This window comes from Miscanthus floridulus, chromosome 1 (genome assembly GCF_019320115.1).
Source record: "Miscanthus floridulus cultivar M001 chromosome 1, ASM1932011v1, whole genome shotgun sequence".
NCBI lineage: Eukaryota > Viridiplantae > Streptophyta > Magnoliopsida > Poales > Poaceae > Miscanthus > Miscanthus floridulus.
Genome location: NC_089580.1, coordinates 190,796,739 through 190,866,857, shown reverse-complemented (window position 1 = coordinate 190,866,857; position 70,119 = coordinate 190,796,739). Strand labels below are relative to the sequence as shown.

General features: G+C 47.8%; 4 protein-coding genes and 2 pseudogenes across 13 annotated transcripts; 3 read left to right on the top strand and 3 right to left on the bottom strand.

The window, feature by feature from the left end:
- Positions 1–11,559: 11,559 nt before the first annotated feature.
- LOC136552073 (pentatricopeptide repeat-containing protein At5g01110-like) lies at positions 11,560–16,156 on the bottom strand. Of its 8 annotated transcripts, none has more exons than XM_066543644.1 (4): positions 13,936–16,156; positions 13,451–13,618; positions 13,116–13,179; positions 11,560–12,069 (listed from the first exon to the last, which is right to left on the bottom strand). In XM_066543644.1, exon 1 carries the CDS (start codon positions 15,979–15,981, stop codon positions 14,032–14,034), a length of 1,950 nt encoding a protein of 649 aa, XP_066399741.1. In that variant the 5' UTR covers positions 15,982–16,156; the 3' UTR covers positions 11,560–12,069; positions 13,116–13,179; positions 13,451–13,618; positions 13,936–14,031. The 8 variants fall into 8 exon arrangements, with proteins under 8 accessions (XP_066399741.1, XP_066399747.1, XP_066399717.1 ...); XM_066543650.1 differs by having other exon boundaries at positions 13,121–13,179; XM_066543620.1 differs by having other exon boundaries at positions 13,116–13,618.
- A 1,381-nt stretch (positions 16,157–17,537) lies between these two features.
- LOC136468795 (uncharacterized) lies at positions 17,538–18,242 on the top strand (annotated as a pseudogene).
- Positions 18,243–19,244: 1,002 nt separating this feature from the next.
- On the top strand, positions 19,245–34,946 carry LOC136468784 (probable mixed-linked glucan synthase 9; annotated as a pseudogene).
- Positions 34,947–38,602: 3,656 nt separating this feature from the next.
- LOC136468774 (uncharacterized) lies at positions 38,603–39,302 on the bottom strand. The gene is made up of 2 exons (XM_066467224.1): positions 38,937–39,302; positions 38,603–38,842 (listed from the first exon to the last, which is right to left on the bottom strand). The coding sequence occupies exons 1-2, from the start codon at positions 39,300–39,302 to the stop codon at positions 38,603–38,605; spliced, it is 606 nt and encodes a 201-aa protein (XP_066323321.1).
- Positions 39,303–39,953: 651 nt separating this feature from the next.
- Positions 39,954–46,371, top strand: LOC136506758 (protein CHROMATIN REMODELING 35-like). Of its 3 annotated transcripts, none has more exons than XM_066501661.1 (7): positions 39,954–40,023; positions 41,148–41,760; positions 41,955–42,047; positions 42,549–42,737; positions 43,145–43,315; positions 44,050–45,806; positions 45,910–46,371. In XM_066501661.1, the coding sequence occupies exons 2-7, from the start codon at positions 41,149–41,151 to the stop codon at positions 45,911–45,913; spliced, it is 2,826 nt and encodes a 941-aa protein (XP_066357758.1). In that variant the 5' UTR covers positions 39,954–40,023; position 41,148; the 3' UTR covers positions 45,914–46,371. The 3 variants fall into 3 exon arrangements, with proteins under 3 accessions (XP_066357758.1, XP_066357745.1, XP_066357752.1); XM_066501648.1 differs by lacking the exon at positions 39,954–40,023 and adding an exon at positions 40,238–40,591 and having other exon boundaries at positions 45,910–46,370; XM_066501655.1 differs by lacking the exon at positions 39,954–40,023 and adding an exon at positions 40,238–40,591 and having other exon boundaries at positions 43,148–43,315; positions 45,910–46,369.
- An 874-nt stretch (positions 46,372–47,245) lies between these two features.
- On the bottom strand, positions 47,246–51,061 carry LOC136552064 (BEL1-like homeodomain protein 7). The gene is made up of 6 exons (XM_066543613.1): positions 50,794–51,061; positions 50,344–50,409; positions 49,178–50,012; positions 48,655–49,034; positions 48,485–48,545; positions 47,246–48,375 (listed from the first exon to the last, which is right to left on the bottom strand). The coding sequence occupies exons 3-6, from the start codon at positions 49,868–49,870 to the stop codon at positions 47,752–47,754; spliced, it is 1,758 nt and encodes a 585-aa protein (XP_066399710.1). The 5' UTR covers positions 49,871–50,012; positions 50,344–50,409; positions 50,794–51,061; the 3' UTR covers positions 47,246–47,751.
- Between the last annotated feature and the right edge of the window lie 19,058 nt (positions 51,062–70,119).

Genomic DNA, 70,119 nt, shown 5'->3' with positions numbered 1-70,119 from the left:
CGTGCCCCATAAGGCTTCATCCTATGGGCTGGGCTGCCCCTAAGGGCGCAACCCATGTGGTCTAACATGGGTATCCAAGGTCGTACCCCCCACAGCTAGAACCCAAGCGCCTTGTATCCATTGTGCAACGCCATCTTGAGCTTGTTCAAGTAGGTGCGAACACAATCAAGCAGTCAAACTCATGGTCTGACCACCGTGATGAGTTGCCGAGCAGTTGCGAGCAGTTGTCGAGCAGCGTGAACTATCATCGAGCAGTGTGAACCAAACATGGCTTGCCATAAGGGTGTAAGGAGCTCAAGTTTAGAATCAAAAATTTCTTCACAGTGGACCAAGTGTGCCCACTTAGAGTCTGACCACGAGAAAAGGAGATAACCTTCTTCAGCTTCAAGCGGCGTGGAGTCTTCTAGAATAAAACAAGCACATTCACTGCTAGGTGAAGTGTGCCCACTTAGTCCCTAAGCCTGACAGTAGATGACATAGTCATGTGGTGCTAGGGTCCAAAGCAGAAGAAAAATAAAAGACCAACCGAGTAGGTAGCCAGTCCCCAGGCGTAGCCCCAAAAAGCACATTCATCGTAAGGTGAAGTATGCCCACTTAGTCCCCAAGCCTGACAATAGGTGACATGGTCACATGGTGCTAGGGTTAGAAACGGTAGTCAACTTGGAGAAAAAAGAATCGTGGAGAAAACACCGGAGTACCGGCTGTACAGTAATAATTACTGAGCCGTAACGATTGGCGGAGATGTTGGCGAGCATTCGGCAAGCCGCAACAAATTGCGAAGATAAATCAGCAATACGGGCTAGGGCTGTGCGAAGGCCCAGGTAATGGCCCACCTTGCTGTTACAGAGAATTCAGGATAGCGTAAATCACGGGAACGGCTCCCCAAAAACCCTTGAATGCGAAAGGGTGGGGAAAGTGCTTTATAACAGCACCGCCGCATCCCGCGTTCCCACCTTTGCCACTTTGCCATTTCTTCTTCCTCCTCAGCCCTCACACTTCCAGATTCGCATCCACACTTGCTTCTACCACCAAACCCTAATCAGATCTAAGAGATGGCGCCAAAGAAAAGAGCTGCCAAATCGAAGAAGACGAGTCCCAAGAAGGCAAGCGCTGAAACCCGGCGTGATGAAGAATGGGTGCCGTCGCGAATGAGAGAAGCAGAACTCAACAGATTGGTGGAAGCTGGCATTCTTCCTGACCGTGCTACCGCTGGATGGCGGCCGGCCCTCGGTGAGCCCTTCCCAACACCTCACACCGATGAAGTTGTGGTATTCGAGGATTACTTCTAGCGTGGGTTAGGATTTTCTATTCATCCATTCCTGAGGGATATGTTGGAACTTTGGGTGGTTAGTCTATGCAATCTTCACCCAAATACCATTTTACATATCTCTATCTTCATCCATTTCTATGAGGCATATCTCGGAATCCTCCCCCACTTCAACCTCTTCCATCACCTGTTCTGGCTGAAGAAGAGAGGCGGCGGTGGTTCCAAGGTGGTCGGCGGAGTATACCTTCAGCTGCACGATGGAATGGTGGGGGAGTACCTTACTATGCCGTTGAACACGTCATTGAAGAACTAGAACGCCAGGTGGTTCTACATGAGACAGAGCCAACCGGCCGTCCGCTGCGACACCGACCACATCCTAGAGAGCCAGAGGAGCTGGTTGGAGATGCCAAACAGCGCTAATATGGAGCAAGTGAGGGAGCTCCTTAGCTTAATACAGGGTGTGAAGACCAACGGTGGATTAGTGGCGGCGAGCTTTATAGTGCGTCACGTTCAACCCTGCAAGGAGAGAGCCCACCCCACCTTTGAATTCAAGGGGGAAACCGACGGTACCCGGGAGAGGCCAGAGATGCTATCGAGAGACGTTGTGGAAGAGCGGGTTGCAGAGCTATTCATGACATTTGCCTCATTCAGCATGTTAGGGTATATGAAGCCCTTTAACTACAAGAATCTGCCTCCTTAGGTAAATATCTCAGTTGTATACTCTTGATGCTTTGTACCTTTTATCATTTCCAAGCATTGGACGGATTCACTTATGCGAAGATCCACTCGCAGGATAGGACGGTGTACTTCTTGAGCATGGTGAGGCGTGAATGGCCGAAAGGAGTAGATTCTCGGCCATCGCCACTTCCAGAGGAGGACACTGTTAGCATCTCGTCGGAGAGTTCATCCCCGGTGTTTGAGAAAATCTAGGGGAAAAGGACAGCGACAGACGAGCCAGCCTAGAAGAAGAGAAAGATGGCGGCTACCGCTCCCCTCAAACCGGGCAACATCTCGCTTGGCGGCGATCATACCACTTAAACGCGAAGGACCGCGGTGTTCGAGTGGTCGGATGACGATGAAAATCCAGTGGCTGCTCCACCAAGCTCTGAAGCCCCTCCACGCAATAGGCGCATAGAAGAACAATCGAAGGGAGGTGAAGAAGTCCCCAAGCAATGGGCGAGGAGAGTCCCTACGCAGCAGGCGACGGAGGCCTCCATAGAGCAGGTGATGGGAGTCCACGAGCAGCATGCGGAGGAAGTCCCAGAGCATTGGGCAGAACAAAGGTCGATGGTGGAGGAGACGACACCTCCACCCCAAAGCACGGGAGTCGACCCCACGGCCACACCTAGGGGCTCAAGTGGCCAGCGCCGGTTCAAGAAATTGTACCAGCAGACCAAACCGTAAGTTTATTTGCCTTGGAGTTTCTTTGCTGTCATTTCTTAGCTTTTTTGGTGACTGGCAAGATTATCTGATGCAGTGCAAAGCATGCGGAGGATCTGGCCCAGCCCATCCAGACTGCCGAGCAATCAAAGGCTAGTCCCAGAGCAGAAAAGGTGCTGGTAGACCCCATGCCGGAGTCCCTAGTTGCTCGGCAGCCTGCGGAGGAATCAACCGCAGCTACTAGTGAACTTGGCGGCGGCGAGAAGTTGGCTGACGGATCGGCGACAGTGCCCGGGGCAACGGTAGAAACCACCGGATCTTCGGGAATAGATGCTGGAGCTACCGATGCCACGCCGGTGTTCAGAAAGGAGGGGCTTGCGGTGCCAGAGGAGCAGGCGGCCCTACCTGAGGTGTCGGGGGGCATGGTCAGACATGCTATCCGACGATCGAGCCCCAAGGTGGTGCATCCAGCTGCGGTGGAGGAGGGTGAGGTGGAAGAGATTGAGCATGCTGAACCTTGACCCCAATCTATTCGAATCCTCCGCAAGTGCAGCGATGAGGTAGTGGTTGTCGAGGAGGAGGACATCACTAGGGAGATGAGGAGACTAAATTCCACCATTGCCAACGTGATGAAACAAATCGAGGTCAGTACTGCATCTAGAGAGCTTGTCTTCGACGTTGGAGATCGTAGTTTGTCATTATCATTGTGCATTTGCAGGGGATAACCCAAACTGCCGAGCAGCGGCACCAGCTGATAAAGAGGATGGAGCCCCTTGCCGAGGAGAACGAAAAACTTAAAGCAGCGATGAACCTCACCGAGATAAACATCCAGAGGGCCCAGCGTGAGCGAGACCTTGTAGAGTCCAACGCGTGGGACCTAGAATACCAAAAGGGGGTCCTATCTAAGCAGCTGGCAGCTACGACCGAGCAAGTGCAGTGTAAGTCTGAGCAGCTAGCCACTATCTCCAAGCAACTGATGGGTGCTTCCGAGCAGTTGGAGCAGCTGCGGAAAGTCTCCAAGCAGAAGAAGGGTATGTCATATCGGCGAATGTGCTTTGGATTGTTGAATAGCTATATTGTTGGTGATGAATGTTGTCCTTGTAGAGCAAGACACGGAGCTCAGCCACCTGCATCAAGCCCTCGAACAACTCCAAAAGGAGAAGGTGAAGGAATTGGAGCGAGCAGACAAATTGGCCGAGGAGCTAAAAGGTGAACACCTCCTGGTCAGAGTTACTGTCGAAGTAGTTTCCTTGTATGATGGAACATTGTAATGCTTGCAGGCTACCATCATAAAGCCAAGGCACAGTTTGATGTGTTGGTGTAGGAGGCCAGGAACCAAAAGGATAACTTCAACGCTGTAGTCGCTGCAGTTAAACCGGTGCTCGACTGCATCGACCTAGAACCAGCTCCTCGGCCCGACGGTAGGCGACAACGTTCGGACACCATCATCCAGAGGTGCAAGGCAGCATGGGAGAACTTCAAGAGCTTCAACCGTGATGCTATTGTGACCGCCACTACTCACGGCCTTGTGGTGGTTTGGTCCCACTACCTAGCCATCGACCTTAAGGCGATAGGGGGCAGGTTCGCCGAAGGGCTGAGTGAGGCGAAGACTCAGCAGCTAGAGGATGAGGTGGAGGACATAGCGAAGAAGCTGGTCAGTGACATCGACCTGTTTGGTGAGAAGGACGGTGATGGCAAAGCTCGTTGACCTACTTAGAAATTATTATCTTTGACATCTAGACAGTGTAGTTAGAACGCGCAAAAGCGCCAAAAACATTTATGTATGTGTATAAATGTTATGAAGTACATGTTTAACAACCCAATGCAATTATACGCAGTATAAGTAGTAGCCGAGCAGTTAGTTCGTTACTGCACTCCTTGGCCTCAGCTAGCCCATAGTCCATAACGTCGAGCGTGGAGCCCGTGGACGTGTAGGAGGAATAGGCATCACCAAGGAACCGCAGCCGACCACCCATAACGCAGAGCGCGGAGCCCATAGCGCGTGTAGGGAGAGATCAGAAACTGGGCCTTCTCCATAGAGCACAGAGCGAAACGTGTGCTGCTCGGCAATTGCCGAAACGACTTGGAGACAAATGTAGTGTAAGTGGCGTTCGAGCAGTTAGTTCTTTACTAAACTTTTGGCCTTGGCTAGCCCATAGTCCATAACATCGGGCGCGGAGCCCATGCACGTGTAGGAGGAACGAGTGTGACCAAGGAACCGCAACCGACCACCCATAACGTAGAGCACAGAGCCCGTAGCACGTGTAGGGAGAGATCGGAGACTAGGTCTTCTCTAAAGAGAACAGAACAGAACGTATGATGTTCGCTGATCGGCGAAATACCTTGGAGATTCAGAGAAAAATCTTTGATGATTTGGAGAAACGTGTGGCAAAATACGTTGGCGATTTGGAGAAAAGCGTGTTCGGTGATTTAAAGAAACTCATTCAGCGAAAACGTGATCAGCGCAGTTATGGCGATTTCGTATTGGAGTTCATTATGGAGTAGCTAAAAGCTCGACGACCATAAGTGGAGATTAAACCATAATGGAGAAATAATGGAGACAAATTGTGGAGACCAAAACTTTATTCATCATGAAGTGGAGAGTATATATCTGGAGCGTTTCAAGGATAGAAACGTATAAGGTGCTTGATGTGCCATGAATTGGGGACATCGATTCCGTCTAAGTCACATAGGCGATAAGATCCTAGTCGCATAACCTCTTTAACGACGTAAGGTCCTTCCCATGGGGAGGAGAGCTTGTGCATCCCTTTGGTTTTTGGTTTTCTATAGAGAACGAGGTCGCCGACAGCAAATGAAGTGGTTGTAATACCTCCACAGGCCTTCTAGATATGTGGTTGTGCGGACACAAGTGATTAGGCATTCTTCCTCGGCCCTATCAACATCCTCTGTTCAAATAGTTATGGCTTGCTCTTCATCATAATTTCCACCCTAGGTGCTCGGAAGGCAATATCCGCTGGTAGTATGGCTTCTGAACCGTAGACCAAGAAATATGGAGACACACCGGTGCTACGACTAGCTTGAGTGCATAGTCCCTAGACCACAGCTGGTAGCTCCTTGAGCTATCTGCCCAGATGCTTTTCTTCTTTTTGATATAACCTCTTCTTGAGGGCATCAAGGATCATGCCATTCGCCCGTTCGACCTGGTCGTTGGCTCTAGGATGGGCAATGGAGACATATTTGATGGAGATGCACTGGTCTTCGCAGAAGTCCCAAAAGTGATGGCCAGTAAACGTAGTTCTGAGGTTGGTGATAATGCTATTTGGGAGACCGAATCTGTGGATGATATCTTCGAAGAGCTCGACTACTTTCTTCACAGTTGCCAAGATGAGCGGTTTATACTCGATCCACTTGGAGAACTTGTCAATGGCGATGTATACATACCAGAAACCACCTAGTGCTGGCTTGAAAGGCCCAATCATATCCAGTCCCCAGCATGCGAAGGGCCAGGAAGCTAGGATGGTCTGCAACTCTTGTGTCGGCACGTGCATCTGCTTGGTGAAAAATTGGCATCCTTCACAACGTCGGACGAGGTCCTTTGCATCGGAGATGGCCATGGAAACCAGATGGGATCTCAAGACTTACGTCCTGTGGTGGTATGGCCCCCGGTATCCATAAGACAAGACATGGGCCACACCATCAGAGGTGGCCCAGCCCATAAGATCAAGGCATGCATGGCGCTGCTCGGCGTGCACTGCAAGATATTGTATAATACCAAATATGATACTTTCCTTGTAACTCTACCCCTCCAGACTATATAAGGAGAGGTAGGGGTCCCCTAGCGGACAAGATACATCAAGATACATACATCTGTAGTCACACAATATCATATGATAGCAAATACAACACCAATAGACCACAGGAGTAGGGTATATGATAGCTAAACCTGTCTAACTCGTGTGTCTCTGTTGCCTTCTTTTCTTGATCTCATGCTTCTCTACCAATCAATCTACCTTCATGGGATACCCCTCGGAGGACTGTCGATGATACTCTATCGACAGTTGGCGCGCCAGGTAGGGGATTGCGTGTTGTTTCCTTGTCGAATAAGATGGTTTTTTCCGCAGGCTCTTCGTCCCTCCCGTAGCCTAGCCAAATCTTCACGGTCGGATCGATCTCGTGGATTCGGAGAGCTCCTCGAGCCGGTGTAGATCGATTCTGCGCCGATCACCCCCGCACCTACAACTACAGATCTGATCTCGGAACCACCTCTGAGGTCACCTTCATCAATAACTCACCGCCCGCTTCCTCGCTACCAGACGAGGCAGATTAATGATGATAATCTGATCACATCCATCGATCAGGTTGGTTTGAAGCTCGCCAATTGCCTCTCCATCGTTGAATCGACTCTAGACACTCTGGTTCAGCGTCGACCACCCTCCGATCTAGATCTATCGGAGGCTGCTCGGGAAACCCCAAGGGTTACGGCCCTACCCTTCGGTGCTTGGACATCGCCGCCTACGCCGAGGACTCCTCGGTGCTCGGACATCGCCGCTATGCCGTGACTCCTCGGTGCTCGGACATCGCCAGCTACGTCGGGTACTCCTTGGTGCTCAGACATCGCCAACTACGCTAGGGACTCCTCGGCGCTCGAACATCGCCTTTGGTGGTTGGATCTTGCTACATCTTATTAGTGTGCTATCAAGTTGCTCCATGCTGTTCGGATCAGGGCGCTGATCTTGGGCAGCACGTTTGGGGTCTTGATACTCGCATGTCAGACGACGTCGGCAAGCTTTCAGACTTTTTTTTCTTTGACCCTGCTACAAGATTCATTCTTCATCTTCCAGCAGGCTCAGGGACTAAGTAGGCACACTTCACCTTATGGTGAATGTGCGCTTTTCTCATCTCAAGGCTACGCCCGAGGACTGGCTACCTGCTCGGCTGGTCTTCTACTTTCTGACCCTGGCACCACGTGACTACGTCACCTACTGTTAGGCTCAGGGACTAGCTATGGGGGTATGGCCCCTGATATCCACAAGACAAGACATGGGACGCACCATCAGAGGTGGCCCAGCCCACAAGATCAAGACATGCACGGCGCTGCTCGGGGTGCACCGCAAGATATTGTATAGTACCAAATAGGATGCTTTTCTTATAACCCTACCCCTCCAGACTATATAAGGAGAGGTAGGGGTCCCCTAGCAGATAAGATACATACATCTACAGTCACGCAATATCATACGATAGCTAATACAAACCAACAAACCATAGGAGTAGGGTATTACGTCATACCGATGGCCTGAACCTGTCTAACTCATGTGTCTCTATTACCTTCTTGTTCTTGATCTCACGCTCCTCTTCTGATCAATCTACCTTCGTGGGATACCCCTCGGAGGACTGTTGATGATATTCTATCGATAATTATATTAAAAAGAAGAAAGCCCAAAGTGGGCACAATGATACAACAGCGACCAACAATCATGCTGGAAAACAAACTAACAAAAAGAAAAAAACTCTGGTCAGTCAGATTGGGACATCGACATAAACCGCACAAAAGCCAAAGCACAACTCAAAGAAAAGAATCACCAGCAGCTCCAGCCCACCAGCCGGTCACCACATTGCACTGCCAAAACCCTGGACGACAAGGACGTCAAGACAAAAATACGTCATCACCGCTTGCACTATCATCACCGATGATGACCCACACCGAGCTCGCCTATTGCCAAGCAGGGCTAGCCACCGTAGATCGCTGCAAGCCATGTAGCCCTCCCGCAATCGGATCCACTTATGCCGCTTGTCAAGTCGATGAGCACATCGGACTAGCCACCGCCAAGCAGGGCTAGCAGCCATAGTCCGCTGCAAGCTACCAAACCAATGCATGAGCAGCTGCCTCTGGCGCTCACCAAGTCGATCCCATCCATCACGATCTAGGTGTGTACACTACAGTTTGTAGCAACCTAGCTGCCTCATCAAAGATAGAAGTGCCACAAGGGTCCTCCAGCAGCTAGTCAGAGAACCTCTTTATGCTGAAATGGCTGCTGCTGAGAGGGACCACCCACCGTCAAACCACGTAGGTCACCTTCGTAACACACTGTTGGCCACCACCTCCCACGCCGGCCTTCTCGCCAACTTCGTGGGTGCCACCCACGTCGGCCTCCTCACCATCTTCGTGGATGCAACTAGCACACTATCTCTCCAAGACTGTCACCCTCCACCAAGCAGATGTCAAGCCCTCCAATCACTATGTGAACACCCTCTTTTTGGCTACCTTCCAATGCCATTGACACTAGATCCTGAATCCTCAACTAGGTCTCCACCTTGTCGACAACCGCCACGGCTTGCATAGCATGAGCTTCCTAGCAACACCTCCAACGAGGGGAACGATGCCATAGGCGCTGCCGTCGCCTAACCAGAAGGCCAAGGTTTTACACCTAGAAAGAAAGTGCCACGCAAGGGGAGAGAGCAGATCGATGGATGCTTCCAAGGAAGTAAATGGCGCCTGGAGGCGTCGCCATTATCAGCCAAAAGAAGGGCAAGGCTTTCGCCAAAGCCCCCACCCCCTGCATGGACCTCCTTGCTGCCATTGCCAAGCATGACTTTCCGCCTGACCTTGCCAACAGAGCGTTGCACAAGGCCAAAGCCGTGAGTCAGGCCCTAGGTCACCGAAGTCCAGGGTAGCAAGGCAGCGTCGCTGCTGCCCAACTCCGCTGGCGGACACCAACACCACCAGTCGTCGTGCCCCACTGCCGCCAAGCTGCACAACGCGGCCTCAATGCGCCACCGCTAGTCTATACCTCTGATGTCCGTCGTCTCTAGATTCGGAACATGTGGCACCTAGAAAATGTAGGACAAACTCATCCCTCTCTCACGTCATTTCTCTTAGTTTCTTATGTGTCCTCTTGGTTCTCCATCACGGAGGATAGACCATGTGGCGGTGCGTGCTCCATTCCTCCCCATCCCCGGTTCAACTCCTTGCACGAGCAGGGTAAGCAGGCATTGGTAGTGCGATGTGGGTGGAGGAGGGTGGCACGATGAAGCAAACAAGTGAGTCACGATGGACTAGGTAGGAACTATCTTATTCACCACAATCTCTTTAACCACACACACACCAGATGAAACCATCTCAATTCAAGAAAAACTAGAATGGAACTATCCTAATATATTTTACCCTCAAATCTAATACATTCTAAGATGTCTTATTTTGGAGTTTTGAGGAGAAAAATCAGGTCACGAAGGAATGTAAAGGGGAGCTTTTACTCTTTGATTTTTCACGCCAAAGGTGCAAGTGCAACTGAAGCAACGATGCTACCGACACCACCAGTCGCCCTGCCCACACTGCTTCGACGATCCAGCGGCCCCTGACCGCTATCCGACGGACCTACTCGAAAAGTGTTTCAACTGTCTCTCCACCGCGCACAGGGTGGCAACCTGCAAGCTGCCTTTGCGCTGCCTCCACGCTGCCTCCGATGCAAGGGGTTCCGACACCTCATGTGGGACTATAAGAGGAGGCGGCGAATGGTGCCTCCTTCCAGCTCTGGTACATTTGGTGCCACAGAAGGCTAGCCATGATGACCTGACCGGGAGCGTGCCTCGGGCACCCAGCCACGTACTCAGGGCGACACGTCGAGCTTGGCTGGAGCTGTGTTGGGTGCGGTTGTAGCCATGCCAAGTGTGGCTACGCGCAGCGGCAGTGGCTACCGACGCCGGAGACGTTGGAGACATCGGCGATGGCTGAAGGGGGATGCCACCGCTGCGGCAACGAGTGTTGCCACCGATAGTCAGGGCGGTCGGCAGGGGCCACCCAGACAGCACTAGCCTTCACCTCGGTCGCTGCTGGAGCTCAAGCAGGGCATGGTGAGCTGACCAACAAGACAAGCATCGTTGAGCCCGACCCGTTGACGCTGACGTTGTACCCGGACGCCACACATGATCGTGACATCACGAAGGACCCGATGTTAGAGGAGTTCGCAGCCTCGCTCATCGACAGTCGGATCGTCTCGTGGCCTTCCCTTGAGTGCCTGTTGTCACCTTCGGCGCCCCCCGAACTACAGGATGAGGCCTCGATGGTGGCGGCCCCCAGCTGGAGGATGACCCTGCGGTTGTCTCCTGTGAGCTGCGGACACCAGCCCCGCGCCCCATTCATTGGGCAAGGGACTCGCCGAAGACACTCACGGAGCACAGCTACCCGCCAGGCTTCAGACCAGTCTCGACCCCACGGTGGATGCTGGCCCTCCCAATTCATCGCCGGTGGATACCCATCAGGCTGTGGACAACGACGACTCCACCAAACATCGCCTCGTCGGCATCATCAACAAAGTGACGCGTAAGAGGGACTCTCCGCTGATTCGTGAGCCTCCCAAGCAACCGCCTGCTAAGTCGGTGCTGCCGTGGCGGAGCAGGCGGTTGGTGGCTCAGGGTCTCTCCCGAGTACCTGCTTTCAAGCGAGGCGAGGTGCTGATCATGCAACGTATGGGTTACACTAAGGGTCCATCAGTGTCATCCGTGTCAGAGCTGGAGACCTTTGACAAGCTCTTCGACGTCCAACGCCGAAACATTGGACGCGCTCTTCCCGGCCGTTGAAAAGGGCTCATCCAGGTAGCCACGAAGACGCAAGGTCACCTCCCCTTTTACGTAATATCGAACCAAGAGGTATGTTGCTAGGATGATCCAGCTATGGTTATGTAAGATCGATCTCCTTCCGCGCTCGATAGAAGCGTGTTATATGTTTATTTAAACTTTTCTATTTAATACGTAAATCTTTTACATATTCTAGGAAAAAAATCACAAACGTAGTCCACGTCAAAAAAAAAAAAGGCAGCCCCGTAACCGCGGATACACGGTGTGCCGGTGTCAGTCGATCGAATTTGGCAGGCCTCACACGGAATCTGCGACGAAATAGGGAGGTTGACATTTATAGAACCTTGCGAGGCACGCATCAGGGATGCTCGAGTGAAAGACGATAGAACTGATGCAGAAGCTTGGTGGTATTGCTGTGGATTTTTTTCAAAGGAAAAAAATTGCGACACAGTAATCAATGATCTTATTTCTACTTCTAAAATACATTGTGCTTGTGCAACAGAGATCCTTCTGTGAACGTTCACAACGAGTTGAACGACTCTGTATACAGCGGTCAACCTTGCGAATACTCCACATGGCAGAACTGTTAGAACGCGTCAAAACCGTGATCGCCATGGAAACCAACACGGAAACCATAAACTCAATATATAGCCTCGAGTCCTAGCTTCGCACCTCATTTGATACTGAAGTTCACAAAGATACCACGATGTTCCAAAGAAAACAAGTTCTGCCTCTGGTTCTCATTTTCATCCTGGCCCTGGCAGCTCAAGCCACCACCATCGCTGCATACCGTGTCCTGAGAGAGAAATCACAGCCACAAAGAGGAAGCTCGGTGCCCTTGACATCCTCGATGCCTGGAGCGTCTGGCTGCACATTTGATCCCAACAATCCTGGAGGAAGATGCCCACACCCATGAGAATCTTCAAACATGTACAATAGTTATTAATTTTTCTTTTATTCATTTTTCCATTCATTCAATGTTTCTTTTTGCACTCCTCTGGAGCTCAGACTGAAGGGAACAAATTTAGACCTCCAGTCAAATTTTCGTTCCTTTTTGTGCAGCAGTTTTTCTTAGTCTACATGTAAGACAGTGTAAGTTTGTAAATATGATATCCTGAATATCTTCCATAGAGGGCTGTTGTTAATATGAAAGATGCAATATAATGCTTTTTTTTTTTTTGCCAATTACACTTTTACCATATCTGCTATCTCAAGCCTTTTACTCACAAGTAAGTTAGGATCCGCTCACTGCTCACATGATATCCTCCAGGCTTTAAATTTTAAGAGCAATTTGATTTCCTTAATTCAATTTCAGCAGTACCCGATAAAAAAGGCACAGTTTCAACTCAGGATTTTTAGGATCATCAAAGTAGTGGAAATTATCACAGAATAAATTTAGTGATGCAGTGCTGTGTAACATTTCCTGATCAGGTAGGAAGCACTAAGTTGCAGTTTGTACTAAAATAAACTCTCTAGATAGGGCTTATCAAGCAGATCAATATCTGAAGTTGTGGTCAGTATGTAACTGTCTAAAGGTCTGTGTGTAACATTTCCTGATCAGGTAGGAGGCACTATGTTGCTTTTTGCACTAAAATAAACTCTCTAGATGAAACTCATCAAACAGAGCAATATCTGAAGGTGTGATCAGTGTGTAACTTTTTATATAGATAACAAAGAAGTGTACCAGTAGATTTTTGTTCAAAAAAAAAAGAAAGAAGTGTAGCAGTAGATTTGGGGAAAAAAGAACTAAAGGACAATTGTATCATAAACTTTTCGTTTACTTGACCCCTATAGATCCTGTAGTTTCCTCATAAAGGGTTCAAGTGAAAGATGAGATTCAGTGTGAACAATAACTATATAGTCAATTAGCATGTTCTTATTCCTTAAAATCTTATCGCGTCATGGAATCTTTAGAACATAGTTGGAGCGACATTACCATACTTTGTGCAGTCTCCCAAGTAATGGAGTTTCCACAATCTCCCATTTTTCTGGACCTGTTCCTGAACAGGAACCAACTAATCAGGTGTAGATATAAATAGGACCAGCAACTGTAACAACAGGTGCATAAATGCAATTAACTGATACACAGTACCGTTCAACATACATACAAAGGCTTTGTCAAATAGACTCCCTGTAAGATTACCTTTTATAAAAAAAATTCTAAGAACCAAATTGAAGCACTAGGACCTAGCAGAAAGTCAAATTAGTTTGTAAAAGGTAGAATATATGTGGACCGAACACATATCTGCTGGTGCTGGTTGAGAATAGCACCTGAGAGGTTAAGGTTTTCTAGACTTCTTTGTGCCCAGAAAACAAAAGCATTAATCATGGATCTTAGTGAAGAAAGCACTTCCACAACATAGAGTTCATTTGCATAGGATATTTTGTTTCCCTTGGGTCTCCCATGGGAGAGAATTCCCTCATAATTTAACCACATCCCTAAGAAAATCATGAGCGTCAGTATGTGGTACCAAATCACAAAACCATGTAGAAGGGTAAAGCACCAAAACAGCCCAAAGAAAAGAAAAGAAAGAATATCAACTAAGCAACAATAATTACCACTTTATCAGAACACATACTTGTGCAGAGAATAGCTTTTTTGCTTGGTTTGAGAAAGGACACATTTGTTGAATCATACTCAAATATTTAAACCAGATATCAATTCTAATGGCTGATCTTACTATGACAATGAGTAGAAAGATTTAAATGCAAAACTTGATGTTTCAATGCATTATGCTAAAATTTCTTGGGCTCACCTTCACGCTTCGAATTCACAATCCATGGAAGTGTGATTTTCAAAGACATTGGTAAACGCACTTCTCTTGCTTCCAATAGGGCAGAACTGACAAGCCTCAGAATTTGTCATCAGGAGCAAACCCTTTATGCATCATCTCATCATGAAGCTGGAATGCCTCCTTCGAGTTGCCAGCTGTAACATGACCATTTATCAAAGACATGTATGTATATCTATCCGGTTCAATTCCACTGGCACCCATTTTCTTGAAAACACGACCAGCTTCTTGCATATTGCCTTGTTCAGAAAACCCATTTATGATCATATTATATGTGACAGCATCTGGTCGTACCATTTCCTTCTCCATTATATTAAACACATTTAAAGCTCCATGCATGTTTTCTTCTTTTATATAACCATGGATCAGGGTGTTGAAAGTAATCAGATCTGGCAATAAGTTATCTTGCCTCATCTTTTGCAAAAACTGCTGCCCCTTTTTTACATTACCTGATCGGCAATAACCCTTGATGATGGAATTATAGGTCATGATGTTTGGTAAATTGCCCTTATTGACCATTTCATCCAGAAAACCGAATGCTTCTTCAACTTGTCCCTTCTCACAGTGCCTGTCTATTAGGATGCTGTAGGTAACATGATTGGGAAAGATTTCTCGAGCATGCATATCATCCCATAGCTCATTAGCTTTGGCCAGATCACCTTTTCTGCACATTCCATCAATCAAGCTATTGTATGTCACAACATCTGGCCTCAAACGCTGGTGCAACAGTGTTTCAAACAATTGCAATGCTTTCTCAAAGTTACCTTCCCTACAGTACCCATGAATCAAAGTTGTGAAAGTGCATAAATCTGGTGTAACCCCTCTCTCCTTCATCTCATTCAAAAGCTCCTCTGCGTCAAGCAACCTGTGCTGCTTACAGAGCCCGTTCAACAGGGTATTGTATGTTACCACATCTGGCAGACATCCAAAGCCAACCATCTCATCCCTAACTCTTAGAGCCTCTGACATTGATCCAGCCCTACAAAACCCACCTATGACCATTGTGTAAATCACACCATCAGGCACCAACCCAAAACCCTTCATTTCCCTCAAGTATGTCGCCGCATGATCCATGTGCCCCCTCCTTGAGAATAATCCAATCAGACAGCTAAAGCTGAGCACATCTGGTGTAACACCACACTGTCGCATCTCCTTGTAAAACTTCACGGCCTCCTCAACCTCCCCAACCCTACAAAATCCTCCGATCAAAACATTGAAACTCCGAACATCTGGCGCAACGCTGCACTGGTCCATTGCCCTGAACACCTCCTTCGCCTTATCGAATCTCCTGTGCTTACAGAACCCCTTCAAAACCGAATTGTATGTCACAATCCCAGGCTTCAACCCCTTATTGGCCATCGAATCAACCAATGCTATTGCTGCATCCACATCTCCAGCACGGAATCTGGCATCAATCAACACATTATGTGTAACCACATCCGGAAAAACGCATCTCTTCTCCATCTCGGAGATGACAGTGTCAGCCTTATCGAACTCTAGGGCTTTACAGTAGCTGTGGACCATGATGTTAAGCGTGTAGGCGTTTACCTCTGAGTCGGACAAGAGGACGAGGCGGTAGGCCTCCTCGGCGAGGTGAGGCCATCCGGCCCGGGAGAGCGCGGCAAGGAGGGCAGTGGACGCGGAGGCCGGGATGGGGACGCGGTGGTCGAGGAGGAGGCGGAAGGCCTCGAAGGCCTCCCGGGGCTTGCGGGACTGGGTGTAGGTGCGGATGAGGAGGTCGAACACTTGCGGCTGCGGGGTGGGGGACGAGGCGAGTAGGTTGGAGACGATCTCGCGTCGGGAGGCGCCGCGGCGGCGCGACATGCGGAGGAGGAGCGACTGGCACTCGGAGGCGCGGCCGGCGCCGGCGGCCGCCGTCGCTGCGGCAGCCAGGGCGGACGTTGAGGGTCTCGCTCCGGTTCCGCCGAGGTCTGAGGCGAGAGTTCCGGCCGACCAGTTAGTGGCTGCGGCAGCCCTGGGAAGGCGCGAGAGGCGATGGGGAATCGCCATTAGCGACGGCGACCGACAGTGGACTCTCTCCTCTGCTTGAGTTTTGGAAGTGGCTAAAAGTGTCGTAAACCGTTTTCAGTTCAGGCTTACTTAATCACTGAGCCAAGAGGAATACTTCCCGATTCCCGTCTCGTGCTCCCCGAACAAACTCCCTGCGGCCGCTCGGAGTGCTCCTCGGACGAGCTCCCCGCTCCCGCCGAGATTCCAGATTCTAGAGGCAGTCGTGGGTAGGGCCTCGATATTCGGCTCGGTCCAACTGGAGCCGGCTTGTTAGGCTAACAAGCGGCTTGTTAATATTACGAGTTAGAGGGGCAGCTCAGCTCGATTCGTGAGCAAGCTTGAGTTGATTTATTTAACTCGTGAGCTACTAAAAATAGGATATATATATTTATAATGTTCATGCCATAATAATTTCAGAAGGTGACGTCTACTATTATGCAACCATACATGATTAATACATATTAGGTTCATCAAAAGTATCAACCATGTAACATAGCTGGTTCATCCATAATTCATGCAGTTCCAGCATACTTACTCGTTGTTTGCCACCGTAGACTTAGGAAAGTTCACAAATTCAATGTCAGCATCATCATCTTCTCCCTGAAAAACAATCAATAAATCAACATTTAAGTAACACAACAATAATAAAATCAAAATTTATATGAAACAGCTGAAAATAAGGATTACATATCAATGAAATAGGTGTACACTTCTAGGTCAGCATCATCATCTTCTGGATTCATGGTCGTGGACTGATAGGCCTCAGCTTGTTTGAGCTCGTGAGCAGCTCGCGAGCTGGCTCGTTAAAACAGCGAGCTAGACTTCCAGCTCAACTCGTAAAAAGGTAAAAACGAACCGAGCCGAGCCGAACACGAATCGAGCGAGTTGACGAACCACGAGTATTTTATCTTGCCCTAGGCGTGGGGTCGTGAGGCCTCTGCCATCGGAACCCGCGCTGAGGCACGCAAGGACGGAGAGGATGGATGGAGGAGGTTGGAGGATGGAGGCAGGCCGGCGAGGGGTCCAGTGAGGAGGGGGGCGAGACGGCGAGGACGGGTGGGCGGTAGCGGGCCGGCATGGACGATAGAAAGGGCGGCGGTGGGCCGGTGACAACAGAGAGGAGGTTCGCGGGCTTGTAACGATGGAAGAAGCGACGCCAGACGGAAGGAGGAAGGAGGAGATCTACGCTAGAGGAAGGAGGAGGGCGGCGCGAGCGGATGCAGGCATGCAGCCGAGATGCCCGAGAAGCCGGAGGGATTTCCCCATAGGCCGCCGGATGCCGATTCCGATTTCAGGTGTAAAGAACGCGGAGAGAAGTCGGAGTCGGAAGCGCGTCGTTTGGGCCGGTTCCTCGCTGTTTTCACTAGAAGTCGGGGTTGTCGATTCGATTCCTAGTCGGTGTGCAGTTAACCAGCGACGTTAGCCCTTCAAATACCCAGGCCTGATTCCTATGGCAAGCTCGTACGCCGCCTCCGCCTCGCATTGCCACCACCAAACCATACTTGCCAACGCGAATCCCTGGTGTGCCTGCGTCCTTGTCGAGTCGAAGCCGCCGCATGACGACGCCGGCGACGATGAGCTTTGGTGCTCCTAGTCCTCGTCCGGGCGCTGCTGCAGCCCAGGGCCAGGCACGGGAGACCACCTGCCGCGCCTCAACTACTAGGCGGCGGCGTGCCGTGGCCGCGGCGTCTCCAGTACACCGGGGTGACATGAGGCCCGAGCAGCGGCGGTTGGATGGCGCGCGTGCTAGTGGACCCGGAGTAGGGCACGTGCCGCACCATCACGTACTTGGGCGATAGGGCGTGACCCAACTTCCCGTCGGCGTTCCACCCGATCGAGCAGCGGTTCCTACGGCTATGCCGTGAGTGGGAGGGCCAGATCGACGTGTGCGCGCTGGTGGCGGACCTCGACACATACGAGACCCGGTACGCGACGTTCCTGAGGTCAGTGTTGCGGCCGAAGCAATGGGGAGAGTTCAAGGGCCTCATCGTCGAGTTCTTCATTAGCCGCCCCTCCGACATCGGGGACAATATCCTCAAGGAGGGCGGGGAAAAGCTGGAGGCCAGGTTCGTGGAGATGCACCGGAACAAAGGCCGTGGACCTGCAGTGGCGCGCCTCGTACATCCGCAGTCTTGTAGGAGCAGGAGAGCCAGCGGCAGCAACAGCAACTGTAGTTGCAGCTACAGCAGCAGGTCACCGCCGTGCAACCCCAGCAGTAGCGCTGGGGCGACAGTGCCACCGCTGTGTCCATGCAACCCTAGCAGGATCGGAGTTGTTCGTGTCATGAACAGAGAAAATAGAGCGTTTGAGGCCTTGTTTAGTTCCAGAGTGTAAAGTTTTGATGTGTCACATCGGGTGTCACATGGGGTGTCGCATGAGGTGTTCGGATACTAATAAAAAACAAATTACAGAATCCATCAGTAAACCGCAAGACGGATTTGCTAAGGCTAATTAATCAGTTATTAGCACATGTATTACTGTAGCACCACATTGTCAAATCTTGGCCTAATTAGTTTTAAAAGATTCGTCTCGCAAATTAGTCGTAATCTGTGTAATTAGTTATTTTTAGTCTATATTTAATACTCCATGCATGTGTCTAAATATTCGATAGGATAGGGTGTAAACTTTTGGGAGAGAAACTAAACAAGGCCTGAGTATCTTTCCAGTTTAGTGTCGTCCTTGTGTAAGGTGCATCATCAAATTACTTGAATCGCGTGTTTGTACAGTACTCCGTAGTAAGCTATGATTGTACTCTCCCATATTGTTATATGAGCTAAATGCACCAGAGGTCCATTAACTTGTGAGAAAGTTTTGGTTAGGTCCATCAACTTCTAAAGTGGCTTTTTAGGTCCATAAACTTTGTACGCCGTATCACCTAGGTCCATACCTCTCCACGTTGGCTTCTCGTGCTGATGTGGCATGATGCCGTGGCCATGTAGGCCAGCCGCAGCCCCGCGGCCGCACGAGCAGAAGCCGGTGGACGGCGCCGCGCCACCCCACTTTGGAAGCTTGTATCTCTCCAACCAGGCCGAATTAAACTTTGACACTTTAAGCAAAGTTGGAGATCTCGCATAGCTCTACAACATTTGTTACTACCTCTTGTGCCAAAACTAAACAGATTCGGAGTTAAGAGGGGACAAAGATTGATGTTTTCGTGTATTTTTGCGGTAGTATTGGTTACTTCCTTTAGGATTGAGAAACGAATGGCGCTGTTGTGTTCCCGGAGAGGTCGAGCGCCGGACAGAGTGGCGAGCTGCGCCGGGATGGTTTCCGTTGAGGCTGTTGCCGGTGAGGTCGAGCTGCTGCAGCTTGGTGAGCATGGTGAGGGACTCCGGGATGGGCCCGTTAAGGGCGTTGTGCGCCAGGCTGAGGAACACGAGCTGGTAGCTCCCGATGATGGCCTCCTTGCTGTCACTGCTACTGTCGTCGTCGTCGTCGAGGGTGAGCTGGCACAAGTTATTTTGAACCATCCCGACAACGAGCCTCAGCTTGGCACGCCGGCGAGCTCCTCTAGCCCCCTCGACTTTAGCGCCGTCGACGTGCACCTCCCGACGCTGGTGTACATCGCGTGGGAAAAAGCGCCCGAGGTACGACCACCAGAAGAAGGCGGGCGCCATGAACGTGCAGCTGCGCGTCTCGGTGCTGCTCTCCAACGTGCCCTTCATCATCAACTTCGACTGCGACCACTACATCAATAACTCGGGTGTGTTCTGCGCCGCCTCGTGCTTCATGGTCGACCGCCGCCACGGCGATGATACCGCCTTCGTCTAGTTCCCGCAGCGCTTCGACGGCGTCGACCCCACGGATCGGTACTAAAACCACAACCGTGTCTTCTTCGACGCCACCTCCCTCGGCCTCAATGTTATCCAGGGGCCATCCTACGTCGGCACCAGCTGCATGTTCTGGCACGTTGCGCTCTATGGCGTCGACCCGCCCCGGTGGCTGCCCAACGGCGCCTCTAAGCTCCTGGACAACCCCCACAGACAGTTTAGCAACTCCATGCCGTTCATCAACTCTGTGACACTGGCCGCGCACCAGGAACGCCCCCTCACACTGCCAGCGTCGCTCGACGATGAGCCACTCATGGCGGAGTTGGCCGACATCGCGACCTGCGTGTATGAGGACGAGACGGAGTGGGGCAATGGCATCGGGTGGGTGTACAACATCGCGACAGAGGATGTGGTGACCGTCTTCTGGGTGCACCGCAAGGGGTGGCGGTCCATGTACTGCGCCATAGAGACTGAAGCGTTCCGTGGCACGGCGCCGATCAACCTCATGGAGCACCTGTAAAACCCCAGGTGTTTGCCACCAGTTAAGCAATGGGTTTGAGCTCAAACATGGCATATTAAGTGATGATGAAGATGTCAAGGTCAACCTATGGAATTGAGCCCCAACCTAAACTTGGATATTACACCTTTGCTTGTATATTGGCCCTTTTCATATATATATACCTAAGTAATGTTGAAGGTGCTTCTTTCATGTGTCTCACATCAATATCCATCTATATTGATCACTGGAAAAGTTTAAGAAAGTTTGGAATCAAAAAGTCACATAAAATGATAAGTTATATCCTTATTGGAATGACTTTGCTAAGTGCTTAAATTGCACTATTAAGTGAATGAGAACATGAGATGTCAACCAAATCTTGCAACCATGCCCAAATGACTCTAGATGAACTCTACAACAAAAGTCATGAAAGGTTCATGTTGGGCAAATGCCAAGAAAATGCTCCAATGGATCAAAAAGGATAATTTAAGCTTCATCGTGATCCTACTTTGGTCAAAGTAGAACAGCAGGATCTATACCAGTTTTGAGGTTGGACATTAAATGAAAGTTGTAGTCCATATCATGTAGAACAAACTTTGTTTTTGGACTAAGAGCTAGATCAGCTTGAAAGTAAGTCAAATCGAGGTCACAAGATCGAATTTGCTGTTGTTTTCAGCACTTAGAAATATTCTAAGTCTGGAGTTTCGCTAAGCAACGACGTTGGCATTCCGCGTTCTCCGAAATTCGTTAAGCAACTTGAGTTGGTCCAAAAATAAAAGTTGAAGGTTATATTATGGAGAAGAGCATGCAAAAAGTTGCACTGAGTTTGACCGAGTTTTGACCTCCGAAAGTAAATTTCCGTGACCGTTATCAAGGCGCTAACACTGACAGTTTGTGGCCTAATTACCCACTGTTGAAGAGCTCTAATGACCTTGGTCTCTAAATGAAAAATGAAGAGCAGTTCGCGGGCTTCAAACTTCATTTTAGGCCCAATGTCCAATTCGCACCCGAGATGGCCGAAGTCGGCTCCCCACGCCGCCCTCACCGTCGCCCGCCACCTGTTCGGAGTTTTGTCTCAGTGAGCGACGCGTGTTGTGGACGTGGACGCCATGCGCCTTTGCTCTCTGCCGCATGCCCCGTGCTTCACTCGATGTAATGGAGCACCAGAGCAACTCACCCTCACTCCCTCGGCCCTTCCTCTGCGCTCTCGCTCGCTCTCGGTGCCGTGCGTTCGCGCCAGAGCTCGCCCCACCATGGCCGCCGCCGCCGAGCTCCCGTGCCACCACTGCTCCCTCGCCTACAGCCCTCCTGCGCCTGCACCGAGCATCGCTACGCATCCGTCGCATCACGACGCCCCTCCTACGCCCCTTTTTCGGTCACCGCGGCCGCCGGAGCGCCGTCGCCGCCAGTTCCGGCGGGCTCGAGCCACTGGCTTCTGTGGCCGGCCGTCTATGGGCCCTCTCCATCGGTGTTGTGCCCCTCTGTGGGTTAGCGTAGGCCCCCTTTGGCCGTGGCACCGCCGCTCACCGCCGGGGAGGAGCCCCACCGGCTAGAGTCACCGTTCCCGGCCATCCTCTGCTCTGCTTTTCGACCAGGGACGTCGCGCAAGAATTCGAGTAAAGGGGAGGGCCTAAGTGCATAACCTGTGACTCATGTGAATAGTGCCGTAAGGACTCGTTTGTAATTATTTTGCAGGAACTTTGGAAATTCATAGTAAATCGTAGAAAATTCGTAAAATAGTAAATGAGGACTTTTTGGAATCCTTGTGAAATTGTCTATGCAGTGGATCTATAATATGGCATGTTTTAGTTTAAATATTGTGCGGTAAAAATAGATTTGTGCAGTAAGGTTGTAATGCTAGTTGAATTTGTTATTTTTCATAACTGTAGATCTAGGGCTCCAAATGAAGTGAAATTTTTGTGGCATGCTACTCATGTGATAGTTGATGTGTGGTAAAAATTTCATGAGTATTGGGTGAAGTATGAGTGAGTTATTGGTTTATCTCGCTCTCACATGATTTCTTGCTTTAGCAACTTGTCTTTTTCATAGAGGTTGCTATACATATTCAAATGGAGTAAAATTTGTACATTAGACTATTGAGAGTATATGTGAGCCACTGTAATTTTTGTAGAAGTTATTGTGCACTTTTGGTATATGTTCATTAAGTCACCTTGTTATCTAAAATAAATTAAGAAATGCAGTAAAAGAATTTATTTGGTCATGGAAACTAGGTTTTCTGGTGTTCTTTAGTCATGTGTGAAATGTTAGTAAAGTTGGTTTTGCCCAATTATGTATTTGCAACATAAGTTAATAATTATTTTCTTGCCGATGTGGTTTATGGACAGATCTGGGAACTTAGCAAAGTTCTTCATGATAATGTGCTTTGTTGTGAAACTTGTTTATACAAAAGTTGTAGATAATTCATGTATCTAGCTTCTATTAAAATTTGGTGTTATTTGGCCAAGTAGTTTAAGAGTTACAGCTGTTTAAAGTTGGGTTTCAGAAATGGCTGCTTTTTGTCAATTGTGGACCAGTTTCTGTAAATGGATATATTTGACTTAGTTAACTTGAGAATCATGCTAAGATGATTAAAGATGAATTGTAGAAAATTTCATAAGCTTTCCATAATGTCTTCTTGCAAGTCATTTGGATTTGTGTAACTCCAGTTATAGCTAAATCTTGTAGTTGCTGTTTGCATGTCCAGAAATTGGCAGATTCCAATTATAGTGCTTGCTTGTATATTGTTAAGTGTGACGTATGCCTTGAATGATGACTGAGTTAGAGCACTTGAGATCTTGGGAAACTTGTGTCATGCTTGATGTTGTCGTCTTCTTTGCCATCTTAGCATGATAGATTGTGTGATGTTTAAGTTAAGCATCGCAAAGTACTTAAGTGTGTTAGTGTAAACTATGCTTGTCTTGCTTGCTAATTTGTGATGTGTCTCATGGTACTATTCTTCATATTTATGCACTTGCATATTGCATCTCATCTAGGTACGCTAGATGAACCACATGAATGACGTGATGTTGGAGCCAAACCCGAAGACAGTGTTTGATGGATCTATCCCGAAGGTGGAAGGGCTAAGCAAGTGTTAGGACCTGTGATATCACCAGGATGGTGCAAGCTAACTGAACTGACTTGTGTCGGATCCCAGGCAAGCCCCGGAGCATTCTAAGTCTCCTACTTTATAAAAGCAATTCTTTCTATATATGAGTTATATATTGTTGCATTAAGTTGTAGGAGTTGATTGAAACCGTTGATGCATTTAGTATTATCCTTGCTTACCTTATTACCTTATTACCCTATTAGGTCGGGATCGAATAACTGCTTAGCCTTGCTTAGACCGGTAGCGATCGGTGATATCCGGTCACCTACATTTATAGGTGGTTACTGGAAGAATTTAGCTATGAAAAGAATGATATCCTGGAATTAACCATGTGTGATGGATAATTGGAGACCGGACGGAAAAGTTGGAGGCAACCAGACAGGGTTCTGGGGTGCTGTTAGTTTCCATCTGTGTCGATTAAGGACCGACCGTTGTTGGCCCTCGAGTCATTTTGAACGCATGCCTTACATTTAGCTGGCCGGATAAAGTACCTTCCGACCGCGAAGCTGGGAGATTATTCGGGCCGAGTAGATTGCCCGCAGCGCACTGTGCCGGAGCAGGTGTGGTAGGACACGGGGGCGAGATGATAAGACCAAAGTGCAGTCGGTCGGCCCCCGGGTACATGTGGTTCCTGGCAAACTCGAGATTCCTGGATAGTTGACTCGGTGATCAATATCTCACTTTAGCGGGTGAGTGAGGTTTGTGTAAGGAATAAATCACCAGCTAGTTAGGAATCGATTCGAATCGCCATCGCTCCTGGATAGTGAGCACTTGACTCGAGTTACGGCATCGTAGTAATTATTATGGAACAATGATGGTTATCTGGATGGTATGGGATATGCTAAATCTAAATTGGTAACTGGATGTTATTGGTTAATCAAGTGATTGCTATAGTACAGGTGCTTACCTAGATGGATAGGTCATAATAAAGATGATGCAAAGTACTTAAAATGGTTTCTTCATGATAGCTTATGCTTTTCGCAAACAAGTCAGCTAGCCCACTAAAGAAAGCCTTGCATGATCCTTGGTGTCATTTGTTTTGGTTTCCGACGGGTAAGTCTGGCTGAGTATATTCGAGTACTCAGGGTTTATCCCACCTTGTTGCAGGTGATGTTCTCGACCTGTTGATGATGGTGGCTAACCGCCGGTGGGCTCGGTGATTCTATACTTACTTCTCATCTATATGCTTTTGTCGGATGATGTCACTATGCTAGCAATATATTTGGAACTTATATTAATGTAATCATTTGAAAGCTATGTTGTTTTCACTAAGCGGTTTTGAAACCCAAACTTGTACTATTATTTGTTAACCCCTTTGTAATATTATTTCCGCTGCAACCCGATGTATGTGATGTGTATTTGCTTAATCACGCGATCTTGGTTGTGATGTTGATTTACCGAGGTCTTTCGGGACACTCGGCGGACTACCGGGTTTATATTAGTGAAAGTATGGGTGTGTCAACGTGTTAGCGGGGACAACTGTACTTGATCTTATATAAATTGGGCGGTTCTGTCATAGCTGGTATCAGAGCAAGATTAAGCATAATACTGTCAGGTACATAGTTTTAAAAGCCAAGTTTTGGTTTTAAAAAGTCTATTTTAACTAAAACTTTAGCTACAGGCAAATTTGTCAAAACTTATTTGTAAAACTATGCTAGCGACATCTTCCTTTATGCCCAGTTAAGGACTATTAGGTGGCTATCTAAGTACTAACTTTAAGGGATGTACTTTATTGCAATTTTTCTTTCGTCGTCCATACGGCGTGCTATTGTATGGATGCCATTCGCTTGAATGGTAATGTATGGATCAATTGCCTCTACGTCCAGGTAAGTGTGAGTTGTGAGAGCCTGACCGTCCAACTATCGGTCTAGGGGAGAGTTAGCTGTGGCTACTAGAATATTTATATGTTACACACATGTATATATGAAGGTACTTAATTGCGGGTATATGTATCGGGTAGCTATGGATATCGAAGTATATACATCTGGGGATGTATATATGGAGAGTATCTTAGTTTACTGCTTTCATTGTGTGCTTATTTATCTCTTTGTGGGGATGGGCTGCAATGAATTTGCCTGCAGGTACGCTAACCATGAATGCATAGATTGAATGTAGCTGACAACTAGCTATATATCGAGAGAGTACGTGTTATGCCACCGACATAGAACGTGATTGCCACCTTAGGCTGGCAATTTTGTGAGGACAAATAGGACGAGCATGCATCATGATTGTGCTTGTGCATAAATATGCTTCCCTTCCTTTGTTCTAAGTACTAAGTAACTTGTGATCGATGTATTACACTATCTTCCTTGTGTGGAGTTAAACAAGAATGCCTTGTTCCATGTTTCTTGAATAGGAAGTGCTTGAGAAAAGTGTGTGCTTAGCCTTGCTAGAAATAATTGTGGTTACATGCTTAACCTATATTGTCCTCTAGTTTAGCCAAGTGGTGGGTATGTATGCTTGTTATCTAATTAGTGCCATAGTTATCACCCCTTTTGTCCTCGGTAAGCATACGAGTGTTGAAGAGCGCTATCCTAGAACCGCGTCCAAGTTTTGGTAATCTCATGGTTGTCGTCTCCAATTAAGTTCTCTCTTAGGAGCCTAAGCCTGTACATGTGGTTGCTAGCCTTGAACATTGCGCTACGAAGACCTTTATCCATGCCTTTGCTTGACCTTAGGCCCAAGCTTGATTCCCTTGAATGCTTGCATGTATCGTGGTTGTCCCGCTCCTATGTGGGAGGACCTTGCTCAAAAATCCTTGTTAGATCTCATTGCTCCTTCTTCTACTGATGATCTGGTACAACGCTAATCGCTATCTACTCTGCTTTGGAACCTTTTCCTCGCAGATCATGTCATTGCCTTATCAACTGAATCCTTAGTCAGTGCCTTGGCTCTGTCCCTTGAATCTTGTTTATTTTGTCTCCAACCTTCCCACGTCTCGGGATGTCTATCAGTCTTGGTCTCATGTTGTTGCTCAACATGACCAGATCTTATGATAATCTTTCATCTGGTAATCACCTTGGTAGACACGAGGCGTGCGTGGAATTTAATCAAGAATCTCATACTTAGTTGTCTTTGGCAATTAAGCTATGTTCTCTTGCGCTGTGTTTTGATCTTCAGATCGCCTCCTTGTTGATTCCTAACCTTGTGACTATCCTTGTTTGCTATCCCTCTTTTGCACAATGCTTGTTCTTACAATCTAATTGGTGCCACTGGAAATTTCACTTTGGTTGTTAGTTCAGTAATGGTGCCACAATTAGCGATCTACGGGCCGTGACGAAACCGAGAGCCTCCTGTGGGTGCACACACAAGGCTGTGCTGCTCGGCACGCGCTGGTATCGAGGTTTCTAGTCATGATCCATTATAGAACTACACCGATATGTTATTCTCACTTGAGCTCTTCCTTGGTTATCTCTCATTATCATGTCAAGAGATCTATATGTCGAACTAGATGCAATAGGACTTCCTTCTGGAGTAGTCCAATGGTTAACCTTTGAAGAACAGGTCACTAACAGGAACATAAACAGACTGCAAGAGGGTAGACAAGTGACTCTACTCGACGTGACTGTCCCTGTAATGACGTCGATCATCTAGTGAGCAACTTATGTCATTTTCATTGGATCAGAAAGGTGCACCACACTTAAGGTTGAACAAGTTATCAGTCGGATGATAAATGGACCAGGAGATTATGTGCTATAATAGGTCACCTGGTATATATGAGATTCCTGTCCAAGTTCTCAATCTTTAGGTGCATAAGGATGACATAGACGAACCGACCTTCTTTGGTGTGACCCCTTTCTGCTGACTTCAATGGCAACCATCTGTAGGCTTCAACCAAAATTTTTATTATCAAGAGTGAAGATTTGGAACCTTTTTAAGTGTTGAGGGACAACTGATTTGTTACCAGTAGGAAAGTTAGTCTTTAGTTAGGTAACGACTATTTGGTAACTATGAAGGCCAGATCTCATAGAACAATGTTGATCAAGGAAACAGCAAACCTGGCCCCGCAATGCAAGTGCTACTTCTCCAAATGTGCTATCAAGTCAATTCCATCTTTGACAATCACGTATATAGTACAAGACGTTGTATCGGCTAGGTAGGAGCTAGTGAAAGCACGTCCCTTATTTTAGTCAGCATCTTTATGCCCCAAGGTGCCAATTACACATATGCCCGGACTCTATTGGATGAAGTGCCGAAGGATATATAGGAATGGTTCCTTGTCAATGTAGAAATGCCCTACATGTGGAATAATGTTTTGTGCCCTGTGAAAACAGCCACAAGTCCAATGCTTGTGCATCGTCAAGTTGGTATCTAGATCAACGGCGGAAATTGTTACCTAAGAAGCATGGCAGGAAGACTATAGCCTCCATCCTTGGCTAGAGAAAAGCTGCTGCTACTATGAGAAAGATTAGAGAGTGCCAAACACACACCTCAACGTGTGGAGCGAAGAAAAGGGAGGACACGAAATCTGTCCATATTTTGTGGCACTAAACCGGTTATCTTCAAGCCGGCGATTAGTGACTCAAACGAAGTTGAATTGACCCCAAACTTGATGATCTCATTCTTTGCTTAGGACCCTTCAATGTCCTAAGTTGGTTTGAGTATTGGCTGAGTAAAACATCGGATTTGAGAGATACCTTGTCGGCTCGGTTGCTGCCATTTCAGAACACAACAGTTTTGGTAGAGGAATTATTTGGATGGTCAAACGGTGTCCGATTGAGTTGATTTTTGGTGAGTAGTTAGAAGACCCATGGATCTACAAGCCCACCAAATTTTGTGCATATTGGAGCAGTAGTTTGTGAGATATGAATAGAAAACAAAAGGGTATATAATCTGCAATTTCGCTGTGACTGCGATCATCATTTGTATTAAACGGTTGTGTTTGTAATTCATGCCAAGAAATTACAACTTGTAGGTGTATCGCTATTAGACAACCCTCCATGCCCTAGAGAAGACTCCTTGCACCCATGTTTGTGCCATACCTTTGTCCTCTCGTATCGATAATAGTTGAGCAGTCAAGATGTTCTACAAGTCAACTTGTGCCGTTGCAAGTCAAAAATAGATTGGAAGGGTGTCAAAACGCAGATTTTTGGATTATGGGTTTTGAGATATTGATTGGCCTTAGAATGGAAGCCTCGACGACAAATGTAGTAAGAAAGCTGGTTTTGCTACGATGCAAGTCAACCCAACTTGCTGTGCAACTGCACCACGAAGGCAAATTGTACTTAACCTGCTTGGTAGTGAACTAGTCCCTAGTTTTGTGATTACTTGCAACTTGTGTTGTCCTCCAAGCCTCGCTAACATCCTTCTACATCAATGGTTCTCCATTGCTGAGATGCCTTTGGTACCTTATATGTGTTTTTACCCAAGAGGTTGCATCAGATTCCACCCAGATCCCTGTTGCAACCTGGATCCAAAGGCTCCCTAAGGAATGATCATCGAGAATGTTGAGCCGACAGAGTCAGCTACTATGTTTACCACTCACTCAGCAGACTCAGACCATACAATATTGTTATCAAAGAAAGAGCACTGCGCACATGGAACATTATGTAGCTTTCCATCAGTTGACATTTGAGTGATTGCACCGCTACAACCAGTTTGGATATTGGTTAACTAGCTTCTCATACCCTCAAAGGATGTTTACCCATTTATGATCACATCCTTTACGAGAAGTTGTGCTCAAGCCACTTTAATAGAGAACTGCTTTTCAAACCTTGGGAGCAAATATAGCACCGTTGCAAGGAATATTCGTCAACCGACTGCGGTCTAGTGCAAAGTCCATAAGGTCTGTGCTATATCCACTTGGGAAGTAGATGCTACAAGTATTTAGTCTACGTTTGTATCGCTCTTCGTACATCGAGGACGAAGTACGTAGGACATTGCTATCTTGGATTCCTCCCAAAGTAACAATACTTCATGAAGGCCAACGAAGGAAATTCTTCAGACAAAACTTACTACAAAGGACAAGTATCAGAAAGTGTCTTGACCAAATTAGCCTCTCTTATGCTTGAAGCTAGGTAGCCTAAAGCTATGGCTGATATTGGAAACTGGTAGCATGTCTCTCTTCCATAAAAGTCTTTCGTCCTGAATCTCGGGACGCGATTCTTTTAAGGGGGGAGGGCTGTAACACCCCAGGTGTTTGCCACCAGTTAAGCAATGGGTTTGAGCTCAAACATGGCATATTAAGTGATGATGAAGATGTCAAGGTCAACCTATGGAATTGAGCCCCAACCTAAACTTGGATATTACACCTTTGCTTGTATATTGGCCCTTTTCATATATATATATACCTAAGTAATGTTGAAGGTGCTTCTTTCATGTGTCTCACATCAATATCCATCTATATTGATCACTGGAAAAGTTTCAGAAAGTTTGGAATCAAAAAGTCACATGAAATGATAAGTTATATCCTTATTGGAATGACTTTGCTAAGTGCTTAAATTGCACTATTAAGTGAATGAGAACATGAGATGTCAACCAAATCTTGTAACCATGCCCAAATGACTCTAGATGAACTCTACAACAAAAGTCATGAAAGGTTCATGTTGGGCAAATGCCAAGAAAATGCTCCAATGGATCAAAAAGGATAATTTAAGCTTCATCGTGATCCTACTTTGGTCAAAGTAGAACAGCAGGATCTATACCAGTTTTGAGGTTGGACATTAAATGAAAGTTGTAGTCCATATCATGTAGAACAAACTTTGTTTTTGGACTAAGAGCTAGATCAGCTTGAAAGTAAGTCAAATCGAGGTCACAAGATCGAATTTGCTGTTGTTTTCAGCACTTAGAAATATTCTAAGTCTGGAGTTTCGCTAAGCAATGACGTTGGCATTCTGCGTTCTCTGAAATTCGTTAAGCAACTTGAGTTGGTCCAAAAATAAAAGTTGAAGGTTATATTATGGAGAAGAGCATGCAAAAAGTTGCACTGAGTTTGACCGAGTTTTGACCTCCGAAAGTGAATTTCCGTGACCGTTATCAAGGCGCTAACACTGACAGTTTGTGGCCTAATTACCCACTGTTGAAGAGCTCTAATGACCTTGGTCTCTAAATGAAAAATGAAGAGCAGTTCGCGGGCTTCAAACTTCGTTTTAGGCCCAATGTCCAATTCACACCCGAGATGGCCGAAGTCGGCTCCCCACGCCGCCCTCACCGTCGCCCGCCACCTGTTCGGAGTTTTGTCTCAGTGAGCGACGCGTGTTGTGGACGTGGACGCCATGCGCCTTTGCTCTCTGCCGCGTGCCCCGCGCTTCACTCGATGTAATGGAGCACCAGAGCGACTCGCCCTCACTCCCTCGGCCCTTCCTCTGCGCTCTCGCTCGCTCTCGGTGCCGTGCGTTCGCGCCAGAGCTCGCCCCACCATGGCCGCCGCCGCCGAGCTCCCGTGCCACCGCTGCTCCCTCGCCTACAGCCCTCCTGCGCCTACACCGAGCATCGCTACGCATCCGTCGCATCACGACGCCCCTCCTGCGCCCCTTTTTCGGTCACCGCGGCCGCCGGAGCGCCGTCGCCGCCAGTTCCGGCGGGCTCGAGCCACTGGCTTCTGTGGGCGGCCGTCTATGGGCCCTCTCCATCGGTGCTGTGCCCCTCTGTGGGTTAGCACAGGCCCCCTTTGGCCGTGGCACCACCGCTCGCCGCCGGGGAGGAGCCCCACCGGCTAGAGTCGCCGTTCCCGGCCATCCTCTGCTCTGGTTTTCGACCAGGGACGTTGCGCAAGAATTCGAGTAAAGGGGAGGGCCTAAGTGCATAACCTGTGACTCATGTGAATAGTGCCGTAAGGACTGGTTTGTAATTATTTTGCAGGAACTTTGGAAATTCATAGTAAATCGTAGAAAATTTGTAAAATAGTAAATGAGGACTTTTTGGAATCCTTGTGAAATTGTCTATGCAGTGGATATATAATATAGCATGTTTTAGTTTAAATATTTTGCGGTAAAAATAGATTTGTGCAGTAAGGTTGTAATGCTAGTTGAATTTGTTATTTTTCATAACTGTAGATCTAGGGCTCCAAATGAAGTGAAATTTTTGTGGCATGCTACTCATGTGATAGTTGATGTGTGGTAAAAATTTCATGAGTATTGGGTGAAGTATGAGTGAGTTATTGGTTTATCTCGCTCTCACATGATTTCTTGCTTTAGCAACTTGTCTTTTTCATAGAGGTTGCTATACATATTCAAATGGAGTAAAATTTGTACATTAGACTATTGAGAGTATATGTGAGCCACTGTAATTTTTGTAGAAGTTATTGTGCACTTTTGGTATATGTTCATTAAGTCACCTTGTTATCTAAAATAAATTAAGAAATGCAGTAAAAGAATTTATTTGGTCATGGAAATTAGGTTTTCTGGTGTTCTTTAGTCATGTGTGAAATGTTAGTAAAGTTGGTTTTGCCCAATTATGTATTTGCAACATAAGTTAATAATTATTTTCTTGCCGATGTGGTTTATGGACAGATCTGGGAACTTAGCAAAGTTCTTCATGATAATGTGCTTTGTTGTGAAACTTGTTTATACAAAAGTTGTAGATAATTCATGTATCTAGCTTATATTAAAATTTGGTGTTATTTGGCCAAGTAGTTTAAGAGTTACAGCTGTTTAAAGTTGGGTTTCAGAAATGGCTGTTTTCTGTCAATTGTGGACCAGTTTCTGTAAATGGATATATTTGACTTAGTTAACTTGAGAATCATGCTAAGATGATTAAAGATGAATTGTAGAAAATTTCATAAGCTTTCCATAATGTCTTCTTGCAAGTCATTTGGATTTGTGTAACTCCAGTTATAGCTAAATCTTGTAGTTGCTGTTTGCATGTCCAGAAATTGGCAGATTCCAATTATAGTGCTTGCTTGTATATTGTTAAGTGTGACGTATGCCTTGAATGATGACTGAGTTAGAGCACTTGAGATCTTGGGAAACTTGTGTCATGCTTGATGTTGTCGTCTTCTTTGCCATCTTAGCATGATAGATTGTGTGATGTTTAAGTTAAGCATCGCAAAGTACTTAAGTGTGTTAGTGTAAACTATGCTTGTCTTGCTTGCTAATTTGTGATGTGTCTCATGGTACTATTCTTCATATTTATGCACTTGCATATTGCATCTCATCTAGGTACGCTAGATGAACCACATGAATGACGTGATGTTGGAGCCAAACCCGAAGACAGTGTTTGATGGATCTATCCCGAAGGTGGAAGGGCTAAGCAAGTGTTAGGACCTGTGATATCACCAGGATGGTGCAAGCTAACTGAACTGACTTGTGTCGGATCCCAGGCAAGCCCCGGAGTATTCTAAGTCTCCTACTTTATAAAAGCAATTCTTTCTATATATGAGTTATATATTGTTGCATTAAGTTGTAGGAGTTGATTGAAACCGTTGATGCATTTAGTATTATCTTTGCTTACCTTATTACCTTATTACCTTATTACCCTATTAGGTCGGGATCGAATAACTGCTTAGCCTTGCTTAGACCGGTAGCGATCGGTGATATCCGGTCACCTACATTTATAGGTGGTTACTAGAAGAATTTAGCTATGAAAAGAATGATATCCTGGAATTAACCATGTGTGATGGATAATTGGAGACCGGACGGAAAAGTTGGAGGCAACCAGACAGGGTTCTGGGGTGCTGTTAGTTTCCGTCTGTGTCGATTAAGGACCGACCGTTGTTGGCCCTCGAGTCATTTTGAACGCATGCCTTACATTTAGCTGGCCGGATAAAGTACCTTCCGACCGCGAAGCTGGGAGATTATTCGGGCCGAGTAGATTGCCCGCAGCGCACTGTGCCGGAGCAGGTGTGGTAGGACACGGGGGCGAGATGATAAGACCAAAGTGCAGTCGGTCGGCCCCCGGGTACATGTGGTTCCTGGTAAACTCGAGATTCCTGGATAGTTGACTCGGTGATCAATATCTCACTTTAGCGGGTGAGTGAGGTTTGTGTAAGGAATAAATCACCAGCTAGTTAGGAATCGATTCAAATCGCCATCGCTCCTGGATAGTGAGCACTTGACTCGAGTTACGGCATCGTAGTAATTATTATGGAACAATGATGGTTATCTGGATGGTATGGGATATGCTAAATCTAAATTGGTAACTGGATGTTATTGGTTAATCAAGTGATTGCTATAGTACAGGTGCTTACCTAGATGGATAGGTCATAATAAAGATGATGCAAAGTACTTAAAATGGTTTCTTCATGATAGCTTATGCTTTTCGCAAACAAGTCAGCTAGCCCACTAAAGAAAGCCTTGCATGATCCTTGGTGTCATTTGTTTTGGTTTCCGACGGGTAAGTCTGGCTGAGTACATTCGAGTACTCAGGGTTTATCCCACCTTGTTGCAGGTGATGTTCTCGACCTGTTGATGATGGTGGCTAACCGCCGGTGGGCTCGGTGATTCTATACTTACTTCTCATCTATATGCTTTTGTCGGGTGATGTCACTATGCTAGCAATATGTTTGGAACTTATATTAATGTAATCATTTGAAAGCTATGTTGTTTTCACTAAGCGGTTTTGAAACCCAAACTTGTACTATTATTTGTTAACCCCTTTATAATATTATTTCCGCTGCAACCCGATGTATGTGATGTGTATTTGCTTAATCATGTGATCTTGGTTGTGATGTTGATTTACCGAGGTCTTTTGGGACACTCGGTGGACTACCGGGTTTATATTAGTGAAAGTATGGGTGTGTCAACGTGTTAGCGGGGACAACTGTACTTGATCTTGTATAAATTGGGCGGTTCTGTCATAGCACCTCCACTAGATCCTGCGCTGGTCGGGGGGCTCCCTAGACATGTTCTTCTCCCGCAACTCCCCGCTCCTAGCCGGCCGGCGGCTCCACCCGATGCAGCGCGCCACCTACACCAACATGACAACCTACCCAATCTCGGCGGCTTTCATCTTCATCTATGACCTTCTCCCGCTGATGTGGCTCTTCGACGATGGCGAGTTCTACATACAGAAGTCGTTCTAGACCTACGTGTTGTACCTGTTCGTCGGCATCGCCATGATGGAGGTGTGCGGCATGGTGGAGATCAAGTGGGCGGGGCTCACGCTGCTGGACTGGTGCCACAATGAGCAGTTCTACATGATCGGCATGACGGGCATGTACCCGGTGGTGGTGCTGCACAACCTGCTTAGGCTCGTCGGCCTCAAGGGCCTATCGTTCAAGCTGACATCAAAGCTGATGTCTGCGAGCGGCAGTGCCGCCACAAGGGAGAGGTTTGCAGAGCTGTACCAAGTGCAGTGGGCGCCGCTGTTGATGCTGACCATGCTGGTGATTGCCGTGAACGTCGTCGCCATCGACGTGGCGGTTGGGAGGGAGGCCGCCTTTGGGTGGTCATTCGCGTAGGTCGCCGGCGCGGTGAGCGGGCTGCTGTTCGACATGTGGGTCCTACTGCTGCTGTACCTATTCATGCTTGGGATCATGGGGCGTTGGAGCAAGAGACCCTACCCACTCTTTGTCCTGCTCGTAGCCGTGCTCATTATCATCGTGTTCGCGTATGTCGCGGTCCTGGCGGTAGTTGCTCCAGATTCCGTGGCGGGGAGGATGGCCAGGCATAGGCGCCATATCTCCGATGAGTTGGTCGGTTTAGCTCAATCCTGAAGGAAGTAACCAATACTACCGCAAAAATACACAGAAACATTAATCTTTGTCCCCTCTTAACTCCGAATCCGTTTAGTTTTGGCACAAGAGGTAGTAACAAATGTTGTAGAGCTATGCGAGATCTCTAACTTTGCTTAAAGTGCCTAAGTCTAATTCGGCCTGGTGAAAGCTCTAGTTTGGTTTTGGTGAATTGATGAAACCCTAAGTGCTAACCTAGTTTATCAAGTGATCATGAGATAGGTAGCACACTCCAAGTTGTGAAGCAAACAAAGATCATAGCATGATGAAGATGATGCCATGGTGATGATCAAGTGCTTGGACTTGGAAAGAAGAAAGAGAAAAACAAAAAGCTCAAGGCAAAGGTATAAACCATAGGAGCTATTTTGTTTTAGTGACCAAGACACTTAGAGAGTGTGATCACATTTAGGTTTGATAGCCGTACTATTAAGAGGGGTGAAACTCGTATCGAAATACAGTTATCAAAGTGCCACTAGATGCTCTAACTCATTGCATATGCATTTAGGATCTAGTGGAGAACTAACACCCTTGAAAATGTTTGTGAAAATATGCTAACACATGTGCACAAGGTGATACACTTAGTGGTTGGCATATTTCAGCAAGGGTGAAGAAGTTAGAGGTGAAATAGAGTTGGTTGCAAAGATGCTGGCGTCGGTCAACTGACCGGACGCTGGGTCACTCAGCGACCGGACGCTGAAGGGCTGCGTCTAGTCGTGTTATCGATCAGCACAGTAAGAAGTCACAGTGTGACCGGACGCTTGCAGGGTCCGGTCGAGCATGACCGGACACGTCCTGTCGGCAAAAATCGGTTTTGGAACCTTAGTGTAAACGACCAGACACTAGGTGTTCAGTGTCCGGTCAACTTAGGCGCAGTGTCCGGTCAAGATTGATGACCGTTGAAGTCAGGACACATGGCTGACTACGAGCGACCGGACGCTGAGGTCCAGTGTCCGGTCAACTTGACCGGAGCGTCCAGTCAACCCGCGTTGTGCCCAGTGAAGGGGTACAACGGCTCTATTTTGTGGGGGCGTCTATTTAAGCCCCATGGCCGATTGAAGCTTATACCTTTGGCAATTTTTATTGACATAGCAACCTTGTGAGCTTAGCCAAAGCCCTCCCACTCATCTCCATTATTGATTCATCATCTTTGTGAGATTGAGAGAGAATCCAAGTGCATTGCTTGAGTGTTTGCATCTAGAGGCACTTGGTGTTCGTGTTTCGCTGCGAGTTTTGCTTGTTACTCTTGGTGGTTGCCACCACCTAGACGGCTTAGAGCAGCGAGGATCGTTGAGCGGAGGGTGGTGACTGTCTCCGGCTCCGATCGTGGTGATTGTGAGGGGTTCTTGACCTTTCCCTGGCAGAGAGCCAAAATATACTCTAGTGGATTGCTCGTGGCTTGTGTGATCCTCATCTTGTGTTGGTTGTGCGGCACCCTATTGAGGGTTTGGCGTGTGAAGCTAATTAGCGCATGAACCTCCAAGTGAGTGAATCGCCACAACGAGGACTAGCTTGCCGGCAAGCAAGTGAACCTCGGTAAAAATCATTGTGTTCATCATTGATTCCGAGGTGATTGGTCTTCATTGTTATTCATCCTTATGATTGATTGGTTCCTTCATCTACATGGCGGTATAACCTTCTTGATCACTCTCATTATATTACCGTAAACTAGTTGTCAAGCTCTTTAGTGTACCTAGTTGTGAGAGCTTGCTTGCTTGCTTGGTGTGGCTCTTTAGTTAGCCTTTGAGAGCACACTAACATAGAGTAGCATCATAGCTATTGTGTGAATAGATACTATCTAAACTAGAATTGTGGTAGGTGGCTTGCTTTTTGAGTAGGCTAGCGCAACACTTGCTTCGCCTCATAATTGTCTAACTACTTTGTTAAGTGTTGTTGTAGAAATTTTATTAGGCTATTCACCCACCTCTAGCCATTAGGACCTTTCACCTGGTTGGAGAGATACAAGCTTCCAAAATGGGGTGGCGCGGCATCATGCCACGTCAGCACGAGAAGCCAACGAGGAGAGGTATGGACCTAGGTGATACGGCGTACAAAGTTTATGGACCCAAAAAGCCACTTTGAAAGTTGATGGACCTAACCAAAACTTCCTCATAAGTTAATGGACCTCCGGTGCATTTAACTCTTGTTATATTGTATTGACACCATTGTCTTTGAATGGGGACAAGGATTGGATCAGGGATAAAAAAATATTGTATCCTAGCTATACCTTATTTAATTCTAGCAATTCATTTATTTTTCTTTTCCTGTCGTCCCACCGTTTATATCATAATATCCAAACGACACCTAATGCAACGTGAACCCTATGCTTCGGTCATTTGCTTAAAAATGCTAGTACTTTCGAGCCTAGCTTTGTTACCATTCGCTGAGTGTGGTCAATGGCACGCATGTCACATACTCGCGCTTAAGGCTGCCTCCAATAGATGTTCTATAAGAGCACCTAAACTCAAAATAGATCTTCGATAGTACTATATCAGTCTCCAACAGAGTAGCTATATAAGAGACACATTTTAGGTGATAGGAGCGGCATAACCTAAATTTGAGTATCCTCTCTCCTGAAGACACATTTGCAGAAAAAGTTCTCTTTTAGGTAGTATTGTTGGAGAAGATTAGAATTGGGTATTGAACCATTTGTCTGTAGCGCTACCCAAACATGAAATGCGTATTGTATTTGGGGTGCCATTGTTGGAGATAGCCTAACTGGCCGCGTTGTATTGAGTAGAAAAATACCAACTTAAGTCTTCATAGCTAAATATAGGTGTCCAAGCAAAAAAAATACAGCTTCAGTAGAGCCTCTACTAGAGACCCCAATTTAGGATGGCACTTAAATCCATCCTCCAGACCCATTCCTGTGGGAGACTTGGGGCTCACCCCTTGGCCTCCATCCTGTTTTTGCGGCAGTTTTCCTCCCTACGCCCTCCCTCCAACGCACGGCCTCCTCCTAACGGCCTCCTCCTTCCACCCGCGTGGCTCCCTCTCTCTCTTCCCCTGTGCAGCAGCGAGCTCCGACAGTGCCCTCCCCTCCGACCGCGGCAGCGAGATCCGACGACGTGCTACTCCGACGTGCGACCCGCTCCTCGCCGCGTAGACCTGCCCTGTAGCGAGGGCCTGCTCTGCCGCGCTGGCCACCGACGCGCCACTCTACCGTGCTGGCCGATGCCCCGCTTCTCCGTCGCGCGCTGCAGAGAACTTCGACCAGCTCATCTCCCTTGTGTCCTGGGCTCCTCGCCGCTCATCTCCCGTGTGGGGAGATTTAACTTTTTACCATTATAACAATCGGCACCTCCTGAGATCTCACTTTAACGGCTGGCAATACGAATTTGACACGCAATGAAGGGAAGAGATACAGAATTGCCACTTTTGCACTCGTGGCACGCCAGCGCGTCAGTCCAGATGGGATCCAAGGCAGCATGGGGTGGCAAATGACCACAGCTGCCCCTGCCCTCTGCTCCGTCTTCTTCCTTAAAAAACCCTGCATTCTAAAAAAACGATGATGGACATAGTGGCCGCTCAGGACCCGGACGAGAGCTTGCCGGCGCGGGCGTGCTCGGCACCGACGGCGACGGTGAGCTCTACTTGCGCTGTACGCACACGCAAGGCCTTGGCAGAGGCGAGCACGACCTCTACTCGAGCTCCAGCCATGGGGGAGGGGCGAGCTTGGACCTAGCGGCCATGGCGAGCGCAGCACGACCGCGGGCGAGCTCGGCCCCGGCGACCATGGCGAGCGCAGCACGGTCGCGGGCGAGCTCAGCGCCGACACAGACGGCCCCAGCGAGTTCGGCCCCGGCGCCCATGGCGAGCTCGACGCCGGTGGCCATGGGGAGCTCGGCCCCGGTCATGGAGAGCTCGTCCCCCGACGCAGGCTGCCCCGATGAGCTCGTCCGCGGCACAGACTGCCCCAGCGAGGTCAGCCCCAGTGTCCAAGGCGCGGGCGAGCTCGGTCCTGGCGGCCATGACGAGAGTAGCACGGCCGCGGGCGAGCTCGGCCCCGGCTGCCCCGACGAGCTCGTCCCCGGCACAGACTGCCCCAGCAAGGTCAGCCCCAGTGTCCAAGGCGCGGGCGAGCTCGGTCCTGGCGGCCATGGCGAGAGTAGCACGGCCACGGGCGAGCTCGCCCCCGGCGGCCATGGCGAGCTCAGTGCCGACGCAGACGGCCCCAGCGAGTTCGGCCCCGACGGCCATGGCGAGCTCGACGCCGGTGGCCATGGGGAGCTCGGCCCCCGTCATGGCGAGCTCGTCCCCGGCACTGTCGCGGGCGAGCTCGGTCCTGGTGGCCATGGCGAGCGCAGCACTGTCGCGGGCGACCTCGCCCCTGGCGGCCATGGGCAACGACGCAGACTGCCCCGGTGAGCTCGGCCCCAGCTGCCATGGCGAGCTCGGCGTCGGTGGCCATGGGGAGCTCGCCCCGGCCATGACGCAGCAGAGGGCAGGGGCAACCGCGGTTATTTGCCACCCCATGCTGCCTCGGATCCCACCTGGACTGACACGCTGACGTGCCACGAGTGCAAAAGTGACAATTATGTATCTCTTCTCTTCGTTGCGTGCTAAATTCATATTGCCAGCCGTTAAAGTGAGATCTCGGGAGGTGCCGATTGTTATAATGGTAAAAAGTTAAATCTCCCTCCCGTGTGTGTGTGGTGGTCTGGTGGATGAGGGGAAACAGATTTGAGCCAGCGACGAGTGGGTTCCTATGTCATTCCCTACCGATTTAGATTTGAGGGCCTTCGTTTAGGTGGTGCCGTTAGAGTGAAGTAAAATTCTAGGCTCCCAAAAGCATAAGAGAGCATCTAAATAAAAAGTAGGGGCTCAGGTTTGGGTGCCGGAGTTGCTTAGAATTCTCATCTCAGTAAAGAATGGAAAAACAAAAAGGTTTTGGAAAAAGAGAAAATTGGAAGGAAAAAGAAGTTTTGAGTTCCTAATAAGTTGCATTGGGTGGGTACTTCTGCCCTTTGTCACGCACAATTGCACAAACAACGCCCTGCATCACCCAACTCTTCTCACTTCTTCTCCACCGAGCTGAGTATCGCGGGACGGCTTGGTTCAGGTTCACCGCCTCTCCCCCCCAAATGATGCTCCTTTTTATTTGCATTTCTATGTCCAATCCATGTGTTTTTGTGCAAAGCGCAATCCGTGGTTTTGGGTTGTTCTGATCGATGTGGCTGGTTAAACCCCATGGACCTTGTGTGCCACACTGCCACTGCAGGGAGTTTTGTCTGTTTCAGCCTTTCAGGGATCAAATTATATACTCATCTGTTTAGGTTGACGCTGAGGAAATCCACTATCAAGGGCGGTCGATAGTTCCCCGTACACGAATTGATCGCTCGCCGCTTCTGCTTGGGTATCTTCTACCTTGGGGATTGCAGTAGAACTAGACCTTCGCTGCAGCGAAGACGAAGCCACGGCACCCTCTCTCCGTGGCTTCCGGGCGTCCGAGATTACGTGCGGGGGAGGCTGCCGAGTGCCAGCGAAGGTCGGGACTCGGAGCAGCCGGCTGCGGGCCCGACGGGTCGCTCGCCGTCGTCTTCCCTGGCGCTATGGCATGCTATTCCCGGCGCATCCAGGCGAGGAGCCAGCGGCTAGCGGCACCCTGTTGCAAGGATGCGATCAAAATGGTTGGGATCGGTTACATTTTCTAACCAAACAAAGATATCTACCACTCATCCCACTTTCTGATACCAGTGCGATTGATTTACATCTGCATTTACTTGGTCCTTTCCATTTCCTATTTGGTTCCTGGGGTTCAGGTGCTGATCTAATAACTTCAGTCTGCTAGCCAGTGCGTAAATCCACCCTTCCATGACTCAAGCTTCCTTCGTAAATTAGAATAGCCGTGTGGGAACTGAAATGCATAAATCATTGGTCCCTAATGATTTTTTTACCTGTTTCATGAATCGTCGGTCGCATAAATGTTTGTTTTCCTTGATTTTTTTTTGATGTCATGTTTTCCTTGATATTGTTAACAATTATCACATCATTGATGATAGCATATTCCTGATTTGTAATTTCCCTTTCACCATGAATTTAAGAGGTGATTATTTGTGTCCGACAAATATACAAGGTGGTTGGCTGCCACAAGTAGGAGTAATGCAAAAGGCATTTTCTGTTTAATAGTAAACATACTTGCAGTATGTGCCTCTTATAAAGAATTTACTGTTTATTTTCTTGAAGGATGGGAAGGATGGGTTCTGCTGGCCAGAAAAGGCACACTAGCTCACCAGGGATCCAGTCCCAGTCAAACATCTTCCTTAATAATAAACGTCTTCGTCTTCAGTTTCTTCAGCAAGTCAATGAGTTGAAGGCTGGGAGTGTCACCAAAGATCTCAAGGCAATCACTGCCAAACGGCGTGAACTTTTTGGCATCATAGAAAGGCTACGACAAGTACCTATCGAACAGCTTTATTCCAGCCCACTGCCGAAAGCATCAGATTCAAGACTAGATAACTTTGGAAAAATTGGGAGCAGTTATAGTCCAGATAATGTTATTGACTTGGATGCAGACGAAGACAATGTTGAATATCACACCCAAGTTAATGCAGGCAACACTGAGGCTGGTTCAACAGCAGCAGTTGATTCAGTCGACAAGGACAGGGTTAAATCCTTTGGTGATGAGAATTCATCTTCTAATCAAAATGGTAATTACATCCAACAGAACCCGCTGCTTGAGCACCCTGTCGGACATCAGGAAATCATCAGGCCGGACAATTGCAATAGCAGTACTGAACCACAGGCTTTAGTTAAGCAAGTGAACGACGGCATGGACAATGACGATGTTTCTGCTGAGGTGCGTTCAGCTTGCTGTGAATACACATATTGTTTTTACAGGAAAATTGAAGTTGTAGATAATTTGTAGTAGATGAGGATACTGAGGATTCATGGTTTCCTTGATCAGCCAAACAGATTTACATGTTCTAGTATTTAGTAAATTAAATTGTGTTGAATGCGTCCATTGCTAACTTGTTGCCATTCTGTTTTAAGGCCAAAAAGATTGTTCTATTTGACAGCCACAGTACTTCTGAGCAGCAGCCATTGATGAAGCGAGCACGTGGAAACATAAACACTAATACTGAGGTGTGCTTTTTCTTCATATAAATATGAGGGTTTTTTTCTCGGGAAAAAAGAAAAGAGGTTTACTCGGCTTCTAGCAATGATATGTTAATCACTATGGTTTATAATAAATTAGAGAACTACAACTCATTTTGTGCCTAAAACCTGGATCATTATCATTCCTAAGTAGCGTAACAACTACAAGTCGCTACTCATTGACCAAGTAATGCATGTATTGGTAAGCCTATGGTGTGTTTCTTAAAGCAACTGAATGTTGCCTCTTCTATAAAGTTGTTATATTCTTTATCCGATAGATCTATATAAAATATATTCCTGATTTTGCTATATGGGGACACAAAATTCGTGTGTACTTTCTGCATCTTCTTCTTCATATAATATATGACTAATCAAGCTAAAAAATCATGATCTGCATGATATAGTATTGATTCTTTATAAACTGAAGTTTAAAGGGTGATAAATGCAGCCATTTCCACCCAATAATGTTCACCCTTTTCATTTGAACAGAATGGTCTTAAAGAGAAAGGAAAGATTGGAAGAACCATAGCGAAACATGTTGGTTCTTACGAAGTATCTTGTGAAATTCTACAAAATGAACCACAGAGCAACGAGGGTAATCACCATGATAATGGTAGCCCGGTTGATGAGCTGGATGATCTGTGGATGGGCATGTCAGTTGCACTTGCATGTTCAGAGGTACTCAAATCTAAAATCACTCTATTTTTTTTAACTATATCAAGTTAGGCCGTTCAAAAAAAAAGAAAAAAAGTTAGGACTCTAGGTTTATGATAGGCAACCTCAGTACATAGCTCTCAGTTTTCTTTGTGAATTATTTAGTTGCAATTTCATATCCACTTGTTGGTTCCCATGTCCACAATGAGGAATTTGTTTTCACTAGATGAGTCACTTTAGTCCAATCTTACTTAGCACCTCAATGATCTGATTAGTTGTATTGCAAATTTTGTGGTTATCACCCTTTTTTATCCTTTGACTCTCTTTTTGTACTGGATTATTTTTATCAGTACCTTTACATTTTGCTTACTTTGTGATTTGCTATTAATTGTTTTTTTCTGTGACTTGAGTCTTAACTCCATTTATTTCAGCAGACCAATCAAGTTAATCTGAGTATAGTTCCATTTGAGAGTAACTCTGAGGAAACAGAGGATGCATGTAACCATGACTTCCTGTTGAAAGATGATTTGGGCATGGTGTGCCGTATTTGTGGTCTGATCCAGCAGCGCATCGATAAAATTTTTGAGCATTCATGGAAAAAGGTATATAATTTCTGGTCCAAAATAGTTTAATCAATTCCCTCTTTGTCAGAATGCTTCAATTACTGAGTCTCAAGATCATTTTCTTATACTATTTCAGTCTTGGCTTCCTGCCAATCGCATCATTACCGATTGATATTTAATACAATGATTAGGGATTTTGTTTAGCGTTTATCTTGTTAATTGCCTATTTCATAAAGCATCATTTTTTCTCTGTTTCTTAAGTCATTTGAAATTTTATGGAGAAATTGATCTGTACATGATTACATACACTAAAATGATGTCATGACATCACATAGAAAAAACGGAGCTAGTTTTATTTCTAATGAACAATTCCATCCAACAGTTTCTCAAAATATGGTTCATGAAAATTATATGTCCTTTCATCTACTCTACCAGTTACTACATACCAATTACTGTGCAGTTTTGCCAGTATTTGTTCATATGTTTGACAACTTGGCATAACTTGGAAGTTGTCTTATTGATCAAACACGCATTTTCATGCTGTTCCAAAAACTCTGTTATAATGTGTTTCTGAATGAAAGCAAAACATAGACAGAACTTAAAAAGTCCGTTTTCCGACATCAAGTCCTATTCTATTTCTCATTTGCAAAACTTTTTTCAAGTTTTACGTTGAATGCTGTTATTTCTGTTTCTTGAATCCCTAATTTTCCACGCTCTTTTTTGTGAGTTAGCACATCCCATTTCTCATCTTTTTTTTTTCTTGCATGCACCAGCGCAATCAAGCGTACAGAACGTACCCAATAAAACAAAGAAACTCTAGTGATCCAGATGCAACTATGAATGCTCTAGGAACTATTTTAAGTGTTGCCCCTGATACTCTGTCAATGCACCCTCAACATTCAGAACAGATGAAACCTCACCAAGTGGAGGGTTTCAATTTCTTGATTAAGAATCTGGCAGATGAGGACAACCCAGGAGGGTGTATTCTAGCACATGCGCCTGGTTCTGGAAAGACATTTCTGCTGATTAGTTTTGTCCACAGCTTTCTGGCCAGGTACCCTGCTGGGAGACCATTGATTATGCTTCCAAAGGGTATACTGGGAACATGGAAAAGTGAATTTCTCCGTTGGCAAGTTGAGAACATTCCTTTGTATGATTTTTACTCCTCCAAAGCTAGTAGCCGACCTGAGCAGCTGAAAGTTTTGAAATTGTGGGAAGAAAGCAAAAGCATATTGCTGCTTGGCTATCAACAATTTGCACATATAATTTCTGACAACTCTTCTGATAGAGAAACCATAATGTGCAAAGAGAAGCTGCTGAGAGTCCCAAGCCTTGTAATTCTAGATGAAGGCCACACCTCGAGAAACGACCAAACAGACCTGCTCAATGCACTTGAAACTATTCGAACTCCTCGAAAAGTGGTGCTCTCAGGGACCCTGTTTCAGAACCACGTAGGTGAGGTTTTCAATATTTTGAATCTTGTGCGACCCAGATTCTTGAAGATGCAGAGATCACGTGCAATCATGAAGAGTATACTGACTAAGGTGGACATGTCAGGGATGGCTATGCGATCGAAAACCATATCAGAAAAGGTTTTCTATGAATTGATTGAGGAGAATCTTCAGAAGGATTCCAAAACTATGATGGTGATGATTATCCAGAATCTACGCAAGCTAACTGAAAATATTCTCCACTACTACCAAGGTGAGATCTTGAAGGAGCTACCTGGACTTGTGGATTTCACAGTTTTGCTAAATATGAGTAGCAAACAGGAAGATATCATCAAGGGTTTGGCAGGACTGAAAAGATTTGAAGCACATGCAAAATGCAATGCTGTTTCACTTCATCCATGCTTAAAGGATGTCAAGATTGTTGACAAGAAAAATAGAAACATCAGCAAAAGGATGATGGATTCAATTGTATGTGGAATTGATATCAGTGATGGGGTGAAGGCAAAGTTCATACACAATCTGTTGTCACTTTCAGAAGCTGCAGGAGAGAAGGTACTTGTGTTCAGCCAGTATGTTCGCTCTCTTCATTTCTTGGAAACGTTGTTCATCAAAATGAAAGGATGGAAGCCAGGAGTTAACACTTTCCTGATGGATGGCAGTTCAACTCAAGAGCAGCGAGAGCAAGCAATTGGGAGGTTTAACAACTCACCTGAAGCTAAAGTCTTCTTTGGTTCCATCAAGGCTTGCGGGGAGGGGATCTCCCTCGTTGGTGCATCCCGCATTGTTATTTTGGATGTTCATGAGAATCCTGCTGTGATGCGCCAGGCAATCGGACGGGTATTCAGACCGGGGCAGTCCAGAGTTGTGTACTGTTACCGCCTCGTTGCTTCTGGCTCATCAGAGGAGGAGGATCACCACACCGCCTTCAAGAAAGAGCGAGTGTCAAAGCTGTGGTTCGAGTGGGATGAGCTCAGCAGCAACGAGGATTTTGAGCTGGCCAAGGTTGATGTTTCAGACTGCAAGGACATGTTTCTTGAAAGCCCTGCACTACAAGAAGACATCAAATCCCTATTTAAGAGGTACGTCTTGATAATTAATATGGATCTAATTTGACCTTGTGCTATCTGCTAGTAGAAGGTTGGACGTAGTAATGAACACACCATCTTTCACGTTGTTATGCAGGTGAATGGGCACTGAATGCTGACAAAGTGACAAGTGACTTTACAGTACAGTTGATTAGTCTAAATGCTGGACAGCAGTACTCAGTGGACAAGTTAGGAAAGTAAAGTGAAGCATTACAGCAGTGTGTTTTTGTATAAAGCTATACAAATATATTGTAGTACAGGCATTAACACTTGGGAATGTAAGAAGTAACTGCTATTGGGACATCTTGTGTTTGTGAATAAATTTATCAGACATACTGGTTCTATTGTATCTGTATGACAAATGTTTGGATACATGAGATAAGCAGATTTATATTTCCGTGCTGCCAGTTTGTGGTGAGTTGGTGACTGAACCAACATTCAGGTAGCCATGGAAAATTTATGACGTGTCAGTCTTTTTCTCTTCTGATGATAAATTCATATATATCTGCTCTATCAATTCACCTGGGAAGAAATTGTGCTCTGTCCAGTACTTTGAGAGACCTCTGCGCATGCAATTTTTACATGCCTGAATCAGATGAATTTCATACTTCTTCATAAAATCCAGATGCAGCGTCAGTCCGGTTGCTGCTATACACGCGCCACCGCCGCCCATCGATCCGGGCGTAGGCCGAGGCGGACCCTGAAGGTGGGCGGAGCAGGCAAGCAGGACTACAGGAGGGACCAGCTGCCCATTCATGGGCTTATCGTGGACAATATGGTCACGGTCGACGGCCGGCCCAGGGATGTTTCGCCTTATACTCTCTCCAGTCTCCTGGGCTTATTCGTGGACCTTCTGGTCACGATCGGTGACACAGGCTGACGCGGAGATCGACTCGCCGCCGCCGCCGCCACCATTCTACCTGGGAAGTCGGAACCTTGCCCGCACCTTTCGCCAAGCTTTGCCGCCACAGCTCCATCACAAAAGAGCCCTACCTCCCGCAGCAGCAGCAAGGTGACTCTTTTATTAGTATCTTATATCGATTGATCTTTTTTCAGACGTTGTGTTTGTGTACCAATTCAATGCTATATATGGCTGTATATGTCAGCCTCAGCAATCTATTTCCAACTGAAAAGATGAATCGCCGGTTCCTGAATCTGATATCGGTGTGCAGTGCAGCGATGGCCTGTACTCAGTTAATCCCTCCTGGATACCTCACAGCTGTTTTACAAATCAGCTGCAGCAAGGAATGCCAATAAACGAATAAGCAGCGAGCAACTTGCGGAAGTTGGGCGGCTGCCTAAATGAAACTATGAAAGGATATAAAGTTGCACAATTCTGAACGTTTGCGTACATGCAAGATGCAAGTATGCAATGCAACGTCATTTATGATTTACAAATTTTGCTGGCCTGCCACAAATCAGATGTCACAAGAGATTCAAATCATGAGCTTATATATAGAGTAGGAGTATGTTTCTGCATTGTTGTTAGAGCTGAACTGAACAACTGGTACAATACAAAACATGAAACATTTGTGTCTCCAATCTCCAAAGGGAGCCATGGACTCACTTGATCAGGTCCAATTGGACCAACAAGCAACAACAACACATCATATCTGGACTTGAATCATCAGTAGACGAATCTTCAAGCTACCAAAAATAGTACCAATAGTCTAACAGTCTTTACAGCAATAACCTACACTTTATACCACACCTCATATCATATACAGTTTTTGTATACACTCCTTAATTCCCCACTACTTACCACACCAGTATATATGTATGTATGCTTGAACTTACTCGTTAATTTGAAAGTGAAACCATGTACCACGATGAAGTGTGGCCACCGTGTACCCGCGGTGGCGCCGGCCGGCCATCCCAGGCTTCTGACGCCGTCCGCGTTATTCACCACTCGCCGGCGCACCCCGGTTGTCCAGCCGCCTCACGCGACAAAATCGTGCAGCAGCTGCGACGAGCCGAAGCGCTGCCTGTCCTCGGCGGAGCCGTTGATGAACTCGAAGTCGCCGGCGTTGCCGTACAGGAGGCCCTGCTGCTCGGCGGGCACTGCGCCGGCGTCGTTGAAGTGCTGCAGGCCCAGCGTCAGCGACACGCTGCCGCCGTCGTAGCCGCCGAGGCCGGCCATGTCGCCGTACGCCTGCACGAACCTCGCGTCGCCGCTGCCGTGGTGGTGCGCGAAGGCCTCCTGCAGGCCGCCGCTGCCGTTGCCGACAGCGCCGAGGTTGAGGCTGGTAGCGTACGAGCCGATGGCGCCGTCGAGGCTGGATAGGCCGACGCCGGCAGCGTCCATGCCACCGATCGCCTCCGACTTGAACGCGCTGAGGTGGTGGCCTGCTGCGGCGCCGTGCTTTGGGTTTGCGGCGCTCGACGGGCTCTGGAACTCCTCGTGGTCCTCCGAGGATATCGCCTCGTCCGCCTTGCCCTTGTTGCCCGCCGCGTTCTCCGACGACGAGTGCGAGTCCATCTCCTCCCCTAATTCCTCCTTGTACATCTCTTCGATCATCGGCTTCCACAGACGAACGCGCGCGTTGATGAACCAGTTGGACACCTACATCACATACGTAAAGCCACGCAGCATCTCGTATTATTAAGGACCAAGGACGACACTGTAGGATGAGATAAATGAGCGAGATCGAGCTCGTGTCTCTCTAGCTCACCTGACCCCTAGACAAGCCTGTCTGCCTAGCGAGCATCAGCTTCTCGGAATCTTTCGGGTACCTGTGTGTGTCATCGATCGATTCGATCATGGAGCATTCGGTGAGCATTCGAGTACGTGATATGGATACACGATCGATGTAGAAGAAGGTTTAGGTTGTTACGGCCTTACGGGTGGAGGAAATGCTCGAAGAGCCAGGCGCGGAGCACGGAGACGGCGGACTCCGGGAGGCCGCGCTGCGGGCGCCAGGCGTGCTGCGGCTGCTGCATCATGCCGAACTGCTGCATGGCGCGCTGCTGCCGCAGCTGCTGGTCGATGTAGCGCAGCCGGGACAGCCCGCCGCCCTGCGCCGAGGTGTCTTTCTCGCCCAGGCTCCGCCGCAGCGACTGCACCTGCGCGCCGACGGCGTCACGCAGCGACCGGAAGTGCCGGGAGATGGTCTGCAGCGCCAGCGCCGTGTACGGCCTCGCCGCGCCGGCGCCGGCCACCGCGTCGAAGGACGACATCACGATCTGCATCTGGTGGTGGTAGTGCCTGTACTTGCGGTCCACCTGTCATTCATGGCCACCCAATGCAAATTACCCTCCGTTTACGTCAAGTTCTCCTAACGAACAAACTACGAACTCACTTGCAGTCGCAGCAAAACAACAACAGCATGCACTGCACCACGTAACCATGACAGAAAAAAAAAAACCTGATCCAGCAGCGCCATCAGTGCCGACACTTTGTTCTGGAGGTCTTGCCTCTCCGACGGCGTCAGCTCCGCCGCGGAGGAGTTCCCCTCGTGCTCGTCGGCCTTGTCGTCGCTCGTCTCGGCGTCCTTGCCCTCGCCGCCGGAATCCTTGCCATGCTGGTTCTTGTCCCCCTTCCGCTTGATCGCGTCCCGGACATTGACCACCTCGTCCAGCAGCTCCCTCGCGGCCTTGAGGTACCTGGAGTTCTGGATGTAGATACTCTGCGCGTTCCTGCTCGCCGTCGTCGACGCCTGGTTCGGGCTCAGCAAGGAGGCGGCGGCGGCCATGCCTGCCTGCGCCTGCCGGTACTGGTAAAGAGACACCGGGACTCCCTGCGTGCCAAGACTAAGCGACAGCCCCTGGTGCTGCACCGCCGACGAAGCGTTCGCCATGAGCAGCTGCGTCTGCAGGCCCATCTCGGCGCCGCTCGTCGGCCCGTCCCTCGCGTTCACGTTCACGAACGCGGCCGGCTCGTCCCTGCCGTCGTCACCGCCATGGCCATGCGCAACGTGGCCTTCCGACACGATGGTGGCGGGGAAAGGCATGAGGCCGCCGGCTGGTGAATCCGAGTACGTGTAGTGGTGGAACGACATGTCGCCGCCGCCTCCGGCGAGGTCCCTCTGATTCGTGGAAGTGGAGAAGAATGTGGCCATCGTCTTCAGAAGCACGAGATGAAGCCAGCTGACAGATGGTTACAAGGATGACGGGAGATAGTGACTGTTTTTGTCATCAGAATCAGATTGGTGTTATCATAGCTTCAAAGATAACTGTATGCGGCTCCAAGATAACAGCTGGCTGCAAAAGAAAAAAATTGCAGATTCCAAACTATTAGAAATTCGGCTTCGCTGCATGTAATTGGAGACAAAAGAAAAAGAAAGGGATAGTTTCTTTAAACATTCGTGATTGAATCAGAAGCAAAACATCTCATGCATCAGCATACCGAATTCGTCAGAAAACATAGTAAGTCAAATACTAGTAGGCAATAATAACAGCAAATTCAGACAAGAGACTGAAAAAGAACTGAAGAATATGTCTTCTACTCTTCTATTGGGCGAGCCAGCCAGCAAAGCCTGAAGAAAATCAGCACAAAGAAATAAAAGAGTGGATCCAACAAAAAATTATCTACCTGGGATGATAAACTTCAGATGACTGCACTTCCTTGAAGACGGTCACCAAAGCTTTTAAGATATACCTGGGACATAGAAAGCAATCGAAGCCTTTAAGTTGTTATGGTGAAGGCATCACCTAATTAGAGTAAAACCAGCAGTCCAAATCAGTGGGCTATGAAAGGAAAGGAATCCTAAAATTCAGCACACAGCCAGAAATTTCAGTCAAGAAGAACTAACTCCAGAGAAAAATTCAGTCCGATTTCAAAGAACCTTGACTAGTGCTTCAGAGACCAAGCCAAACAAGAGCCAACCTATTCAGCTGGTGCACCCACCACCAAACACATGGAGCTAACTAGAAACTGAAAGCTCAACAAGCAGGAAGTAGAAACCAAGAATTCATCTATGATGTATGTTGTTCAGATTAAGACGCAAAGGATAATCTAAGCTTCACAAAGATAAGGCTATACCTCTGCAAGAAACTGAAGTTGAGACTTAGAAAGAGGAAGAGTTCTTGGCTATAACAGAAACCACCTAACAAGGGGACAGACAGAGCTGATCCCAAGGATTCTAAGAATGAATCAGCAAGACGAGAGAAGATTGGAATAAGAAGAACAGAGCTGTGTCTATTCTTTTTGTTATTTTTCCCTTTTGGTTCCCTCTCTAGACTTGAGTTGTTCTAACCCCTGACTTCTCCTACCTTGAGCAATAATATACTCCTGCCACCAATAAGGGCTGCCTAACGCTATCTTCCTATAAATCTTAAAGAAACCCCACCACCATTTTTGTTTGTTTCCTCTCACGTATTCCTCTCTATCTCTTTTCTCTATCATTTTCTCCCATAGGTTTTCACTGACTGCTGCACGCCCCGGTAATAGGAAATTGGACGGCTGAGATTCTTTCACTTGGATGATGCTCAATCTCAGCCCTCAATTTTGAGACTGTTCGCATGCCTAAAGATTCTACCGTCCATAGTTCGCGTCCTTGGATCAGCTCGGATGCTTATCTCCTTCTTGGATTACTGTCGGAGCTTCTGACAAATTTGTTGTCAATATACATATAAAAAAGAACAATGTCGCAAGGAATTTTAATATCATGTAAATGTTTTTGTTTTGCTCTCTTGATGAGCAATCAGATAGCGTTAAGTTGATCAGCTTAGTTTTCTAAGAACGGAAGCAATTTTAGTATTCACTCCGTGCCAAAAAGGATGCAATTCTACCATAGTACTATTGAATTTGACTAAATTTATCAAGAAAAATGACAATATTTATGATACCAAAACAGTATCATCAGATTTATCATGGAATATATTTTCATAGTGTATTTATTTGTTGTCTAAATACTGATACTCTTTTCTACAAATTTAATCAACTTTGAGATAGTTTGATTAACTATAGAACTACGATTGTATCATTTTTTGAAAACAGAGGTAGTATTATGCAAAAAAAAAACCTTTTTGTCATAGACGAATCCATGTCCAAAGCTTATTCTTCGATACAACTCAAACCGAAAAAAAAAATCAGTAGTACCATATACGTGTTTTTTGTTTTGTTGTTTTCGTGAGCGATCAGATAGCCATCGGCAGATCAGAGCTTTGTTTTCTCCACTATAAGCACACAAGGAAAGCAGAAGCCCTTAAAATTTCTTAGTTTTTACGCTTCTTGCAAACGTTGATGTCATTTCACTTTCAGTAGTGCTCTTTCAGCAGAAGAACCCAGCTAGTTGCCTGCCTAGTTCACTTGCCGGACAGAAAGTTAGCTCCTCGCTTGCCTTTGCCTGGTGTATTTTTACCTGAAAAGGTCCCCCAAGTTGCCCATTTCAGGTGATTCATTCACTCACTCCCTGCAGGGTCTTGATTGATCGCTAGAGTAGGTGATGGGGGTATCTGTTAAGCTGTATTAGTCTTGTAACCACCAGTTGGTGGACCTAAACCCTCTTTGCCTTGTGAACCTCCCAATCCCGGCCACAACTGATCTGATCATCATCAGATGCTCGACCGGCTCCTGATGAGAGACGACGCTGACGTCTCACAGGACCAAGTGCATCAGCAACAGAAATGTACCCCCAGATGTCTGCATATATACATGCTGCATCCTTTTTCGTTTCGTTTCATTTCTGGTTAAAAGTGCAGAGGAGGGTGCCGCCCCCTAACACCACTTAACTAATGCCACCTTTATCTCAGTTTGGTGGCAGCACTTGCTTTTGGTATTGGCCATGTGGTAGTGATGTGCAAGGACGAGTGTCTCATTGGTCCCCTCCCCCCCCCCCTCCAATAATGAATTTGACCCTCCAACACCTTCCATTGATCTGTTCTTGCTAGAGCCACTGACATCAAGGCCCAGTCTCCAGGATATGGGATTCGGTGAATTGGTACTAGTAGAGTGAACTGGTAGGAATGCATAATTGGGTATGTATAGTTGTAGATCATCCATATATCTTTGTTGCTCAGACCAAAAGCTAAAAGATATATAGTAGTGTGTTCCTCAAGATTGTGACTGTTCATAGTTTTTAGCAAATGTGACTCACCCATGCTTGGGAAAATTCCGAAATTTTTCTTTTTAGTAATATCAGTTGCTTCGCACGTTCTCGAAAAAAGTTGCTTCGTGTGATTATGGCAAGCTATATGTTATATAAGAAAAAAACTATGTGGGTGTCGTCGTCAGGCCTTAGCTGTCAAGAAGCATAGGTCACGTCAGATTTATTTATTCATTAATCATTGTTATGGCACTCTGATTGCATTTTCTAGAACTCTAGTTACTGCAGACCGGAGATTAAAGCGACCTCAGTCACTCAGAAGTTTATTCAGGATGACAGCGATCCTCATTGGTTTAGATGAACAATTTTCGGTGATTCCAAATTTTCAAGAACGTTTCGAGAAGAGACGAAAGGAAAGACATTTTGGTACATACTGATCAAGTCTTGTTGAAATCACCAGTAAGATACTGCTTGTAATGTAGTGCAACTGAAGACAAGTTAGAAATGTGAAGTTCATTATATATATATATGAAAAAGTTCAGGCCACAAATAATACAAACACACTCAAAGTTTAAATACTTACATCAGTTCGATGTTTATTATTGTAAATTGAAAATACAAGGCCATCCATTGAACGTAGAAAACTCCATGGCACAACAATACTCTAATATTTGACAGGCCTCGATCATTTGTGAGCTGCAATAGAACCACAACCGAACTGAATAGAAACTGCAAGCAAGGTGTTGGGTGCCATTTATATTAAATAATCTGAATAGAAATAAGGTTTTGGGGTGACATTTTTTAAACAAACATCTCACATCTAAATGTATAGAAATGTGAAGTTCACATCCCTTATCTCTGTAGAAACAAAACACAGGCCCTAGCAAAATTTAGTTATAGACATCCCATCAGACTGGATCACCTACAGGGACCAGAAATCGGTTCCTGAAACGGAGAAACTTGACCCGGTTGCGGCGCATCTCGTTCAGATGGATGGATGACCCTGTACCCTGTGCCCTGTGCCACCCAACGCCATTGTCGGATCATGACGTGTCTCCCCTCCGAAACCAAGAAACTACTAGTAGCCGAATTGTTTACAACACGTACACCACCCTAGCACAAGGCCTAGCCTAGCCTAGCCTTTTTGCCGATCGTTCGTCCCTGCTCGGTTCGTCCTCGCTGCTTTATCCTAACTGATCGAGGTGGCCTCACCATCACCTGTGTCAGGTCACCATTGGAGCCGGGGAGTCCCTGCCGTGTCGCCCCACCATTCGCCGGTGCCGGCGCCCCGCGACATAGAAGTTTCCGATGACCCGGTCTCCGGGGGAGGGATGGGAGAGACGCTGTTAGGTGTTAGGCAACAGGCGAGGAACTGCCCCGGCCGTGCTTTCAGTTCGGGCGCTGTGGAGGAGCAGTCCGCGGAAGGGGCGCTGTCTGGGATCGGGTCGTTGACAAGCCGTGGAAGGAAGCGTTGCATTGCATTCAGACGAAACAGCTTCACTCAACGCAACTCGGACGCCGAGCGGGACAAGGCTTCGTGTTTCGAGGGCGAGCCATGCCTGTCGTACGTGCAAGTGTGCGTCTGTTATTCAGCTCAGCTTCGCTTTAACACTTAACAGTGTCTGAATGAATCTGCCTGGAGGGATTAACAGCATCTGAACAATAACATCTACATACTTGAGCTCATATCTACTGACGAATCAATCGGAAGGCCGGCTTTGCAAAAGTGTTTCTTGCGGTGTTTAGTGGCGACCAGACCAGGTGAAAAGAAAAAGGAAATAAACTAGTTGGATTGCGTTCTGAAATGGTGTTCTACTAAACGAGGACAAAGAAGAATTTTCTTGTCAAGTCACGTGAAACGCGCAGGGGAAGGGATGATAATGCCATCGATCGGCTGATGTATGGGCAGGCCAATTGTCACCTAACCCCTCTGAACGGTCGTCACTCCTCCTTACCTTTTTATTTTCCATTCCAGAAGCAACATTTTTTTTTGTTAATAAAAAGATGAGGCGCGCGCGGTTTGCTGTTGGAAGATGCCATGAATCATCTAAGAGTATCGTTCATTCATCGGCTACCAAAATACCAATGATTGGTTTGGTTCCATCGATTGATTGGGTCAGCAGCATCCCTGACTGAACTGAAAGTCTGAAACCCCTATCTCCGCCTTCACCGCCTGAGGTGCGGTTCAGATAAACATTGACCCTAGCAACAGTCAGCCCGTGCCAAATACGCAGCCAATGATGCTGTGCACTGTGCAGTGCCGACTGCACCACATACTCTATAAGCAGCTGTTTGGATCCTTTCATTTTAGAGAAATTGAAATCTACTTAATGGATTAGGCTATTTGATTTCAAATTGGATATTTCATAACTTTCCTAAGCTCACGAATAAGCATATCTCAAATTCACAGGGTGTGAGATAGAAATGGATTGTATAGATCACTGTGCTATAATTTTACTCTTCAACTTATAGAACACTTTTCAACTCACTTCCTGTCGATGTTTCGAGTTACCACCGACGAGTAAATTTTTAGTATTACGCGTCTGGCTCTGATGGCGTGCTTAGAGGACACGAGGTTTATACTGGTTCGGGCAGAAAGTCCCTACGTCCAGTTCATCGCTGCTGCTCGTGTTACCAGCACTGAAAAGTTTGTAGTAGGGGTTACAAACGGACGAGAGATGGAAATGATCCCAAGTCTCTCGTGAAAAGAATGAATGTGTGCTGAGAGCTCAACTGTTGCTCAGCCGAGTGTTCGTGTAGTGCTCTTGTGTTGATTTGGATCAGATCTCGATGGGTCGATCCGTCCTGCCTCATGGGGCGCCCTGCTTTCTCTTTTATAGGCCAAGGGAAAGTGCGGGTTACAGCGGAGGGAAAAAAGAGAAGAACGAGAGAGAGAGAGAAAGGCTTCTAGGATCGCCGGATCCTTCTTCTCCTTCACGCGAGCCCCGCCGACCCTGTAGATGTCAACAGGGATGGCTCCACATCGCGGCCCTGTCCGTCACTAGCGCCATGCGCAGGCGTCATCTGCCGGTCATGGCGCTCCATTCCGTCCTAACGGACGTCGTGGTGAGCTGACGCGCCTGTCAGCGTTCGTACTAGGGTTAGGCAGAACTGTACCAGCACGTCCGACGCTGTTCTTGATGTGAATCCTCATGTATGGCTCGTCATGGCCACGGGTTACGTCGGGGCGTGCCGGTCTCTTCCTTGGTGTTAGAGTTTTGACCCAGGCCCATACGCCTGGACCTGAAGTGGTTGGCGGCGGTATGGGACCCCATCGGGTGAGGTGGACCGCAAACCCAATGGGCGGGTGAGGCAAAGCCCGTGGCCTTGGGGTCGGACGAGGCGGAGCCCGCACCCGAGGGGTCGGGTGAGGCGGAGCGTAAACCCAAGGGTCGGGTGAGACGAAACGCGAACCCAAGGGTTGGGCTAGGCGGAGCCTGCACCCGAGGGGTGGGGCGAGGCAGAGCGCAAACCCAAGGGTTGGGCGAGGCGGAGCCCGTGGCTTTGGAGTCAGGCAAGGCGGAGCCCATGGCCTCGAGGTCAGGCGAGGCGGAACGCAAACCCAAGGGTCGGGCGAGGCGGAGCCCGCGGCCTCGGGGTCGGGCGAGGTGGGGCCCGTGGCCTTGAGGTCGGGCAAGACGGAGCCCACGACCTTGGGGTCGGGCGAGACGGAGCCCGCGACTTTGGGGTCGGGTGAGGCGGAGCCCGTGGCCTTGAGGTCGGGCGAGACGGAGCCCACGAACTTGGAGTCGGGTGAGGCGGAGCCCGCGGCCTTGAGGTCAGGCGAGACAGAGCCCGCGACCTTGGGGTCGGGTGAGGCAGAGCCCACGAACTTGGGGTCGGGTGAGGCGGAGCCCGCGGCCTTGAGGTCAGGCGAGACGGAGCCCGTGACCTTGGGGTCGGGTGAGGCAGAGCCCACGCACCTGGGGGTCAGTTGGAGATGTAGTCGTGCTCTTGACTGCTCGGATGAATTAATATTGATGACCATTAGCTCCTCCTCTTCGCGTACCCTAGTATTGGCCCCCGACAGTAGCCCCTGAGCCTACGGAGGAGTAGAAAACTCCTTCGGATGCTTTTCCGAAGCGGGAGGACTCTGAGGGCCTTGGCCTTCCTTTGTCGCCCACGGCATGTCCTCGGGATGGTGATTCTCTTTTGTCATGATCGGACCCCTCGGGGGTATAGCCGTGAGATTTGATGGGTCAGAAACGGTCTTTCCTGATTCCGGCCCCTACGGAGGTCTGTCGTTCTATGACTGCACGTTCGGTCTCCTTGCGAGTCTAACTTTTCTCGAACCCCCACCCATAGCAGGGGTCCGGTCGAGGGCCGGCTCGTCTTTATGATTGTTTTTTCCCTCTAGCGACTTTTCCGATAAAAACGGAGGGGTTGTGCCGTGCCATGATTTTCCTCTATGGACGAATAATAGTGCTCGGTAAGCTGTTAACGGGCTAGTCCGAGTGGGGCCCATCATCCTATTCCCGGGTTCTAACTTGGGTCAGCTGGTGACCAACTCTAGATTCTCAGCGGTCAATCCATATAGTTCTTGAGTCCGTTCGACCAGTCCCAAGGGCTCTCTGTCTTTCTTCAAGAAAAAACCATGGATTGTATCCGGCTGAGACTCGAATGTGGGCCGGGATGCCCACGGCGCTCGTGCGCCCGGGTACAGGCCGCTAGCGGGCCCGGAGCGGTTGTTGAACCCGTCGGTGGCCTAACCTTCAAACTCCTAGGCCTAGATGGGTCGTAGGAGCATTTTCAGCTCCGTAACCCTCTTACCTGCGACGGTTCTCGGCTTATCGATTGGACGAATTGTTATCTAACGTGTCCTTTGAGGGCATGGCTAGAGATTGTGTGCGCATGATCTTCGAAGGGAGGTGTCATGTCGTGGTGCTGCAGGCACGTGAATCTAGGCAGATAGTTCTCCTTCTTGCCCCGCTCCGCCTTATAAATAGCGGCCTTCCCCTCGCTATCTCTGCACACCAAAACCGCAACCTTACCTTCTCTGTTTCTCCACTGCCACCATTTTAGATCTACCGTGCTTGCTAGTCCGCCGCCGGAACCCTAGATCCGTAGCCTCCACTCCTCCTCTGCCGTTGAGCTTGCATCCATCCACCTCCACCTCCAATGGATCTGTGGTGCCGTTCTGACATCACCTCCCAGCACATGGAGGGCCTCGTCCATCGTGGTCTTCTCTGCGCGTGGACCTTGGCTGAGGAGTGGTTGCTGCCTGGTGATGAGGATTCACCGTCACCGCTCGATGGCTATGTGGTGTTGTTCGCCTACTTCCACGAGTGTGGGCTCACGACCCCCGCCCACAAATTTCTCTGGGAGCTGCTGCACTTCTACAAGATCAAGCTGCAACATCTCAATCCCAATGGGATAGAGCACATGACGGCGTTCGTCGCGCTGTGCAAAGGATTCCTAGGGATCAGCCCCCACTTCGACTTGTGGAGGTATTTCTTTGCCATCAGCCTCTAGTAGAAGAGAGAGAAGGGCAGCAGGCAGGAGCTGCACATGCCGATAAGGTGCGCCGGCATCCAACTTTGGAACAATCGGGTCAGCGAGTATCCGTCCATGCAGCTCTCGACGTCCAACAAGTGGTGGCACTCGCAGTGGTTCTACCTCAAGAATGTTGTTGTCGCCCTTCTACCGGAGTTCACCAGGCATGTAAGGAAAATGGACCCTAGGCCCATTTACTTTGAATTTTAGTGTTTGAAGACCAACACAACCAAATTGGACTAACAAATTTGCAAGTGATTGTTTTGTAGTTCAATAGGATGCAAGACGTGACTTGGACAAAGACAACATGATGATCCGATGATCAACACCTCAAGCAAGACCTTAGGAGCACAAGAGAAGACCCAAGATATCAAGCAAAGTCCAAGCATGAAGATAGGAACCAAGCCGCACGCAAGATCGCGAAGAAACGAGCTCATAGAGGTGACCGGACGCTGGACCGGATGCTGATGGAAAGCGACCGGACGCTCCGATCATAGGCTCGGTAACAGCAGCAGCGACCGGGCGCTGGACCGAATGCTGGTGGCAAATCGACTAGACGTAGGACAGCAGCGTCCGATTGCGTATAGAGAGGTTCTAGAGCGGCGAACTTACGACTGGACGCGTCCGATCAGTTGTTCACGGCTCCAACGGTCAGGACGACCCGATGCGTCCGATCAGGACGACTCCAGCGTCCGGTCAGTAGCAGAAAAGCGGGACTTCGTCCCCAACGGCTACTTTCTTAGTGGGGCTTATAAATAAAACCCCCAACCGGCCAAATGACAGGGGTGGAGCCGAGGAAATATACCAAGGGTGTTGATACACCATTTTAGTGATCTCCACCTACATAGTGCTTAGTGTTTTATTAGGTGATTAGCGTAGGTGCTTTTGTGAAGTGCTTAGGTTGATTAGACCACCGCTTATGCGCTTGCTCTAGGTTTAGGCCTAGTGTTTAGTGAGGTTTGCATACCTCTTTCCACTCGGTGCTTCCGTGCACCATTATTGTACATCAGAGGGGATTGTAGTCTTGCGAGATCACACCAACCGTATTTGTGGTGTTGCCGCGACTGTGTACTGGAGGAAACAAGGCCCGTGGTGTTTTGGCTGAAAGCTTGATAGTGAAGACGGTGGGGAGCATCTAGGAGAGACTTGCCGGAAGGCACGTTGGAGACCCACTTGCGCGTGGGGAAGGCTCGAGGCTATCCATAGAGTTACCTGACTGGGAGCTTGGCCCTTGCAAGGGATTCCTTGCGAGGGGCTCCAACGAGGACTAGGGGGAAGCTTGTGCGCTTCTTGATACCTCGGTAAAAATACCAGAGTCGTCGATAGGAGTTTGCATATCTCTATCTCGCTCTTTAACTTCTGCATTTACATTATTTATATGACTCCTTTTGTAGTAGAGATAGCAACACACTAGCAAAACCGTAGTTGCACATTTAGATAGTTTGTCTATTGCATAAGTTTTGCTAGGGTTAGAACAAGAGGCCATAGTTTAGAGTTAGATTTTTAAGTTACCTAATTCACCCCCCCCCCTCTTAGGCGTCACAGTCCCCTTCAATTGGTATCAGAGCGGGTTGGCTCAATTTAGACCTTTGGCTTAACCGCCGTTGAGCCGACGCTATTTAGAGTGGTTGGGATGGATACCTCTAGGCCTCTGCACTTTGATAGCACTAACTTCCCCTATTATAGAGCTAGAATGGCTTGCTACCTTGAGGTGGTTGATTTGGGAGTTTGGAGAGTCACTCATGACGGGATGAAACCCATTAAGAATCCCGATAAACCCATAAAGAGTTAAGAAAAGAAAATCTATTTCAATGCTAGAGCTAAAAATTGCTTGTTCGGATCTTTTAGCATGGATGTGTTTAACCAAGTATTCACTTTAAATACGACACATGAAATATGGTTAAAACTCCAAGAGCTCTATGACGGCACATCAAATGTCCATGAGCAAAAACATTGTCTAGCTAAATAAAATTATGATTCCTTGACAATGAATGATGATGAGCTTGTTCGTGATATGTATTCTTGTTTGAATCTAATTATCAATGAGCTCCATTCAATATGACTAACAAAGCTAGATGATGCGGACATCATGAGGAAGATCATCTCTGTGCTACCACAAAAGAAATATGTAAGCATCATCACCATCCGTCACAACATGGAGAACTTAAGCACCATGACCCCGACCATAGTCATTGATAAGATAGTGGCATTTGAAATGTCACGCAAGATGAGTCAAGAAGAAGCCTCTTCATCAAGCAAAGGCAAAGCTCTCGCATATAGCGAGAAAAAGAAGATGAAGGACAAGCAAGTTGAGACAAGCTCAAGCTCCTCAAGTGAAGATGAAGAAGAAGATGAGGATGATGATGATGATTCAACTGATGATGATCAATCTTCCTCCCCCACCTCCGACCTTGATGAAGAATCAATCAAACTAATCAACAAGGTGGAGAAGATAATCCAAAAGCTCAATGTCAAGGGTGTGTCCATCCAAATCCAAGATCTCATTTTCACCAATCAAAGAAATAAGCAAAGAAAGAGAGGATGCAGCGAGTTGGGGCACTTTGTGGAAGTTTGTCCAAACAAGCCCACACCCAAGACAAAGAAGAAGGCATGCAAGAACCAAGCCCTCATATCAATAAGGTCATGGGATAATTCTTCAAGTGAAAAAGAACACCATCACAAGAGGCGAGGGCGCAAGCACTCATCATCAAGCTCTTCTCGTGTGTGCCTTATGGCACGAGGTAACAAAAGCTCATCCTCTAGTGAGAGTGATAGTGATGATGAAATGTCTTCTTTTGAAGAAATTGTGCAACAAAATCATAATTATACTAAAGTTTGCACTAGTCAACAAAAGAAGCTCAGAAAAATAAAAGAAAAGCTAGATAGTTCGCAAGAAGCATACAAAACTTTGCTTGAACAATATGAGAACTTTGCTAATCTAAATATTGAACTATCTACTAAAATTAAGCGACTTGAGACTAGTGCAACAACAAATGCATGCACAATCAATGATGAGCAACTTGTAAAGAAAAATGAAAAATTAAAAAGAAAAGTTTGCTAGCTCACAAGATGCTTATAAAAGTTTGCTTGCTAAAATGGAAACCATGTGCAAACATTCTGATGAGCTAACTAATAAAGTTGCTAATCTTGAAGCCGTTAGTACAACCCCCACCAAGGCATCTAAAAAGAAAAGTTCTAACATGTCTAAAATGGATGCCTCTACTTCTTGTAATAATTTATGTTTAGACTCATTCTTGTGCAACCAAGTTTGTGTTGAGAAAGTTGTTGTAGATACATGCACACAAGAGATTGCAAAGGAGAATGAGAAACTCAAGCAAGAAGTAGCTCACCTCACCAAGGACTTGACTCAAGTGAAAGGCAAGGCGAAGCAAGCCCAACTTCATCAAGATAACACCGTCAAGGGAGTGAAGAAGCTTGATGAAGGGCAAACTGTGATTTGCTACGTGTGCCACAAGGAAGGTCACAAGTCCTATGAGTGCAAGGTGAAGAATGGGAGAGGAGCAAAGAAGAAAGAGAAGAAGCAAACAAGCAAGCTCTCCAACACCTACACCAATAAGATGGACAAGAAGGCCTCCACACCTTATCTCTTGAAGAAGAAGAAGAAAAATGATAAGGTGGTGGCCATCAAGGTGAACAAGCAAGCCAACAATGAGGTCAAATGCTTTTGGGTGCCAAAGGAAATCATTTCCAACATGAAGAGCACCAAAAAGGTTTGGGTCCCAAAAGGGAAGTGAGAAGTCCTATGGACTTCGGGGAATTTGGAGACTTGACAAAGTGTGGATGTATTTCATAGGGTGCATCATGATGGACAAAGACATTGCCAAGTGGGTTAGTGAATACTATGGACCCAAATTCCCCTTCCCATGTTAGGTAACTAGATTATATTTACTTCAATTGGTATTAGATTTAAATTTTCCTACAATTGGTATCTTTTAGCATCTAGTTACTCTTCATGTCTAGGTTTGCATTTACATGCTTATATCTTTTGTCATGCATACACTAGGTATTTCATATGGTAGGCTTGCTCGGTTTCTTTCTTATTCCTTGAAGCAATCCTATATGGTTTAAAATTGTTTAGGAGCATGGCACATAGCTTGTCCTTCAACTATTCATCTAATATGTGCCAAAGTCCAAATTATAGATAATTTCTCCTGAATATCACCTTCGAAAATGACTCTCACATTCATGTGATGTCATCTTTCAAGTGGTATTTTTTATTCTAAATCAATGTGCATGTTTCCTATAAGAATTCCATACTTGTGTGCACAAATTTAGGGGGAGGCTACTCTATAAGTTGGATGCTTTGAAACTAACACCATTTCAAGCTTATCATGTGTGTAGTAGTCTCATTGCAAGGAAAATGGAGTCCCCGGAGTTAAGCGTCATACTTCAAATATCCACCACCGATTGCAAGTGGTAGAAATCAAATTGGTTTCCACATGTGGTATTTCTAAACCAATATCATCATGTTGATTTAATTTTGATATTTATATGATTTCTCCATGCATTATATAGATTAAATTCCCTTGAGCAAAAATTTGCCAATTATGCATATGCTTTGTCTTCTACTATATGTATGCATATATTTAGGAGGAGCTTAGTCTATATAATATGAGAGTCAAATTTTATGATCTATTTCACTCTACACACAAAGGATCACAAAGTTTGACCCTCCCTTGTGCTACTAATGTCTTCCTTTTTGGTGTTTGATTCCAAAGGGGGAGAATTTAGAGGACCAAAAGCAAGCATTAATTTGTAGTAATGGTCCGAGAAAGGGAGGATAGTGGATTATGGATTAGCCTATGTAATGGGAAGAATTTGTAGGAAGCAAGGCTTAAATCCATAATACCACATGGGGAGATTTGCAAGGGCAAGATGAGTTTTTATGTAATCTTACAAGTAGTATCTTTTAGCATCACATAATCTTGCCCCTTGCATTGCATCCTAGCAAGTAGGTAGTTTTTAAAATTCAACATTATATTATTTGCTTGCTTTGGTCGTGTTGTCATCAATCACCAAAAAGAGAGAGATTGTAAGGAAAATGGACCCTAGGCCCATTTACTTTGAATTTTAGTGTTTGATGACCAACACAATCAAATTGGACAAACAAATTTACAAGTGATTATTTTGTAGTTCAATAGGATGCAAGACGTGACTTGGACAAAGGCGACGCGATGATCCGATGATCAACACCTCAAGCAAGACCTTAGGAGCACAAGAGAAGACCCAAGATATCAAGCAAAGTCCAAGCATGAAGATAGGAACCAAGCCACATGCAAGATCACGAAGAAACGAGCTCACAGAGGTGACTAGACGCTGGACCATACACTGATGGAAAGCGATCGGACGCTCCGATTAGAGGCTCGGCAACAACAGTAGCGACCGGATGTTGGACCGGACGCTGGCGGCAAACCGACCGGACGTAGGACAGCAGCGTCCGATCGAGTACAGAGAGGTTCCCGAGCGGCGAACTTGCGACCAGACGTGTTCGGTGGCAAGTGACCGGACGCTGGCAGCGTCCGATCAATTGTTCGCGGCTCCAACAGTCAGGACGATCAGATGCGTCCGATCAGGATGACTCCAGCGTCCAGTCAGTAGCAGAAAGTGGGACTTCGTCCCCAATAGCTACTTTCTCAGTGGGACTTATAAATACAACCCTCAACCAGCCAAATGACATGGGTGGAGCTGAGGAAACATACCAAGGGTGTTGATATACCATTTTAGTGATCTCCACTTGCATAGTGCTTAGTGTTTTATTAGGTGATTAGCGTAGGTGCTTTGCGAAGTGCTTAGGTTGATTAGACCACCGCTTATGCGCTTGCTCTAGGTTTAGGCCTAGTGTTTAGTGAGGTTTGCATACCTCTTTCCACTCGGTGCTTGCGCACACTATTATTGTACATCGGAGGGGCTTGTAGTCTTGCAAGATCACACCAACCACGTTTGTGGTGCGGCCGCCATCGTGTACCAGAGGGAACAAGGCTCGTGGCATTTTGGCCGAAAGTTTGATAGTGAAGACGGTGGGAAGCATTCGGGAGAGGCTTGCTGGAAGGTACGTCGGAGACCCACTTGCGCATGGGAAAGACCCTATGCTATCCACGGAGTTACCTGACTGGGAGCTTGGCCCTTGCGAAGGATTCCTTGCGAGGAGCTCCAATGAGGACTAGGGGGAAGCTTGCGCGCTTCTCAATACCTCGGTAAAAATACTAGAGTCATCGATGGGAGTTTGCATATCTCTACCTTGCTCTTTAACTTCCGCATTTATATTATTTGTATTACTCCTTTTGCGGTAGAGATAGCAACACACTAGCAAAACCATTGTTGCCCATTTAGATAGTTTATCTATTGCATAAGTTTTGCTAGGGTTAGAACAAGAGGCCATAGTTTAGAGTTAGATTTTTAAGTTACCTAATTCACCCCCCTCTTAGGCGTCACGGTCCCCTTCCGGGCGCCTGATCGAAGAGGCCCCGGAGCAATGGAGGAAGTGGGGTGTCCCAGAGAAAGATAAGAAGAAGATCTGAGACCACATCGTCGTTATCCACATCCTAAAGGACAATGTCCTAAAAGGGTCGGGCATCCTTGGGGCTTACCATGCGAGGAGGGTGGCATCATTGATGACACGCGCGCTCTCGCTATACGTGATGGCGCCCGAGGCATCGTTCGATGGAATGGCGCTCACCGAGGGAACGCTCCCCAACTCCGAGACCACACAACACATCAAGGAGGCGATGGATCCTTTGCGGGATGATGCGGGTGCCGCCCTTGACTTCATCTACCTAGTGCCGGGGCATCCTCTGATGCGGCCGGAGCTAGGCTACGTTGTCTTCATAAGTTTCCCTTTCTCTTGCCTTCTCTTCAATTGATTTCTCGACCCCGTGAGACTAACTTTAAGAGGGGTGGGACCAGCCGAGGGACCTTAGCCTCATAGATCTCCTGGCACCACTGCCGAGGGATTTAGCCGTGAGGGTGGCAAATCACGCCTAGGGCAAGCGGCCGAGGAAGGCGAATGAGGACAAAAAGAGGAAGAAGTTGCGGAAGTTGTGGGCATGGGAACGAGGGGAGGACACTGACAGCGATGATGACGATGACGATGGTGACGATGATGAGGTGATGGAGGTAACCGACGATATCGAGTGGGACAAGCTGGAGAACGAGGACGTGCTGACAGGCGTCGGTTCCTCCTTACAGGCGTCAGGACCCTTCCTGTTCCATGGAGGGGATGGCACATCTGTGCAGCCTAGGGAGGTGGGCCATACCGTCGCCCTACCCCAGGAGCCAACAGAGGCGAGCGGCTCTGCCATCATGCCCAAGCACCAAGGGGAGCGGGGCGTTCTGCCAATGTGCCCTAAGAGCTGCCAGGGGCAAGCCCCTCTACCCAGGAGCAGGGGGGTGGGCTCGAAATGGCCTCGTTCTGATGAGGAGGAGCAAGGGTTGGGGGGTTCATCCCCCAAACACGTCTGCCGCCTAACGGCACTGAGGCGAGTCATCAATTCCTCTATTTTTTCCTATTTTAGTCAGATTTCATCATGACTTATGTTTTTCGTCCCTTGTAGCGTCGGCGAGCACCGGAATCCTTTGGTGCTGGCGCCTAAGAAGAGCATCGCCCTCCAAATGGGGTGGCGGCCGTCGGCTAGTGTTGTGCACATTTCGGGCAGGAACGACACTAGTGTGACCGCCTCGTTGGCCAGTCGGGCATTGTCCATGGTGGCGCTTGTGCCCTCGGCAGGATGGATGGATGCGGGCCTTCAAGGGACGCCCTTAGAGGTCGTGGAGCAGTCGATGATGGCTGTGATACCGCTGCCGATGGTGGGGTGGACAAGGCTGCCAACCGCGCTCGTGGCGCCGACCGTGGTGGGCGTGATATAACGAGTCGTGACCCCACCGACGTAGGTGGAAGCGGCAGCGGTCATGACAGATGGGTCACAGCCGGGCGCAACCGCAGCATCGCCTAAGGCATTGGCGCGACCTGAGCCATCGGTGGCCCTGGCATGGGCCGAATGGAGGGGACACTACCGAGGGGTCCCTAGGAGTTGTGGTGCTAGGAGAGAGGTTCGCGTCCTCACCGCTGACCCCTTCCGTTGCTGGAGGGGGTGTCCTGGTGGGGACGTACGGCGAGAGGGGTCAGCGGCGCTTGGGGTCGGCAGGGAGTCGTTCCTGGCCTTGATGTCGGTGGGCAGTAGCTCGCCCGCACAGGGCAAGCCCCTGCTCTAGTGGAAGGATCCTCAGGACCCGACATCAATGCTTTTTACCCTTGATGATGCCGCAGAGAGCATAGAGTGGGAGAGCCTTGACGTAGAGATCACGTCCGTGCTCGAGGCCCTGGACCACGCCACGGGCGCATTACGCGACATTGTTGTTCCCTCCAGCCGAGTATTGCTTGGTCCTGCTTCTTGCCCTTTTCTTCCATTATATACTTTTTGTATCCTGACCATCGTCTCCCTATAGTCCCTTATAGCTCGCAGCTGAGGGAAATCACTGTTCCTTCATCAATAGAAGGAAGCCTGGTACCGCCTCGTTGAGGAGGCACGGCTACGTGGGGAGGTGATAGCTTAGCTCGTTGCTACCCAGTAGAGGGCAGTCAAGCTGACTCCCCTTGCTAGGGAGGCGCCCAATCTTCAGTCGTGGGTGGACGAGGCCCATTGGGATGCTGATGAGGCCGAGAATATGTTTGAGGCTTTGTCGGTGAGGTCATAGAAGGATGGCAAAGAAGTCGCTAGGGTCAGGAAGGAGCGAGATGAGTTGCTCTAGAAGGACGCTGAGACCCACCAACGGATCCTTGACCTTCTGGGCGAGGTTGAGAAGAAAAGGGATCTAAAGCTAGGGGCCAAGGAGAAACTCGCGGCCCTGGAGAATAGGGTGAGCCTAGATGCTGCGGTGATCGCTCGGCTACGCAAGGAGCAGGATGAGCTGATCCAAACCACTGAGAGGCTCTGCTTGGAATGCGGCGCGGCTCACGAGGAGAGTGACCAGGCTTTCCAAGAGCATGACCAGGCCTGCCAAGAGTGCGACAACGCATAGCAAAAGGTCGGCCCCCTCTAGGCCGAGCTTGAAAGCGCGATGACCCAAAAGCTAGAGGCCGAGAGCGTTTCTACCGGGCTGGCTATGGATCTCATCGAGGTGAGGAGAAATCTTTAGGCGGAGAGTGATGAACTCAGTATCCTGAGCGCTGCCCTCTGAGTGGTCTACGATGACCTTGAGGTGGTGCGGTCGGAGGGGACCAGCTTGCTCACGGCTCATGCCTTTGAGATCACGGCTCAGGTGCGCCAGCTCGAGAGGAATGCCCTTCTTGCTAGGGTCAATCAGTCCTTCATGATTGCTCATTCTCATTATAGAGACAGCATCGATCTAGAGGCGATGAGCCATGGCTACGCGCCAGTTTATGAAGTCCACGAGCTGGAGGGGATAGAAACGACGGTGGCTCCCCTTTCACAGGACCTGGCGTACAGGATAGAAGGCATAGTTCTCCTCCGGAGGGGCCAGTTAGTTAAATAGGTTGGACGGTCATTTTTGTAATAAGCGGACAAGTTTCGACCCTTGTGTTTTAAACAAGCTTGTCATTTTTGTTTCATTTGATTATGTTCTTTTGTTTCGATTGAACAGATTTGATCTTTCTTCCTTTTTATGTGTAAAAAAGGGTTAATGCGTTCCGACCCTTCCTATTATTAAAACCGTGGAGTTCAAGGTGTGGGCGGGAAACTCTGATCATGCTGGTGAGCAAGAGTGCCATAGATACTAGGGCATAGGTTTCTTGTAGTCCAACCAACCTTACTTAGTCGTTAGTTTCCACAAACCTTGCCTCTAGGTTTTTAACGTGGGGAAGAGGTCGGGCACAGCGACTGTTATAGAAAGGGTATATATATACCCCTATCTTATCACCCCCCAAGTGAGACCTGACCTCTTACTGTTGCTAGGGTCGGGTGTTACTGAAGATCGAGAGAGACGATAGCGAAACTAGTAGGAGAAAGCGTCTCTTGTTTTAGAAACATTATCCTTAGTTTTTCATACGTATCCCCTCACTAGGATCTAAGCCATTGTACTACAACTATGCATTCGGTCTCCTTGTGAGTCCTACTTTCCTCGATCCTCCACGTGTAGCAGGGGTCCGATCGAGGGTTGGCTTGTCTTTGTGATCGTCACCCCGTCCACGGTTTCCACAACCGGAGGGGTTGAGCTAACGTCACTTGCCTCAATGGCTCGAGTGTCACGCTCAATGAACTCGCTAACGGGCATGTCCGAGTGGAATCCGGGTCCATCATTTGTGATAGGGTTGGCATAGCCCTCGTGTGGCATTCCACTGCTCCTTAACCCGCCTCCCGGTAGATGCTCGAGTTATTCCGAAGACCGACTCAGGTGGCCCGCTGGCCTCCCCTCGATGGAGATTCTATGGGCTTGGCTCGAGGTTAGGATCGAACTAGAAGGTCGAGATGACCTTGTCTGCTTCTGAGCAGGTCAGGCAAGGGCCGTTGGGGCTCATATGTGTTTTCTCCCCTAGCTCTATTCGACGCGAGGCGGCCTTGAGCCCTTTTTGGGCCAACCTTAGAACCTCGGTCGATCGCTGCTCATATCGAATGAGACGACAATCGCTTCATGATGCGACGCGAAGCGTTATGATGCAATAACTGCATATGCGATGCTTGGATGTATGAGAATGGATGAATGAATGCTCATGCACTGGAAAAGTAAAGTAGGGGTTGGTAAAGCTACCTCGATGGCCCAAGTGACGGGTTTGGAGAGCTCTTACCGGATATGTTTGAGTGAAATTCAGGTCCATCGTTCATGATGGAGTCAGCCTAAACCACGTGGGGCATCCTGCTGGTCCCTACCCATCTCTCGATAGTGGCCTGAGCTATTCGATTGACTTGGGTGACCTACTGGCCTCTCCTTGATGGAGATTCCACCGGTGGGCCCCTCTAAACCCGTCCTAGAAAGGCGGAGGCTAAAGCTCGAGGTGCGAGGACAAAAACTCTAATCATGCTGGTGAGCAAAAACGTCGTAGCCACTGGGGCATAGGTTTCTTGTGGTTTGACCAGTTTTACTCAGTGTTTATTTTCGCACACCTTGCCTCTAGGTTTTAGCGTGAGAAAAGGTCGGGCATAGAGAATGTCTACCGAATAGACACTCTTGCCAGCCCCCGAGTGAGGCTCGACCCCTTGTCGTTGCTAAGGTCGGGTGTCACTTAAAGATGACCCGTCTCTCGGTAGCAGCCCGAGCTGTCTGATCAACTTGGGTGACCCGCTGGCACAGGACTTATCTTGATGGCTCGAGTGATGAGTTTGAAGAGCTCATACCGTATATGTCCGAGTAGAATCCGGGTTCGTCGTTCATGACAGGGTTAGCATAGCCCTCATGTGGCATTCCACTGCTCCTTAACGAGCCTCTTGGTAGATGCCCGAGTCATTTTGGAGACTGACTTAGGTGGCCCATGGGCGCAGGACTTTCCTACGGAGATAGAGGATGAGATCATCCTCCCCAAGAATTTATCTAGGTAGATAAGCTAGGCGGCGAACTCATAACAAGTGAACAAGCTCTTAAATTTCATTTTAGCCAAACAGTTTTTTAGCCCTTATCCCCTTTTCGTATAAAAAGGTTAATGCATTTTGACCATGTTGTAGGGTCGAGATGGAGACTAGAGGGGGGTAAATAGTCGTTACTAAAACTTAATCGCACCGGCTAACTAAAATAAGTGCGGAATTAAAACTATCGGTATAGCCAAGACTACGCTCCTCTATCTATGTTCTCTAGCACCTCGCTAAGATCATAATTAAGCAACAAAGGTGCCGGGCTAGCTAGAGCTCACTTAACTAATTCTA

Bases quoted from the DNA above. Each gene is read 5' to 3' on its own strand.
- LOC136468774 (XM_066467224.1), bottom strand. From the start codon at position 39,302: ATGGCCGCCAGGGGCGAGGTCGCCCGCGACAGTGCTGCGCTCGCCATG. The intron at 38,843-38,936 runs GTCATGGCCGCC...TCATCGGGGCAG, and splicing joins CCCGCGGCCGTGCTACTCTC to CCTGCGTCGGGGGACGAGCT.
- LOC136506758 (XM_066501648.1), top strand. The intron at 42,048-42,548 runs GTGTGCTTTTTC...TCATTTGAACAG, and splicing joins ACATAAACACTAATACTGAG to AATGGTCTTAAAGAGAAAGG. The intron at 43,316-44,049 runs GTATATAATTTC...TGCATGCACCAG, and splicing joins TTGAGCATTCATGGAAAAAG to CGCAATCAAGCGTACAGAAC.
- LOC136552064 (XM_066543613.1), bottom strand. From the start codon at position 49,870: ATGGCCACATTCTTCTCCACTTCCACGAATCAGAGGGACCTCGCCGGA. The intron at 48,546-48,654 runs GTAAGGCCGTAA...TGACACACACAG, and splicing joins TTCGAGCATTTCCTCCACCC to GTACCCGAAAGATTCCGAGA. The intron at 48,376-48,484 runs GTGAGCTAGAGA...TATGTGATGTAG, and splicing joins CAGGCTTGTCTAGGGGTCAG to GTGTCCAACTGGTTCATCAA.
- LOC136552073 (XM_066543620.1), bottom strand. From the start codon at position 15,981: ATGGCGATTCCCCATCGCCTCTCGCGCCTTCCCAGGGCTGCCGCAGCC.